This window comes from Panthera leo, chromosome D1 (assembly GCF_018350215.1).
Source record: "Panthera leo isolate Ple1 chromosome D1, P.leo_Ple1_pat1.1, whole genome shotgun sequence".
In the NCBI taxonomy this organism is placed as follows: Eukaryota; Metazoa; Chordata; class Mammalia; order Carnivora; family Felidae; genus Panthera; species Panthera leo.
Window position 1 is genome coordinate 12,491,805 of NC_056688.1, and position 72,089 is coordinate 12,563,893.

The 72,089-nt window shown below is 36.5% G+C and overlaps 1 protein-coding gene and 1 long non-coding RNA gene across 2 annotated transcripts; both read right to left on the reverse strand.

The window, feature by feature from the left end:
* Positions 1 to 16,350: 16,350 nt before the first annotated feature.
* LOC122200392 (NXPE family member 1-like) lies at positions 16,351 to 30,329 on the reverse strand. The gene is given in 7 exon segments (XM_042905960.1): positions 16,351 to 16,487; positions 16,490 to 16,796; positions 16,798 to 16,899; positions 17,228 to 17,426; positions 21,382 to 21,447; positions 30,000 to 30,103; positions 30,237 to 30,329. Coding segments are annotated over 7 exon segments (1,008 nt in total).
* A 1,561-nt stretch (positions 30,330 to 31,890) lies between these two features.
* Positions 31,891 to 39,700, reverse strand: LOC122200909. The gene is made up of 3 exons (XR_006193982.1): positions 39,497 to 39,700; positions 35,151 to 35,211; positions 31,891 to 31,986 (listed from the first exon to the last, which is right to left on the reverse strand). It is a non-coding gene; the product is annotated as an uncharacterized LOC122200909 (long non-coding RNA).
* Positions 39,701 to 72,089: the final 32,389 nt, after the last annotated feature.

Sequence of the window (72,089 nt, forward strand, 5' to 3'; positions counted from 1 at the left end):
CTAAATACGAAAGAGTAAGAGTCTGTGGTTTGAACGTGTAAGGAAGTGTGAGGTGTCATTTGGAGATGACAAGGTTCAAGGTGTGGCCATCAAAGTGGGTTGTCAAAATATATGAGGTGTAAAGGTCACTGTTATTGGGGGACACAGTCACCAGAAAGCTCAAGGTTTGAGTTGGTTTAGATGTGAGATCTCAGTTCTTTCAGGGCACTGGAAGGATTGTGGGGAGAAGATGAAGACAGCCAGCTGCCTACTTAATTACTCAGTGAGTATGGGGGAGCAGTCAAGTCTGTCAGGTAGGTCCTATCTTATACTTATTTTATACATTAGGAAATGAAGCAGGGAGATGGTAAGTAATTTGCCTAGGTCCATAAAATTAACAACTTCCAGCGTGATGATTCAAAGATGGGCAGTCTGGCTTGCAAGCCTGTGATCTAACCGTTGTGCAGTCCCTCGTGTGTGTGTGTGTGTGTGTGTGTGTGTGTGTGTGTGTGGTGGTGGTGGTGCAAGTGTTGCTACTTTATATGAATAAAACCCTAGGGGTTGGTGCGGAAACCGAGCAGCATGAAACGCCTGGATTCTGTCACATCCACCCGAGCTGTCCTGTGGAGCAGCTCAGGGAGCTCTTGAACTCTATTCTGTCTGTATAGTTTTGAAAGAGACTTTTCCATTCCACAGTTACCCTCACACAGCTGGGTCACAAGGGGAGGAAGCTGACATTTACAAAAACTCTTAGGCATCTCAAAAACCATGATATTTCTTTAAAATATATTGAATAATATATCCATTTGTTTAACAAACATTTTAGAATCTGTCTTGTGCTAGGTATATAGTACATGGCATTCAAGGCAAGTTCTCTACTCAAGAGTAATTTAAAATTTAGTTGGGGACTTGTGTTAAGGCAAAGTAGGTTTAACTCTACCCAGCTCATTTATTTTGGTCTCCCAGGCTACCAAGTTATGGATGAACTGAGGGAATATTGTTTTTCTTAATTAAAAAAGACCACAGTACATCACCAATTTAATGCTGTGTTCTTTGTCTGGCCCAGGGTAGATTGAATACTGAGAGAGATTATATTGAATAAGTAGAGTAACAAAACCTTTTTTTTTCTTCCAGTCTTTGTGAATCCTGTCCATTGTAAAAATGATTCACACATTTTTACATACATACGTATGTGTGTATGTACATGCATATGTAAGTACCGGTGATGTTTTAAGAATCATCTTATTTGAAACAAGACAGCAAACAAGAGAGGGATCGCCTACTAAAACACATGAAAGATGAGGCCTTTTGTCTATGCTGTTCCTTCTGGAATGCTTTTCTTTTAGGTTGCTCTCCTTGTACCTCCTCTTTTGCATCCCTGAATCCTACTCATTCTTCTCGTCTTCTTTTAGATTTCTCTTCCTTTATACCTATTGCAATAGCTTGACATTTACTGGTATTCATTCTTGACAGTCCGTTTTATGAGGACAGGGACCACAGCAGTTTAATGTTATATCCCCATCTTAAGGTCATTATTGAGTAAAAAAAAGTTTGCATTTAATGAATGATACTCAGAACAGAGCCTTGTTCTTCCTACAGTTGCGTCAGTATCTTCTCTGTTGGAATCTTTTAGGTTCTCGATATGTATCATTAGCATAATCGAAAAGGAGGGAAATAAAAAAAAACAAGGTGATTAGTGGCTGTAGGTGAATTTTGTTGAAAACCTGGGCTTCCTCATGCTTAGACTGTTTCTCCATTTCCTACATTGTAATGTCTGCTCCATATCACTCCTCCCTAACCCAGGAAGGAGTAGCTGTAAAGAAGTGTCAACAGTGATTCTAATTGTAAACAGAGTTTTGACCCCATCACCCTTCTTCTTCTTCATGCATGATTGTGGTGCTTACTCTTTTTTACCTTGTTTCTCTTCCTCTCAGCTTACAGAAGATTATATTAATTTGATTTTTAAAATGGGCCATGTCCCTTTTCTGTGTTCTGTTTTACAACATGTTCTGGAAGTATAGAGGTGCAGCATCATTTATTTGACAAATACTGATTGATGCTATTATGCGTGTGCTTCTACTTAAAGAACTAGAGATGAAGAAAACCATTCCAAGGATGGTGCTGGGGTCATGACTGTGCATCTCTGTGGAGGGGTGTCTTCTGTGCTCTGGAGAGATGGAGGAGGACAGAGAGAGTTGGGGTTGGGGAGCAGGAAGTAGAGGAAAAGGAGTCTTGAGCAGGAAAGGGTATCCAAATGGTGTATGGGGCCACTTGGGAGACTTTGAATACCATGTTTTTTTGTTTGTTTGTTTGTTTGTTTTTTGAGAGAGACAGAGTGTGAGCAGGGGAGGGGCAGAGAGAGAAGGAGACATAGTATCCGAAGTGGGCTCCAGGCTCTGAGCTGTCAGCACAGAGCCCGACTTGGAACTCAAACCCACGAACCATGGAATCATGACCTGAGTTGAATCTGGACGCTTAACTCACTGAGCGACCCAGGCACCCCTGAATCCTATGTTCTGACAAAGGTCTCAGCTGTAACCCTGGTGGTTCTACTCCTATAACTTTGTCTCTGCCAGTCCTCTTTGTTGTAGCCACACAAGTGCCAGGAGGATACACAGATTGTGGACTACAGAGTGACCCTAAAGAATATTGGGGATGGAGTTCACAAAGTACATAGGTACCTGAAAGCTTCAGACCTTCTGAGAGGTCACATGGGTTCTGTTATGTGTAGTGATGGAACTGATGCCTTCCTACATTGTGGTAATAAACCTTCAGGTTGAAAATGGCTCTCAGCTATTTGGTATTCACCTTTGCATTGGCACCCCTTCCTTACCAAGTGCCAGTCACCATGACTGAGGCTTCGAGATCAGGAGCAGTGGCAAGAAAGCTGTGCTCCACAAAATCAGCCAAAGTCTGATGAGAGGTACAGAAAATCTTAGGACTGGCTCAGCATGTTCAGCCATGTAGCCATGGGGCCCTTGCTTTCTAACTTTTATTGGCTTAGGCTGGAAACAAACTTAGATGGCCAAGGAGCCACATGAGATATTTCAGTGAAGAAAACTCCTATCTTTAAGGAAGATGTTGCCAGCTACCAGCCTTAGTTGAGGACTGAAAAAATAAACCTTGACGAAAAAAGAATGTTTTTATTGCGGATAAAGGTAATTTGCTTTTGTGAATGGGATTTTTGCATGTTTTTAAAACATTTTTGGAAGATCTTGTGGATGTATCTTGAAATTAAGATCTTCGTTGTTGGAAATAGAATGGGGGAATATTGAGGAATGGGGAAACCATCTTTTGGTCTGTGTTGATGCCTTAGTATGTCAAGATATCTTGACTATTCCAGGGGAGGACTTTGAGTTAAGGGAAAGTGTTTTGGGAAAAAGGAGAAAGGAAACTTACCACTCACTGTTTGCAAATTAACTAATGTGTCCTAATAACAGGGATGATATGTCTGGTCTTTACAAGTCCAGATCTGTCAGCAAGACCCCAAGAACAAAGCCAGAACATCTAAGCATAATGTGACCAAGGTTGCAGACAAGGAGAAAGGACTAAGTTAACAATTTTGAAAGCACAGCCCATACACATTTTGTGAGCCTTATTTATTTATTTTGAGAGAGAGCGAGAGAGAGAGATTGCAGGTGCATGTGCAGAGAGAGAGAGAGGAAGAGAGAATCCCAGACTCCACGCTGTCAGCACAAGCCCGATGCAGTTCTTGATCTCATGAGCCCTATTGTTTTTTTAATGTAAAATTTTTGATATGTAAATCATGTATGTGGTTCCAAAATGGTATAAAAAGGCATAAAAGAAGTTTCATTTCTATTCATGTTCCTTCTACTCTGAAGTTTACATGCCTTTATATGAAACTTTTTATTAGTCTTTATATTACAGTGGGTTTTTAAATTTAAATTTAATTTTTTAAACTTTATTTATTTTGAGTGAGTGAGAGAGAGAGAGAGATTGAGAATGTGAACAGGGGAGGGGCAGAGAGTGAGTGAGAGAGAGAGAGAGAGAGAGAGAGAGAGAGAGAGAATCCCAAGCATGCTCCACACTGTCAGCACAGAGCCTGATGCAGGGCTCGAACTGATGAACCATAAGATCATGACCTGAGCTGGAATCAAGAGTCAGACACTTAACCAACTGAACCACCCAGGCGCCCCTCCAGTGGTTTTTTTTTTTTAATTGTTGCAAGTATGAGCAAATACATTTATATATGTCCTTCCCTTTTTATTACCTGAGTGGTGGCACACTTTCTCTTCTCCTTTAACATATCCTGGAGATTACAGCAGGTGCCTTTTCTAGGACCTTTCAGACTTTTCTAGGCACCCTCCCCTTCCTTTTTAGGCTGTATTGTATTTTCAGTCTTTTGCTATTACAAATAGCAATGAATTTGTCTGAAATGAATGTGTCACTGAATAATCTTATGCATAGTCATTTCATATTTTTTCTGGTGTCTTTGAGAATGCTGGGTCAGAAGGTAAATACATATGTAATTTTTCTCAATACTATTAAATTTCTCTCCACAAGGGCTGTGCCATTTTGGATTCCTATCAGCAATGCTTGAGGATGCCAATTTCTCCAAAGCCTTATCAATATTGTGTTTTTAATCTTTGGAATTTTTGCTATCTTGATATATAAGAAATGGTCTCTCAGTGTTGTTTAAACATATATTTCTTTTTTTGTGTTTAAGGGCCAATTTCATTTTTCTATTAAATTGACTACTCACAACTTTCCCTAATTTTTCTCTCTGGGCCTGTTTCTTTTCAATTTTTAAGAGCTCTTTATATAATAGGCATATTAGCTTGTTGCCTGGATATAAATTGCAAGTGTTTTTTTCTCTGTTTATAATTTACATTTTGACTTTGCTTATGGTTTCTTGGGGGGATATGTGTTTTATTTTTCACATAGTCTGACTTAGAAATCTGGATTTTAAGTTACCAGTCTGGACACAGTGAAAAGAGAGAGTCCTTTATTCTGTGTATTACAGATTTTTTTCCCCACAGTTTTAATTTTTTTCACTCCCTTAATGGTATCTTTTGATAAGCAGTTCCTGATTTTAATGTGCTAAAACTTACCAGTATTTTTCCTTATGATTAATGCCTTTGGAATTCAGTCCAAGAAGACATATTCTACCTTGAATTCATGAAGGTATTTTCTTATATTATCTTCAACAGCCCAAGAGCTATTTATTATTGTGCCAAACTGTCATCTGAAAAATTGTGCTAGTTCTAAAGTGTTTTTTAGTGGTCCATGAAGAGATGAGTATAGAAACTGAGACTAAGTATCCAGAAACTGTTGTGGGAATGTGATGTCACCATGGCACGCAAGTGTGTGACTAGCAGATTCACCTTGTTGACAGTTCTAGTGTTTTCAAACTCATGGGATGAGCCAGGTTTCATAAGTGGTATACTAGTCATGTGCATTAGGACCAAACATGGGTCCTTGACAGTTTAGATATTTTTAAAAAGTGTCTCTTCACTACAGGTAGTGTGAGATGTACTCTCTGACAAGCCATTTGCTTTGCTTTTCATAGTTAAGTTTATGATTTTCCAGGACTGGTGTGTGTGTGTGTGTGTGTGTGTGTGTGTGTGTGTGTGTGTGTGTGTGTGTTGTAATATAGGGTTCCAGTTTTATTTTTCGGGGATATCCTGTTTTCCCAGAATTATTTATTGAAAAGGCTGCCCTTCCCTTGCTGCTCTGTAGTGGTCTATTTGTCATGAACCAAGAGTTCTGTTCTCTATATTCTATTTCATTGATCTTTTATTTCTCTGTGCACCCATGCTACAATGTCATATATCTATATATAGCTTTAAAAGAAGTCTTGGAGCACCTGGATGGCTCAGTCAGTTAAATGCCTGACTCTGATTTCGGCTCAGGTCCTGATCTCAGGATTGTAAGATTGAGCCCCGTGTTAGGCTCCACCCTGAGGGTGGAGCCTACTTAAGATTCTCTCTCATCCTCTCTCTCTCCCCCCCCCATCCCTCCCCCTCCCTTTCTCCCTCCCTCTGTCCCTCTCCCCCCTTGTACTCTCTAACAAAATTAAAATAAAAAGTCTTGCTATATGGAAATGTAAGTTTTGCAGCTTTCTGTTTTAGAGGTGTTACTATTTTTGGCCCTTTGAATTTCCTTAGAAATTTTAGAATTATATTGTCACATGATACCCTGTCCTCCGCCACATATACAACTTACTCAGATTTTTTTGTAATTGTGTTGAATATGTAGGTCTGTTTAGCATTTCAATTTGTGTTAGATTGTGCTTGTGTGTGTTTTTGCCCCTTGTTGTATTTATTCCCGACCATCTGGCTACTCAGTGTTTTTGATAGTTCACTGAGTGCACATTTCTAAAAATATGGCGTATTTTACAATAGTAAATATTTTATTAAAAAAAATTTTTTTAATGTTTTTATTTCTTTTTGAGAGAGAGAGACAGGGAGGGAGGAAGAAACAGAGTACTAGCGGGGGATGGGCAGAGAAAGAGGCAGACACAGAACCCAAAGCAGGCTCCAGGCTCTGAGTTGTCAGCACAGAGCCTGATGCGGGGCTTGAACTCATGAACTGAGCCAAAGTCAGATGCTTAACTTACTGAGCCACCGAGGTGCCTCTACAATACTAAAGATTTTAAACGATATATTTACAATGGATCAAAAAGTACCAAATTTCTAGGATTAAATACAATAAAACATGTTCACATTCTCTATGCAGAGATACCATGCAATTTTGATTATATTGTCTAATTATCGCACCTCTGCCAAAAACTTAATTTTCCTATGTTGAGCTTGTGTTATGTCACCTTCTAAATTTTTATATTTAGCTTCTTGTTTTTTTTCTTTTTCTTTTCTTTTCTTTTCTTTTTTTTCAATATATGAAGTTTATTGTCAAATTGGTTTCCATACAACAACCAGTGCTCATCCCAAAAGGTGCCCTCCTCAATACCCATCACCCACCCTCCCCTCCCTCCCACCCCCCATCAACCCTCAGTTCTCAGTTTTTAAGAGTCTCTTATGCTTTGGCTCTCTTCCACTCTAAACTCTTTTTTTTTTTTTTTTTTTTTTTTTTTTTTTTGCTTCTTGGTTTTTTTGTAAGGGAGTGAGCAACTAACCAGAAACAGTTATTACTGTTCTTTTTTTTTTAATTGTTTTTTATTCATTATTATTATTATTTTTTTTTACTTCTGTTCCTTTCTGACATGGAACACCACAGCATTGTTGAGTAAAAGTCATTCATATTTTCTTCCTGACATTAACAGAAAGTGTTTGTTATATTTCTTTCACTAAGTGATATTTATTGCAGTTTTCTAGTAGATAAACTTTCTCAAGTTATAGGAATTTTCTCCTTTTTCTCTAGTTTTTCCCTCAACCTCCAAGGAATTTGTGTTCAATTCTTCCAAGTTTTTTCCCTTCTTTTTTTATTGAAATAAAATTAACATAGTGCTATATTAGTTTCAGGTGTATAATATAGTGATTCAACAGTTCTGTACATTATCTAATGCTCATCAAGATAGGTGTACTCTTAATCCCTTTTATCTGTTTCACTCATCCTCCCACCCCCAGCCACCAGTTTGTTCTTTGTATTGAAGAGTCTGTCTCTTTCATTTGTCTTTTTTCTTTGTTTATCTGTTTTATTTCTTAAATTCCACATGTAGGTGAAATCATATGGTATTTGTCTTTCTCTGACTGACGTATTTCACTTAGCACTATACTCTCTAAGTCCATCTATTTTGTTGCAAATGGAATAATCTCATTCTTTTTTATGGCTGAGTGAATATGTGTGTATATATATATATATATATATATATACATATATATATACACATATATATACATATACATATATACATATGTATATACATATACATATATATGTATATGTATATATATGTGTATGTGTGTATATATATACACACATACACATATATATACACACATACACATATATATATGTGTGTATATATATATATATATATATACACACACACACACACACACACACACACACATACATACAACATATATACTTGTATATACGTGTACCACATCCATTCACCCATGGATGGACACTTGGGCTGTTTCCATGTCTTGGCTATTGTAAATAATGCTGCAATAAATATAGGGGTGCATATATGTTTTTGGATTCATGTTTTCATTTTTTTGGGTAAAGACTCAGTACTGGAATTCCTGGATCATAGGTAATTCTATTTTAAATTTTTTGGGGAACCTCCATACTGTTTCCACAGTGGCTGTACCAATTTGCATTCCTACTAACAACGTGTGAGGGTTCCTTCTTCTCCACATCCTTGCCAACATTTGTTGTTTTGTTTTTGATTTTAGCCATTTTGACTTGTGTGAGGTGATATCTCATTATGGTGTTGATTTACATTTTCCTGATGATGAGTGATGTTAAGCATCTTTTCACACGTCTGTTGGACATCTGTATGTCTTTGGAGAAAAATCTGTTCATATTTTTCATTGGATTTTTTTTTTTTTGGTGTTGAGTTGTATTAAGTTCTTTATACATTTTGGATATCAACCCCTTATTGAATATATCATTTGCAAATAACTTCTCCCATTTGGTAGGTTACCTTCTCATTTTGTTGATGGTTTCCTTTGCTGTGCAAAAGCTTTTCATTTTAATGTAGTCCTAATAGTTTATTTTTGCTTTCATTTCCCTTGCTTCAGGAGACATATCTAGAAAAATGTTGCTGTGACCAATGTCAGAGAAATTACTTGCCTGTGCTCTCTTCTAGGTTACTTATGGTTTCAAGTCTCACATTTAGGTTTTTAATCCATTTTGAGGTAACTTTCGTGTATGTTTAAGAAAATGGTCCAGTTTCATTCCTTTTCTTGTACCTGTCTAGTTTTCCCAGCAGCATTTATTGAAAAGACTTTTTCCCATTGCATATTCTTGCCTCCTTTGTCATAGAGTAATTGGCCATATAATCATGGGTTTATTTCTGAGCTCTCTATTCTGTTCCATTGATCTTTGTGTCTGTTTTTGTGCCAGTACCATTCTGTTTTAATTACAACTTTGTAGTATATCTTGAAAACTGGGATTGTGATACCTCCAGTTTTGTCCTTTTTTTCAAGATTGCTTTGGCTTTTAGGGGTCTTTTATGGTTCTAATACAGATTGTAGGATTGTTTGTTCTAGCTCTGTGAAAATGCTGTTAGTATTTTGATAGTGATTGAATAAAATCTGTAGATTGCTTTGGGTAGTACCGACATTTTAACAGCATTTGTTCTCCCAGTCCATGAGCATGGTATATCTTTCCATTTGTGTCATCTTCAGTATCCTTCATCAGTGTTTTATAGTTTTCAGAGTACAGGTGTTTCACTTCCTTGATTTTTTTTTTTAATTTATTTTTTTTGGGACAGAGAGAGACAGAGCATGAACAGGTGAGGGGCAGAGAGAGAGGGAGACACAGAATCGGAAACAGTCTCCAGGCTCCGAGCCATCAGCCCAGAGCCTGACGTGGGGCTCGAACTCACGGACCGCAAGATGGTGACCTGGCTGAAGTTGGACGCTTAACCGACTGCGCCACCCAGGCGCCCCTCACTTCCTTGATTAAGCTTGTTTCTAGATATTTTATTTTTGTGTGCAATTTTTGTAAGTGGGATTGTTTTCTTAATTTCTCTTTCTGCTACTTTATTATTAATGTACAGAATGCAACATATTTCTGTATGTTGATTTCATATTCTGTGAATTTACTGAATTCGTTTATCAGTTCTATAGTTTTTTTTGGTGGAATATTTAGGGTTTTCTCTATGTAGTATCATGTCATGATAAAATTTTCCTTTTTCCTTACCAATCTGGATGCATTTTGTTTCTTGTTCTTGTCTGATTGCTGTGGCTAAGACTTCCAGTACTGTGTTGGAAAAAAGCGGTATAAGTATAAATCTTTATCTCATTCCTGACCTTAGAGAAAAAGCTCTGTTTTTCGCCATTAAGAATGATATTAGCTGTGGGTTTCTCATATATGGTTTTTATTATGTTGAGGTTTATTTCCTCTAAGCCTACTTTGTTGAAAGTTTTTATCTTGAAAGAATATTGAATTTCATCGGATGATTTATCTGCATCTATTAAGATAACCATATGGTTTTTATCCTTTTCTTGTTGATGTGAGGTGTCATGTTTGTTGGTCTGCACATAAATCCCACTTCATTGTAGTGAATGATTTTTTAATGTATTTTTGAATTCAGTTTGCTAATATTTTGTTGAGAATTTTTGTATCTATGTTCATTAGAGATATTGGCCTGTAATTCTCCTTTTTTGTAGTATCTTTATCTGGTTTTGGTATCAGGATAATGTTGACCTCATAGAATGAATTTGGATGTTTTCCTTCCTCTCTTTTTTTGAATAGTTTGAGAAGAATAGCTATTAACTCTTCTTTACCTTCTTGGTAGAATTCACCTGTGAAGCTGTCTGTTCTTGGACTTTTGTTTGTTGTGAGTTTTTTGATAATTGATTCAATTTCATTGCTAGTACTTGGTGTGTTCAAATTGTCTTTTTCTTTGTGATTCAGTTTTTGGAGGTTATATGTTTTTAGGAATGTATTCATTTCTTCTAAGTCATCCAGTTTGCTGGCTTATAATTTTTCATAATCTCTGATAATCCTTTGCATTTCTGTGATGTTCGTTGTTAATACTGCTCTTTGATTTGTGATTTTGAGTCCTCTCTCTCCTTTTTTTTTTAAGTCTGTTTATTTATTTTTGAGACAGAACTTGAACAGAGGGGAAGGGCAGAGAGAGTGGGAGACAGAGAACTTCCCAAGCAGGCTCTGTGCCATCAGCATGGAGCTTGATGAGAGGCTCAAACATATGAATTGTGAGATCATGACCTTGCTGTTTACTTAATTGACCGAGTCACCCAGATGCCCCTTTCCTTTTTTTTTTTGATGAGTGTGGCTTAAGGCTTATTAGTTTTATCTTTTCAAAGAACAAACTCCTGGCTTTGTTGATTTGTTCTTTTTTTTTTTTAATTTCTATTTCATTTGTGTTTTAATCTTTGCTATTTCATTCTTTCTCCTGTTTTTGGGTTTTGCTTCTTTTCTTTCTAGCTTTAGGTATAAAGATTGGCTTTTTATTTGAGACTTTTCTTCTTGAGGTAGGCCTGTATTGTTATAACCTTCCTCTTAGAACAACTTGCTGCATCCTAAAGATTTCACACCATTGTCTTTTTATGTTCATTTATCTCCATTTATTTTTATTTTTTTAAATTTTATTTATTTTTTTAAATGTTTTCTTTGTTTTTGAGAGAGAGGTGGGGGAGGGGCAGAGAGAGACACACACAAAGTCCGAAGCAGGCTCCCTACTCAGCGCTGTCAGCACAGAGCCTGATGCAGGGCTCGAACTCATGAACTACAGGATCATGACCTGAGCCAAAGTCAGATGCTTAACCGACTGAGCCACCCGGGGGCCCCTCCATGTATTTTTAAAATTTCCTCTTTGATTTCTTATCAGTTGGTTTTTTTTAAATTTTATTTTAAAATCTATTTTTTCTTCCACATTTTAATGTAAATATCAGTTAACATACAGTAGAATATTAGTTTTAGGCATAGAATTTAGTGATTCAACACTTAAATACAACACCTGGTGCTCATCACGAGTGCCCTCCTTCATTCCCATTACCTATTTAACCCATAACCCCTGCCTACCTCTTCTCTGGTAACCATCATTTTGTTCTGTATAGTTACGAGTCTGTTTCTTGGTTTTCCTGTCTTTCCACCTCTGCCACCATGTTTTGTTTTTATTTTTGTTTTTTTGTCTTGTTTCTTAAATTCCACATATGAGTGAAACCATATGGTATTTGTCTTTCTCTGACTTATTTCACTTAGCTTAATACATTCTAGCTCCATCCATGTCATTGCAAATGGCAAGATTTCATTCTTTTTGATGGCTGAGTAATATTCCATTGTACGTATATACCACATCTCTCCTTTATTCATCAAATGTTGATGGACATTTGGACTCTTTCCATAATTTAGTGATTGTTGATAATGCTGCTGTACACATCAGGGTGCATGTATTCTTTCAAAATAGTATTTTTGTATCTTTGACCCATTGATTGTTTTGTATCTTTGACCCATTGGTGTTGATAGCATGTTCTTTAACCTCCATGTGTTTGTGTTCTCTCCAGATTTTTCCGTGCAGTTGATTTCTAGTTCATGCCATTGTGGTTGGAAATTATGCATGAAAAGATTTCAATCTTTTTAAATTTGTTGAGACAGGTTTTTTTTTGCCAGTATGTGATCTATTCTGGAGAATGTTCCATGTGTACTTGAATGTGTATTCTGCTGTTTTTGGGTGGATGGAATGTTCTGAATATATCTGTTAGCTCCATCTAGTACAATGTGTAATTCAAAACCATTGTTTCCTTGTTGATTTTCTGTTTGGATGATCTATCCACTGATATAGGTGAGGTGTTAAATTCCCCTACTATTATTGTATTACTACTTGTTTCTTTATGTTTGTTAACAGCTGCTTTATATGTTTAGGTGCTCTCATATTGAATGCACAAATATTTACAATTGTTATATCTTGTTGGCTTGTTCTCTTATGATTATGTAATGTCCTTCTTTGGCTCTTGACAGTGTTTGTTTTAAAGTCTCTTTTGTCTGATACGAGTTTTGCTACCCCAGGTTTTGTTTTCACTTCCATTTGCATGATAAATGTTTTATCATCCCTTCACTTTCAATCTACATGTATCTTTAGGTCTGAAATTAGGCTGTTGTAGACAGTACATGAATGGGTCTTGTTTTCTATTAAGTCACCCTATGTCTTTTGATTGGAGCATTTAATCCATTAATATTCAAAATAATTGTTAGGTATTACTTATTGCCATTTTGTCACTTGTTTTATTGTTGTTTTTGTACTTTTTCTCTGCCCCTTTTTTCTCTTGCTCTCTTGTGGCTTAATGGCTTTTTTAAGTGACATACTTGGATTCCTTTTTATTTTTTGCAGGTTTTTTGATTTGTGGTCACCATTAGGTTTATATATAATATCTTGTGCATATAGCAGTCTATATTAGGATGGTGGTCACTTATGATTGAACCCATTCTAAAAGTGCTCTAAAAGAGAGAATTTTTACTCTCTCCCACCATGTTTTAGGTATATGGTGTCATACTTTATGTTCTTTTATTTTGTGAATCCCATGACTGATTTTTATAGATGTACTTGATTGTACTCTTTTTGTGCTTTAACTTCCATACAGGATTTATAAGTGATTAATCTACTACCTTTTATGTTCATGTGTACCTGTGAATTTTTTTCCTTACTTCTGCATATGGTACTTTCTTTCCACTCAAAGAATCCCCCCTTTAACATTTCTTATAAGGCTGGTTTAATGGTGATGAATTCTTTTAAGTTTTGTTTGTCTGGGAACCTCTTTGTCTTGCCTTTTATTTTCAATGATAGCCTAGCTGGATAGAGTATTCTTGGTTGCAGGTTTTTTCCTTTTAGCACTTTGACAGTATCTTGCCACTCCCTTCTGGCCTGCAAAACTGTGATGAAAGATCAGTGTATAGCCTTTTGGGGTTTCCCTTGTATGTAACTGTTTTCTTTTGCTGCTTTTAAATTCTTTATGATGACTTCTTGCCATTTTAATTACTATGTGTTGTGTGGTGTAGACCTCCTTGGGTTGATTTTTTTGGGTTTCTCTGTGCTTTCTGGATCTGGATGTCTGTTTCTTTTTCCAGTTTAGGGAAGTTTTGAGCTATTATTACTTCAAATAAATTTTCTGCTCCCTTTTCTCTTTCTTCTTCATCTGGGATCCCTGTAATGCAAATGTTATTATGCTTGATGGTGTTGCAGAGTTCCCTTAACCTATTCTCATTTATTATTGTTCTTTTTTCTTTTTCCTGTTTAGCTTGGTTGCTTTCCATTATTCTGTCTTCCAGCTTGCTGATATGATCTGCTTCCTTTACTCTACCATTTATTACCTGCAGTGTATTATAAATTTCAGCTATTGAGTTCTTCAACTCTGGTTGGTTCTCTTTCATATTTTCTGTCTCTTTGTTGAAGGTCTTACTGAGATCCTCCACTCTTAAGTCCAGTGAGTACCTTTAGGACCATTACTTTAAATTCTCTATCAGGTGTATTGCTCATCTCTGTTTTATTTAGCTGTTTTGCTGTGATTTTGTTCTATTCTTTCATTTAAGACATATTTGTCTATCTCCTCGTTTCTTTTTTTTTAAATTTTTTTAACGTTTATTTATTTTTGAGACAGAGAGAGACAGAGCATGAACAGGGGAGGGGCAGAGAGAGGGGGAGACACAGAATCCGAAACAGGCTCCAGGCTCTGAGCTGTCAGCACAGAGCCCGACGCAGGGCTTGAACTCACGGACCGTGAGATCGTGACCTGAGCCGAAGTCGGATGCTTAACCGACCAAGCCACCCAGGCGCCCCGCTCCTCCTCGTTTCTTCTAATTCACTGCTTCTGTTTCTATGTGTTAGGGAAGTCAGCTACATTCTCTTGCTCTTGAAAGTAGTGGCCTTAATAAAAAAGAGATCCTACAGTGTCCTGCAGTGTAGTGTTCCCGTTCACCAGAACCTGGCACTTAGTCATGTTTCCTGTGTGTGTTGTGTGTACCTTACTGTTGGGCTGATGTATGTTTGCCTTTAGTCCAGTTATCTGCAATTGTTCTCTTTGCTCATTGTAAGCGGAGTTTACTCCTGTGTTATTAGTGGGCCAGTCTGGGGCTGCTTTGGGCTTGAGTTGAGTCAGACCAGGCATTTGCCAGAGCTGAAGTAGAACCAAAATGCAGTGTGCTGTTCCTGTGTCATCCTCCTGTGAAGCTTTTGTTGGTGGGTGGGGCCTGTAGTGAGACCAGATGTCTACCCCCAGCCCACTACTGGGTCCACAGCTGGAGAGGTGTGTGTGGTTATCTTCCCCTCTTGCTGGGGCAGGAATCACTTTGGTGTTGTGCTAGCTCCTTCTTGGGGCTGCTTGTACACTGCCATGTTGGTACCACTGCTTTGGATGGACTCCTGCCAAGGGCACATTGGAGGAGATGGATCCACAGGAGAACACAGGGGCAGAAGACAAGGTACCAACAGGGCGTGCCTGTTCTGCCACAAGAGGCGATCTGCAGCCACTTGGGAAAACTCCCACTGATGCTGGATTGCAGGGTGTGAGTCCACAGAAGAGTGTGGGCGTAGGGCATGCTGTTAGCAAGCTAGGTCGAGGGTTTTCATGCTGGGCTGTTTCTGGGAGATGTCTGTGTATCTAAGCTGGGTGGTGGGAGAGGGAATGGCATCTCCCAGCTCTTTTGTCTTAGAGAAGTCTCCCAAAGATCTTTACCCCTTCAGCACATACTCTGAGTTTAGTAAACAAATTTCTCTCCTGTATACCCCAGGCATTTTTCAAACTGCTGCTTGTCTATTGTATCTCAAAAGGGCTGTGTGTTGTGCTGCCTCTTTAAAGGCAGGGACTCCCTTTCCTGTCACCCTTTGGCTCTCCCTGAGCTGAGCCTGCTGATGTTTAAAGTTCCATGTGTTAACACCACTGACTGAGGGAGTTCACAAAGTTAGGCCTTTTGGTTTTTAAAGCCAAATATGGAGATTCATCTTCCCAGTGTAGTTCCCTATGCCTGGGTACCCGGTGTGGGATCTGTTCTTTTCCCCTCTCCCATTGGTGAGTTTGGCTCCTGTGTTTCCACCCTTCTTACCCTCTTTGATGTGGCCTTTTTTATACATTTAGCTGTGGAGCGTCTGTTCTGCCAGTCTTTGGGTCCTTTTCTGGGTTATTTATACTGATGTGAGTGTTACCTAGATGTATCCATGGGACAAGGTGAGCCTAGGATCTTTCTACTTTGCCATTTTCCCTGGAAGTTTAAGAATAGTTTTGTATTTTTTTTTAAGCTGGGAGAAAATCTAAAGAATAGAACTATACGAAATTTGGCTTTCGTTGTCATAAAGTTTTATTGGAATATAGCCATACTCATTCATTTACATGTCTATGGCTGTTTTCACCCTACAATGGAAGAATTGAGCAGTTGTGAGAGATGAATGGACTACAAAGTGTAAAACATTTATTATCTAGTCCTTTACAGAAAATGTTAGATAATGTATGTTTTAGACCATCAAGACGATCACATGTTTATTCTCTTTTACCCTAATAAAGTGTCAAGTTAGGATGCTGTCAGCCACAAGTAACAGAAAGTATGACCCAAACCTGCTTAAGGAATATGAACATTTATTATCACATGTAGACAATCTCCAGGGATGGTATAATCATTCTTCATGTCTGATTTTCTTGGCTTTGCATCCTACATTGTTTGTGTTTGTTCTTAAATGTCCTTCCCCTGTCCAGATGGATTCTTTGACAATACAAATCGAATTATTTGTAGAGATTGGTTCTAGGGGTTTTGTATATTTATGCTTTAGCAAACGGAGTTTAAAAACATGTTGATCTGATTTCTAATTACATAGTCATGTGGGTAGACAATATTAGTGCCTTGTGTAATAGTCATGTCCCAGGCATCAGTGACATACACACCGAGATCTTTGAAAATGTCCTCATGGTACGATATTGAATGTAACCACGGAAGTTTCCAAACCTGACTGTGTGTATGTGCATCTTCCTGTTTTCTGTCTTAAAGGTCACTTTAGTGGCTGGGCTTCTTAGGAATAGTAGTGTAATAGCTTCTCGGGCATTCATGGCCCTGCAAATGAAAATGTCAATGGGGAAGGGCCTGAAGTGTTGGCCACGTGTGATGACGATGGCTGTGCTTTTGTCATCTGATATCCCATCATTTTCCTGAGGAATATAACCCTCGTCTATCCCAGAGTAGAGCTGAAGGGTGACAAAAGAGTACCTATGTTTTTTGCCACTGAATCTGAATGTGTCTTTCTGCACCCAAGAATAAATGCTTCTCAAAAATTCCAGTTCCAGGAAGATGAAAAAAGTTTATAAAAAAATAAAATTTTAACTTGAAGGCAATGATTATTCTATCATTTAAAATAGTCATCCATCTAGATTATTTCTTACTGGAACATCCTACGCTTTGGGGTAGATTATCTGTTCGTATGTGTGAAATATCAATCAAAATGTAAAGTTTTCATTGGAATTCATAAGGAGAAACACCATTTCTTGTGAAAATGGGAATAAAACGTTTTAAATTAAAAGGCTCAAACCTAGAAAGTGAAATGAAGTTGAAAATAAGACAATCAAAGTGAGAGAATAGAGATCTCATTAATAGTACTTTAATATCAGCCTGAATTTCTAAAATAATATAACATAATTACATACTTTTTTACAAGTTTGGATAAGTATTCGATCCAGTGATGCAAGGTAGAGTCTCCCAGGAGATAAATGAATGTTCCTTTCAAAGAGCCATTTATCTCCATTGTATTTAACTGAATCTGGTTACAAAATGTAATCCACCTTCCTTCTGAAGTATAACCACCAGGGACAGGAGTCTTCATTCTGACTTGGCATTATCCTTTTAATTTTTCACTCTAATAACAGAGACACTTGTGGTAAGTGATTTTATTGGCGTAAGTTAAATATCTAATCTTTCTCTGTCCTTCACTTTTTGATTTCTTTCTCATACTCCTGTTTCCTAATTCCTTCCTCCTACTATTCTTTGATCACCAGCTTTGTTTTAGCCACTTGTATGCATTTCTTTGAGATTTTGAGTCATCTTGACTCCTCCTTGTTCGTTTTCTCCCAAATCTGGTTGTTAGCTAAGTTTTGAAGTTTTGCCATCACTGCAGACTCTTTAGTGACTTAGGCTTTTGTCTCTAACCTGAATATTAGTGATCTGACAGTTGGTGTCCTTGCACCAAATTACTTACCTTTGTTCCATTAGTGAAGCAGTGGTCTTATTTTTTCTATGAAATTTTTATAGGAATATTTTTTTTTGTTAACAAAATAGCTTAAAATATAGTATGTCTGCATTTTAAAAAGTCCAAACACTATGAAATACGTAGCTTGAATGGATATATTTAGATAGGATTTCACAAAAACTAACATACAGCCGACAGTGCTAAGCAATATTCTGAGATTTTCCAGCAAGTTCCATTAGATTTAGAGGCTCTGTTGGCACATAGTCTGCTTTCCAAGGCATTGCAGGTAGCAATGCACCGAAAGTTTTGCTATGGCATAATGAAAATCCTCAGATATTTTACCTGTCTTGTTTCCTTTTCACTCAGTACATGCCCCCCTCCCCCACCACTGAGTTCATGCCTTGTATTTTAGGTTTGTTACAAAGCATTTCTATACTGATATCATATTCTGTATTATCTAGAAAGCAAATAATAATGACTTAAGCATATACATTTATTTATCCCTCACAAAACAGTCCTAACTTGAGCAAGCTAGGGCTGATATGACATTACATGCTTTCAAGGACACTTTCTGTCTTGTTCTAATTTTTTTTTTTTTGAGAAGGTATGATAATCTTAACTTTTTAATTTTTTATAGCTATATTGAGATATACTTGGCATACAAATTACTGCATGTATTTAATGTACACAGCTGAACGAGTTTGAACATATGCATGCACCCATGATACCACCGTCACAACGGAGGTGCTATTCTTATGACTTCAGTCTCATCATCTAACATGGATCTTTCATCTCTCAGCATTATATCGAGAGTTCAGCCGGTAGGAAGCAGAGGTCAAGGTGTTTTACTTTTAAAGGCATGACCCACAAGTTTCCCATATCACTTGCACTCATAATCCAGTCAAAAATCTAGTTATGGCTACCACCAGCTTCAAGGAAGACAGCCTGTAGTTGGGTGATCACAGACCTAGCTAAAATTGCAGTGTTTTATTACCACAGAGGGAAGGGAGAATGGGAAGTGGAAGACCACACCCAGTCTTTGCTTTACTCTGCATGCTTAGCACCCCCAGAGGCCTTGCAGTCTCTGGCTGTCTGTCTCCACAGAATATTCATAAGCATGGTTGTACTGTGTTTGTAACCTACAGACAAAGTGGAAAAATGGTGCTAGTGGAAGAATTGGAAAATTCTGAACTATTCCAGGATTACCTGAAAGAATTGTTAAGTTATAGTGATTAGGCTTGCTCATGAGAGTTTCCATAATCCTATAATTATATCAAAACTTCAGTGTGACATGTTTGGGGTTCTGTGAGGTTTGATAGCATTGTGCCTGGATGACTGACGATCATAACCCTGGAATCTTAATAATCCTAATGTACTGGCATACTTTGGTAGGAAGATATAGCCTTTGTGCTTATTATTGTAAACCATATCTTGTACAATATATATGTGTCAGAGTATTCATTTTGCCATGTGTCAAACTAAGTGCTTTGAAAGACTATCTCAAATATATAACGAATTTTTTAAAATTAAAATTTTTTTTCATTTTATTTATTTTAGAGAAAGTACAAACAGGAGAGGGACAGAAAGGGAGATAGATTCCTAAGAAGGCTCCATGCTCAGGGTAGACCTGTTGTGGGGCTCTATCCCACCACCCTGGGATCATGACGTGAGCCAAAATCAAGAGTCAGTTGCTCAACTGACTCTTGAAGGTCCAATGAGGTCCTAGGTGCCCCTACGACAAATTTTCTTATGATTAGTCTTAATGTTTATTTTACTTAACATTATTATCAATATACTGTTAAGCCTACTCCAGAATTATTAAGATTCCATTAGACTTGTTGATTAAAGATTATGGCAGGGAGACTAGCATCCCCCCCTCTGCTAAGATATCTGCATTCTAATTCCTGGGACCTGTGAATGTGTTACCTTCCATGGCAAAAGGGAGTTTCCAAATGTGATGAAAGGTATGGATTTTGGGATGAGAGATAATCCTGGATGATCTAGGTGGGACCAACCTAAATCTCATTAGTCTTCAAAAGTGGGAGATGGAGGGCAGAAGAGTGGATCACAAAGATGTTATGGGGGACTTGGCCTACTGTTGTAGCTTTGGAAAATGGAGGAAGGGGGCTGTGCAGAACAAGGGCACCTCTAGAAGCTGGAAAAGGTGAGGAAGCTGATTCTGCCCTACAGCCTCCAGAAAGGAATGCTGCCCTGCTCAACTTTTGTTTTAGCTCAGTGAGACAGATATTTGACTACTGAACTACAGAACTGCAAGATGATATATTTGTATTATTTTAAGCCACTATGACACTTTTCAACATCAAATCATCCCGTCCAACAACAAAATTTATATAAATAGAAGAAAAAAAACCACCCTTATTTTATATCCCTTAGTAACATTAAAACATTTTTTCTGTAGGTCATACACATTTTGTTAAATTTGTGAAATGGCCTTTTAAAGCACAAAGTGGATTGTATCACTTTCTTCCTTAGTTGATTTTTGTAGCTTTCAAATCCTTCTGAATGAACCCTCAAGTTCTCAGCATAGTATATGAGAACCTCCATGATTTAGTTTCTTTTTTCTAGTCTCTTCCTTTGCTGTATTTCCTCAAATACTTCCACTCCATTGGCCTATTGATACCAAATTAAACTTGAATTATTTTTAACAATAAATTTTTTTAGTAATTTCCCATGCAGTGTTTACCCTTTATCTCATGTAATATGCATAAAAAATTAAAAATTACTCAAATCTAAATTATATCCTAGATTATTATTTGCTAAGCCTGGAAATCCTACTTATGATCCTTATGAGTTTTCTCTTTTGCCTCATTCTTTGTCTACAGATATCCTTCAGGGCTAAGTCAAATATAAACTTTAACATAAGCCCTCTACCTTTTACTTTCTTTATAGAATTGCTACATTGAATGTCTTTCAGACTGCAACCTTGCTGAACATTTATTTTTCTCCATTTGCCCATAATGCCTCATATCTATTAGAACCTTGATAAACATTTGCAGAATACATGAATAAATATTAGGCAATAAATCATTAGTTGAAATAAATCTCAAAATGAATGTTATTGGTAAACTCAGATAAGCTTTAAAGAAAGTTATTTTAAAGCCTAGTATAAACATTATTCTAAGTAACATGGCTTTACAGTTGCCACTAAAACACATTTAATAAAATGGAAACTCCATATAAAATTGCTAAGTGCATAAACTAAAGGTTAGGAAGTTATGCCAACAGAGAATTCGGCCAACCAAACCAAAATGTTCCAACTCTGAAGCCGTGGGTAACCATCAAAGACATTTGCACAGTGCCCCAGACAGAATCACCAACTCTAGGAGATGCACTACCATGTTTAAATATGAATGTAGAATATTGATACTTTCCCCTTTAGGAAAAATGGCTATGAAATCTGCTATAAAACAAGTTGGAAATAATTTCTTTGAACTGATTTCTCTCTTTAAAATACAAGGTGATTGATACCACAGACACCTGCTAGGACTTGAGCTCCAGGACATCCATGATTACTAGGACTGGTACTGATCACCATCCCCCTGTGTAAGAATGACTCTTGGAAGATCCAGGACAAGCACCACCTACCATAGGACAGAGCAAACTTACTGTTACACTGGGAGATGTCAATGACTTTAGGAGGTTTCATCATTTCAACTGCCACAATGGACCTTCAAAAAATAAGATCATAAATTGGCCTTCTGTCTGTCCACACAATACAGGTAATAGAACTCTTTTGCTTGTAAGAAATAACTTAAAATTTTCTACAACTGACAACTATTATTGTTGTGAATTTTGCATATATTGGGCATTGTATGTGGATTAGCATTTTGGAAAACTCTCTCCCTGTCTGAGAGCATGTCAAGTCCAGGGCCACTCTGCTCATCTGCCACATGCAATCAGTGTGTCCTCGAAATTTGTGATTCAAAATATTTACCTGATATGCAAGTTGTCTTCTCTCGTTTCCACATCATTTTTTGAAGTTCACGTAATATTTTTCTTGGATTAATGTGGGCCTCTAATTAACCAAGCTGTCTCAGTTTTACCCCACCTAAATTTTCAACACAACTTCCAGAACACCCTTTCTAGTTGCAAATGTAACTGTATTCATTACTCTTTAAAATCCCAACCTCTTCCTTGAGGAGTTCAGGCTCTTTAGCATGGTCTGCAGACCTTTTGTCACAGGGTTGCTGCTTATTTCTTTATACATGTTTCTTGCTGTGCTTACCTCCCATTTTTTCCTAGAAATTTGCCTTCTGACAATCGTAAACCTTATCAAGGAAGGTAATGCATTTTTCTGATCTGCTATTTCCCTATTATCTATCAAAGTGGCTGGCAGAAAGTGGTGTTTAGTCTCATGCATGAATCAATGTACATTGTATTTCTTTCCTCCAGCTGATGAAAGACTACCTTCCTGCTTCAAAGCTCTTATCCTCCCTTTGACTCACTGTTTCAAACCTGTGTACATGTGTATGTAAGTGATAGCAAGCAGAAAGGGGATAAAGGGGGAACGGGGATCCAGGTGCTAGGTACAATGGATAGAAGTGGTACTTAATTTTCTGCTGTGGATGACTCCTTAGGTTCAAGTCAGAAAAAGGAAGAGATCACATTTTCATCCATTACTGTGACTTTAGGCCTCAGGATGGTTAGTGGGTAGGAAAAGATTTGGTGAGGTACACCATCAGAGATAAAAGGGAAAGATCAGAAACCCAATTGAACTTTTACTTCTTTCAGAGACTACAGATCAACACCTGGAAAAGTACGTAAGACCTGAAATGTGTGTTGTTTTTCCGTGTTTGCTATCCATACTTTACTTCCTCTCACCATATTTTTTGAAAGTGTAAGGGAGGAAAACTGCAAACTTGACTTTGAAAACCACCAAGAAAGGTGTTGTTGAGAAGCTAACATTACAGTCTGTCATCAACTTTAGGAAAAGTGAATCCCCAGGAATGAAAAGAGGAAATGGACTGAGCCCTTGAAACTTACAGGAAGTTATTAAAGGAGCAAAGGAGTCTGGAACTGACAGGTTTTCTCAGGGCTTGGACCAAGTTCAAGGATTTGTGGTGGTACCTAGTTACCCTTCGCAAAGTGGCTTATGAAGAGACCCTGATACTTCATTCTAAGCAATGAAATTTTCCAGCTTAATAGAGATCCAGGAGGCCAGGAAGTGAGCATCTGTTTGTGAGTAAGGGAAGAAAGGCATGGCCTTGATGCAGCTCTGATAGGAGAAATAGGCTTTCAACCCAGTTTGTGGAGGACTGTTTGAGGGATTTTAAGAATCACTCCATTGCAACCTGGGGAGTATGGACTCCTTCAGCCTGAGCAGTACATGCTGAGGAATATCTGATCTTGAGATCAAATGGAGATGACCAGTAGAAGTTGGATTTTTGGAAAGATTACTTAGGATGCAGTATAGACAACGGATTAGGGGGGTAAAGTTGGTGGGAGGGAAGCTGTGACAAGTAATCTAGATGAGATGATGATGATCTGAACTCAGCAGCACTAGGCTTGGAGAGAAGTGGATAAATGCAAAAGATATTTAAGAGGTAGAATTTACACAATTTGATATAGGGGATGAACGTACATGGACGTTCCATACTTCATCAAAGAATCCTTTTTTTTGGCATAACATTTTAAACACATATCAGAATACCTTTACACTGAACATATTTTGTAAGACCTAGGTCTGTGGTAAAGGATGTGTGTTTTCATGGGAAAGTACAGGTACATATAATACGGAGTTCCACTTTGGGCAGGAACATTTTGGTGAGAATGCCAACCTTGGGAGTGGAAATCATAAAAAGAGGTCTCCTAAACACTCCACATATCGAGTAGGACAGCTATCTGAAAGTGTTATGTTCAATATTAATTGAATGTAGCTCTGCCCACAGAACTTCCTGGTTATCTAAAAGTATATTGATGTGTACAAAAAGGCTTTTTTCCTTCACAGCAGGATAAGACATTTCTCAATTCCTGGTGGCCCTGTGAGTCAGAGCCTCACAGTGTGTGTGCTGAGGTTTCAGGTAGTAGAAGGCTTCTTGGTCTTGGGTATACAAGTACTCCCACAGCTCATACGTGAGTTTGGGGTCAGGCCAAATTCAATGAAGACATGAGTAGTTCCATTAACAAATTTACCATTGAAAATAACCCTGTCGTAGCCTTGGCTCCTTGCCCTCCAGAATACTCCTTCACTGGGGTGGATGATCAGGAGAGATGGAGAGCTGGCCTTCCCAGAACAGACTGAAGCTGACAAGGTAGGTGCTGTTGTTGAAGTCTGCCTCCATTCGTGTCGTGCCTGCTTTTTGAGATGGGGAGCATATCCCAGATCCCAGCCCTCCGGGAATCACCACCAATTTCCTTCCTGCATCCCCAGGGGTCCCTCACCTCCATTAGGATGTCTAACTGCCCCCTCCCCCCACCGTGGAGAACAGTGCTGTGCTGTGTGCAGCACTAGGGGTGGTGTTCATGCGGGTGAAAGATCTGAGTGGGGTCAGCGGGTCTAGTTTCTCTCTGATTCCCTTTATTCTTTGCTCAGTCTCTGTTGGTGACTTTAACAGTATCAGTGATAGTTCAGGGTATAAGGATTTCATTGAAGTGTTCCATTGATAGAATGAGATCAGTAAGTTTAGACCAGACCCAAGCTGACATTACCAGGTATGTGACATAATGAAATGAACCTCTTCAAGTCATTTTAGTTATGAATTGTAATGTTTATTTGCCTATAATCATCAGTATTATTTAAACTGATAATTTTGAAAGACATGTAAATATCTTAAATATTTATTTTCAACTTTAGTTGATATACATTGTTATATTTCTGTCAGGTATATGACATAGCGATTTGCCATTTCTGTACATTACAAAATGTTCACCACAGTCAATGTAACCTTGTGTCACTATACAAAGTTGTTATACTATTATTATTTATAAATGGAAGATGGTACTTCTTAATCCCCTTTATGTGTTACGGTTATCCCTACTCAGGCAACCAATAGTTCTGAGTCGATTTCTGCTTTTCTTTATTTGTTTATATTTTAGATTCCACATATAAATGAAATCATACGGTATTTGCCTTAATTCATTTAGCATAATATCCTCTAGTTCCATCCATGTTGATGCAAATGGCAATATTCCATTCTTTTTCATGGCTGAGTAATCTTCTATTTTGTATGTACCCTGTATCTTCTTTATCCATTCTTCAATTGATGGACACTTAGCCACATCTTGGCTCATGTAAGCAATGTTTCAGTAAACATAAGGGTGCATATGTCTTTCTGAATGAGGGTTTTCATTTTCTACAGGTAAATACCCAGAAGTATAGTTACTGGATGGCTTGTCTATGTTTTTTTAAAGCTTATTTGAGAGAGAGGGTACCAATGGTGGGAGAGGCAAGACAGCTCCACGGTGACATCCGTGAGCCTGATGCAGTGCCCACACACATAAATCGCGAGATCATGACCTATGCCGCGTCAGATGCTCAATGGACTGAGCCACTCAGATGACCCAAGGTATTACTATTTTTAACCTTCAAGGAATCTTCCTATTGTTTTTGCCTACAGGATGCATTTATATTCCCACCAGTAGTGCACTAGAGTTCCTTTTTCTCCACATATTTGCTCACACTTGTTGTTTCTTGTCTCGGTGCCATTCTGACAGCTGTGAGGTGATAGCTCATTGTGTTTTTGATTTGCATTTCTCCGATGATGAGTGACGTTGAGCATCTTTTCATGTGTCTGACTTATTTGAAAAATGACTGTCGAAAAAAAAGTCCTCTGCCCATTTTTAAAATAAGGTTGTTATTTTTGGTGTTGAGTTTTGTGAGTTCTTTATATAGTTTGAATATTAATACCTTATTGGATATATCATTTGCTAATATCGTCTCCCATTGAATAGGTTGCCTTTTCATTTTGTTGAAAATTCCCATCACTGGGCAAAATCTTCTGGTTTGACATAGTTCCAGTAGTTCATTTTTGCTGTGTTTCCCTTACCTGAGGAGATGTCCATAAAATGTTGCTAAGGCTAGTGTCCAGGTTATTCTTGAAGTGTTTTGTGGTTTCATATCTTCCATTTTGCGTTTATGGTGTAAGAAAGTGGTCCAGTTTTTGCAACACTATTTATTGAAGAGACTATGTTTTCTCCTTTGTATATTCTTGCCTCTTCTGTCATATATTTATTGACCATAAATGTGTAGATTCCTGGAATCTCTACCCTGTTCCCTTGATATGTGTTGATATTTTTGACAAATCTGGGATTCTGAGATCTCTCGTTTTGTTCTTTTTCAAAATTGCTTTTGCAATTTGGGGACTTTTGTAATTCCATGAGTATTTTAGGATTGTATGTTCTAGTTCTGTGGGAAAAGAAACTGTTGGTATTTTGATCAGGATTGCATGGAACCTATAGATTGCTTTGGGTAGAAGGTACAGTTTAACGATATTAATTCTTCCAAACCATGAGCATGGTTTCTTTCCTCTGGGTCTTATAGTTTTCAAGTATAGGTCTTCCACCAACTTGGTTATATTTATTCCTAGGTTTTTTATTCTTTTTAATGCAATTTTAAGTGGGATTATATTCTTAATTTTGTATCCTGAATTTTGATGAATTCATTAGTTTTAACAGTGTGTTGAAATCTTTAGGGTTTCCATATATGGTATCATGTCATCTAGAAATAGTAACAGTTTTGCATCTTCCTTACCAATTTAGATAACTTTATTTCTTAGTCTTCTCCAATTGCTGCAGCTAGTACTTCTAGTAGTATGCTGAATACAAGACATGAAGCTGGACATCCTTTTCTTGTTCCTGATCTCAGAAGAAAGGCTTTAGTTTTTCATCCCTGAGTATGATGTTGGCTGAGGATTTGTCATGTACTGCCTTTCTTATGTTGAGGTATATTCCCTGTACACATACTTTGTTAAGAGTTTTTATCATAAATGAATGCTGAATTTTGTCAAGTGCTTTATATGGTTTCAGGAGTAGGATCCAGTGACTCATCTCTTCCATATGATACCTAGTGCTCATCCTGAAAAGTGCCCATGTTAATGCCCGCCACCCGTTTAACCCACCCTCCCTTCCAGCAACCCTCTGTTCTCTATATTTGAGTCTTATGGTTTGCCTCCCTGTTTTTATCTTATTCTTACTACCCTTCCCCCATGTTCATCTGTGGAGTTTCTTAAATTCCACATGAGTGAAATCATATGATAATATTTCTCTGACTTATTTCGCTTAGCATAATACCCTCCAGTTCCATCCACGTTGTTGCAAATGGCAAGACTTCTTTCTTTTTCATCATTTGGCATTGTGTGTGTGTGAGATATATATGTATATCACATCTTCTTAATCCATCACTTGATGGACATTTGGGCTCTTACCATAATTTGGATAGTGCTGCTATAAACATTGGCATGAGTGTGCCCCTTCAAATCAGTATTTTGTGTCCTTTGGATGAATGCCTAGTAGTGCAGTTGCTGGGAACAACACGAAAAGGCAACCAATGGAATTGGAGAAGATATTTGCAAATGCCACATTGGATCAAGGGTTAGTAACCAAAATCTATAAAGATCTTACCAAACTCAACACCCCCAAAGCCCAAATAATCCAGTTAAGTAATGGGCAGAAGAAATGAATGGACATTTCCAGATGGCAAACAGACCTATAAAACATACTTAATATCACTCATCATCAGAGAAATACAAATCAAAACCAATTCTGACCACCTCACACTGGTCAGAATGGCTAAAATTAACAACTCAGGAAACAGTAGAGAAAGGGGAACCCTTGTGCACTGTTGATGGGAATGCAAACTGGTGCAGCCACTCTGGAAAACAGTCTGAAGTTTCCTCAAAAAATTAAAAGAGTGACCTCTTTTAATGTCCATCACTCATTTAGCCCATTCTTCCCCCCACCTCCCCTCCAGCAACCCTCAGTTTATTCTGTATATTTAAGACTCTTATGGTGTGCCTCTCTCTCTGTTTTTATATTATTTTTCCTTCCCTTCCCCTATGTTCATCTGTTGTTTTTAAATTCCACAAATGAGTGAAATCATCTGTTATTTGTCTTTCTCTGCCTGACTTATTTGGCTTAGCATAATACTTTCTAGTTCCATCCACATTGTTGCAAATGGTAAGAGTTAATTTTTTTATCCCCGGTTTCTTTTTTCAAATAATGAACTCTGTCTTAAAGTATTTCATTGTTTTTTTCCTTTTACTAATTTTGGGTGTGTTTTTTATTTTTCTAACTCCATTAAGTGTTGTTTCTGATGGCTCTATTGTCATAAATGTCCCTCTAGGAACTGCTTTTGTTGTGTCTCAAAGATTTTTGACCATGATATTTCCAGTTTTATTTGTGTCCTCATGTTTAAGTTCCTTCTTGTTTTCTCCATTAATTAACCCATTGGTTGTTTAGTAGTATGTTGTTTAACATCCCTGTTTTCTTGTTTTTCTAGCTTTATTTTTGTAATTGATTTCTAGTTTCATACCATTGTGTTTGGAAAAGATCAATCTTTTTGAATTTATTTAAATTTGTGTTCTTACATATAATCTATCCTGGAGAGTGTTTTATGTGTATATAAAGAACGTGTGTTCTGCTGTTTGTGGATGGCATGTTATGTGTATATTTTAAGTTCCTTTGGTCTAATGTATCATTTAAAACCACTCTTTCTATTGCTATAAGTGGAGTGTTCAAGTTCCCTACTATCAGTGTGTTATTGTCACTTTCTCCCCTATGTCTGTTAATATTTTTTTTATATACTCAGGTGTGTCTATGATAAGTGCACAGATATTTACAATTGTATCTTCTTGTTTATCACTTTATTATTATTCATTGCCCTTGTATATTGCTATAGTCTTTTTCTTAGTTTATTATGTCTGATATAAGTATAGCTACACTGGCTTTTTCCCCCTGCTTCTATTTGCATGGAATATCTTTATATATTCCTTAACTTTCAGTTTGTATGTGTCTTTAGGTCTGAAGTGGGTCTCTTGTAAACAACCTATAGGTGGATCTTTTTTTTTCTTTTTGAAATCCATTCAGTCTGTCTATTTTGATTGGAACATTCAGTCCATTTAAGGTAATTATTTAATATAGATGTGCTTGTTCCCATTTTGTTAATTTTCTTTTCCTTTTTTCTTCTCTTTCTTCCCTTGTGATTCCTTTCTTTTATAGTTTGATTTGTGGTTACCATGATGTTCGTATATAACATCCTATGCATATAGCACTTCATGTAAAGGTGACTGTTGCTTAAGTTTGAACACATTCTAAAAGAATTATTTTTTTACTCCCTCTTCCATGTATATGAAATATTTCCTATCTTTTTTGTATCTCTTAACTAACTATATAAAATTGGTATTTTTGGTCTGCTTTTTCTCTATTGGCTTTTTCCTTTCAAAGAAGTCTAATATATGGCCATTTTAGTGGTAATATACTCTAACTTTTGTTCATCTGGAAACTTCTTTATGTCTCCTTCAATACTGAATGCTAACCTTGCTGGTTTCAGTATACTTGGTTGTAGGTTTTTTCCTTTCAGTACTTCAAATATACCATACCACTGCATTCTGGCCTGCAAAGTTTCTGCTCAAGAATCAACTTAAAGCTTAAAATGGGTTTTCTTGCAAGTAAGCAATTGCTTTTCTTTTGCTCCTTTAAAAATTCTCTTTAATTTTTATGTCATAATTAGTATCTGTCCTGATGTGGGCCTTTTTGGGTTCACACTGGAGCTCTCTGTCGATCCTGGAGCTTGATGTCTGTTTCATTTCCCAGTGTAGGGAAGTTTTCAGTGATTATTTCTTTTTCTATGTGAATTGCATTATCCTTGATGTTGTCCTAGAGGTTTCTTCTTTTAGATCACTGATCTGTCCTGCATCTTGTTATCTGCTGTTGATTCTCTGTACTATATTTTTCATTTCAGTTGTTGTACTTTACAGCTCTGATTGGTTATATTTTCTGCTTCCTTGCTGAAGTTTTCAAGCTGCTCATCCACTCTTCTCTCAAGTATGGTGGTCATCTTCATGACTATTGCTTTGAACTCTTGATCAGGTAGGTCATTTATCTCCATATTGTTAATTGTTTTTCTGAAGTTGTGTTGTTCTTTCATTTGGAACATACTCATCTTTTTCCTCATTTTGTCTGACTCTGTTTGTCTCTATGTATTAGGTCAGCTACGTCTCCTGGTCTTAACGTTACTGGCCCTATATAGAAGAAATCTTGGGGTTTCCTTTAGTGCAGTACTTACTGTTTAGTAGAACCAGATGTTCCAGTGGTGTCTCCTATGTTTGCAGCTGGGTGAAAGTCCTGGGTACAACTTGCCACGGGTTTGGTGGTAAGCAGGGCTGCCTCCTTCTCTCACTAGGGCAAGACTTGCTTTGGAGTGGTGCTGGTTCTGGACCGGGTTGACCCAAGGCATGGCAGGGTGGAACACCTGCAATGGTAAGTCCACAGGATAGATGTCGAATGACCAACTGGCACCTACCTGTATCAGGCCAGCTAGGCTCAAGAGGGGCAAGAAAAGTGGTACCTGCCAGCACTTCTGTACCTGGAGATAGTTCCTGCCCCCCTGGCACATGTCCTAGTCTATAAATGTCCTACATGTGTAGCTTGGGCACTTTTCAAACTGCTGCCTCTGTGGTCTCATTGTACTTGAGCCCTTTAAGGGTATAGCCCTCCACTCTTACTGAAGTTAACCCCCTGCTTATTTTCAAAGCCTGATGTTATGGGCTCATCGAGCCAATGCAGATCCCTGTGACTGAGGGTGCCCAATGAGGGACTTCAAACCCTCATCCTTCAGGGAGGACCTCCACCCCTGTGATATCCTTCCTGCTGGTTGGTCACTGCGGGTTTTGTCAGGACTGCATCTCTGCCCATCGTACCTTTCTAGATGTAGCTTTGTCTTCGTATCTTTAACTGTGGAGAAGCTGTCCTGCACAGTCTTCGGGTTTTTCTCAGAATGAGGTATACTATATGCCGTTGCAGCCTTGTGTCTGCAGGAGGAATTGAGCTCAGATTCTTCACTTCTCTTCTTGACTAGTAAAAGACTATTAGACATAGGTAAAAGAAAAAAAAAAACAACTAGATTGAGGTAGAACTAACAGAACTTAGTTATGGCAGGATATGAGTTGTATAAGTAAAGGAAGAGTAAATGCACCTGAGTCAATTAATTATTCATCAGTATTCTCTGCGGTATATATTTTAACTTCCATATTTTATGGAAGGCTTGAACAGTTGTGGGTAAATATATTGAATCTAAAAGATTATTGGTCTGGCAGATGGCAAATGAGCTCCCTTCCTCCCAGGGACACACCGAGGCAATAACTACATATAATGCAACTCACTCTGAAAATGACCTGTGACTGGCAGAATAGATCTCCACAACTGAAGGTATAAAGAGAAGGTCACGTTGACAAGAATAGGAGGGGGAGGGAGGTGGTCGTGAACCAAATTCCCAATGTGGTGACCCCTTGCAGTAGAAATATCACAGGTGTGCATTTACTCCCTGAAGAACAAGAGGATCAAGCTCCACATTAGGTGCCCACAGCCCTGGAAAGCTTTCACTAAAAAGATAAGCACCCATAATGTCCGGCTTTGGCAGATCCTGAGGGAGCTATAGGAAATAAAGACTCCTCTTTTAAAGGACAAGCACACTCTATCACTTGCACAGAAGCAGCACTTTGAAACATGTCTGGATTATATGTGAAGGAGGCTCACTGACTAATTTTAGGGCATGTGCTGGAGGGGCAGAAATCTGTAGGAGCTTTTTTGGGAGTATCAGGGAGTGCCATTTCCTTCCTTCAGCCTACCCTTGCAGGAGGCAGTTCAGGCACTTTCCATCTACCTTGCTACTAGTTCTCACCCCACCCTGGTATTTTTGTGCTGATCTACATCACCCAAGCTGCCCCCCACTGCAGGTGTCCTTTCATAATAACTCCTGTCATAGTGGTGGGGGAAGGGAGTCAGCTATGCTGGGAGCTAACCCCACCTCCTGGCAAGCTGATAGCCATGACTACTGGGGGCATGCTGGTGGGCAGCCACCCCCCAATAGTTGCTGAATTACAACAGGAGGGCACATGCAGCCCATGCAGGAGTCACCCCTGGTGATCAGAATCTACTGAGCCTCCCAGGACATTTTCTACACAAGGCTGCTACTTTCAAGAACAGGAAATAGAGCTGACCTACCTAATACGGAGAGGCAGACGAAATTGCTTCAAATAAACAAGTGAGGTAATCTACCTGGGAAAGAATTCAAAATAACCGTCAAAAAGATGCTCACAGGACTCGAGTGAGAAAGTTAGTATAGAGATAGAAATAAAAACCCAACCCATCAGAGCAGAATAGAATAACAACTGAAACAAAAAATACAGTAGAAGGAATCAACAGATTAGAGGATGAAGAATGGATCAGTGATCTAGAAGACAGGAAATTGCCCAAGCTGAATAACAAAAAGAAAACAATGGGAATAGGTTCAGGGATCTGGGACAGCGTCAAGTATAGTAGCATTCACATTACAGACCCCTCTGGAGACAGAGAAAGAGAGGGGCATACAATTTACTTGAAAACCTGGGCAATGAAACAGATATTAAGGACCAGAAAACTCCACAAGATGAACACAAAGATGTCCACACAAAGACACATAATAATTAAAGTGTCAAAAAACAAAAAAAGGTGAAGGGAGATCTTAGTTACTTACAGAGAACCCTAGAAGAGATTCAACAGAAATGTTTCAGACCCGACTAGACTGACATGGTATATTCAACATGATGAAAATACCTACAAGCAAAAATACTCTAACCGGCAAAATGATTCAGAATTGTAGGAAAGTTTATCACCATTAAACTGACCTTACAAGAAATAGTAATGACACTTTTCAAAGGGGAAAACAAAGGGCCATAAGTACAGTAAGAAAATTATGACAAAAATATTTCACTGGCAAAAGGAAACATAATGAAGATAGATCAATAACATATGAATGTTGATAGCATGAGTAGTGAAACCAATTATATCCATAATAACTAAGAGCTACAGAAAATAAGATGTGAAATATATATTAAACTTTCAGAGACCTAGAAAAATATAGTGCTTTTAAGTTGGAACACATTTTAAGTGGCCATCCACTTAAAATGGATTGCTATACACTTAGGGGCTATATATGAACTATATTATAACCAAACATAAAAGCTTCTAATAGATATAGAATAAAGAAAAAGGAATCCATAATAATAAAGCCTTCAAATCACAAGGGAAGGAAGCAAGAGAAGGACCAGAGAAGAGCTACAAAAATAACGAGAGGACAATTAACAAAAAAGCAGTAAGTTCATACCTATCAATAATTACTTTAATGTAAATGGACTAAATGTTCCAATCAAAAGACAAAGGGAGACTAAAGAGATTAAAACAAAAACCAAAACCCAAAGACCCATTTATATGCTGCCTACAAGAAGCTTATTTCAGTCTTAAAGACATACAGAAAGAAAGTGAAGGAATGGAAAAATATATTCCAGGCAAATGGAAACAAAAAGTCAGGGTAGAAATATTAATAGACAAAATAGACTTTAAAACAAAGACTGTAACAAGAGGTAGAAGAAAATTACATAATGATAAAGGGATCAATTCAACAAGAGTATAAATAGTTGTAAATATTTATGTACCAAACATGGACTCACCTAAATACATAAAGTGATATTACAGACATAAAAGGAGAAATTGACCAGAATACTATAATAGTCGGGTACTATAACATCCCAGCATCAATGGATAGATCATCCAGACAGCAAGTCAATTAAAAACACTGACTTTTAATGACACATTAGACCAGATATACTTAACAATTATATACAAAACATTCCAATCCCCACACAGCAGAGTACAGTTTTCAAATGCCTATGGAACAATTCTCTAGGATAGATCACATGTTAGGCTACAAAGTAATTCTCAGTAAATTCAAGAAGATAAACCATTGGCCAGATTCAACAGGAAAAAAGAGGACTTAAATCAGAAGTTAAAGAGGAGAAATAACAACCAACAGCACACAAATACAAAGGAGTATAAAGGACTACTATGAAAAACTACATGCTGAGAAACTGGAATAAGTGGAAAAATTTCTAGAAAAATAAAATTTTCCAAGACTCAATCAGGAAGAAATAGACAATCAGAACAGACTGGTTACTAGTAACAGAATTGAATCAGTAATCCAAAAATCTCCCCAAAAAACAAAAGTCCAAGACCAGATGGCTTCACAGGCTAATTCTACCAAATATTTTAAGAAGGGTTAATACTTATTCTTTACAAATTTTCCAAATTTATTCTGTGATGCCAAATTTATTCTCTGATACCACAGCTAAAGACACTATAAAAAAAATCTGCCGAACTACATAATATCCCTAATAAACATAGATGCCAAAATTCTCAGCAACTAATTGAGTCCAGTAATATATTAAAAGCATCATTCACCATGAACAAGTTGGATTTACTCCAGGGATGCAAGGATGAGTTAACATCCAAAATTGATCCATGTAATATACCACATTAACAATAACAAAAACATTAAAAATTATATGATCTCAACAGATGGAGAAAAAGCATTTGACAAAATTCAACTTGTGTTCACAATAAGAACTCTCAACTAAGTGGATGTCGAGAGTACGTACCTCAACATAATAAAGGTCATATATGACACACCCACATCTAACATCATAATCAGTGGTAAAAACGTGAAAGCTTTTCCTCTAAGATCTGGAACAAGACACACATGTCCACTTTCACCACTTCTATTGGAAGTTCTAGCATCAACAATCAGAAAAGAAAAAGAAATAAAATGCATCCAAATTGGTAAGGAAGAAGTAAAACCTTAACTAATTCCAGATGACATATGACTGTATAGAGGAAATAGACCCTGTGAAAAAAAAAGAAAAAAGCCCAAACAGAATAAATGAATTCATTAAAGTTGCAGGGCAGAAAATTACATAAATCTTTACATTCCTGTACACTAACAAACCAGAAGAAAAAAAAAGTTAACAACACACATAAAGCTTAACCAAAGTATGTCTCCACCCCAGCAACAATCAATAAAATCCTTGTGGCTGGTAGAAAGCAATAGAGCAAACCAAAAGGGACAAAAACAAACAAACAAACAAAAACCCAAGGAGATGAGATGTTATAAAAAATAAAGCTTAAAGGAACCCAAGATTCAACCTCTGACAAGATCAATGAAGAAATAGAGATGCAAATAAATAAAACCCCAAACAAGAATCTTTTCATGTACTTCTGGAAAATTTTAAAAACCTTAATTTGCACAAAAGGGAATAGAAAAATTGGATGGAGAATAACCATTCAATACACATAAATAATAATCACAGTAATAATAATGTAATTGTGATAATGATAAACATGTTACCATTTTCCCCACTTCTAGAAGTCACAGGCTGAGATTATTTTATCAGTGGGTGCAGATATCCCTAGGTTACATAATGAGAAAAAATTGTCCAATTAATATTATGAGTTAGAAATATGTTTTATGCTAAGACTTCACAAGCACAATATAAGAAAAATATAGGCCTATTTCCTTCCCTTCTGAATATGTTGAACATGGCTTTAAGATTCTTTTATATCCATCAATGTAGATACAGATGTAGCCTGAGTATGTATGTGTGTTTATTCATCATGGTCAATTATGTATTAATTTAGGATTAACAAATGGCCCCAGAGAGAAAAATCTTACAGTATAATTTATTCTTAGTGGTTTAAAGACAAACATTTCATGTTTTTTACTGTTCTCAAATTAGGAGTACAGTTGCCAAAATCACATTTGCTATATTTCGAAACTAATGTAACATTAAAATTCAATTTAAAAAGTTAAATACTTTTAAAAAATTAAAAATAATGTTTAATTTTGAGAGACAGAGTGTGAGTGGGGTAGGGGAGGGGAAGAGAGAGGGAGACACGGAATCTGAAGCAGGCTCTGAGATGTCAACACCGAGCTTGATGTGGGGCTCCAATTACATTACTGTGTTATCATGACCTGAGCCCAAGTTGGACATTTAACCGACTGACCCACCCACACAGCCCTAAATACCTTCTTTTTGAGGTCAGAAGAAGACAAAGAGGTTAGCAATTTTAGAAACCCTGAATAAAACAAAAAATCAGAGGTATGAGAATTTTAAGAGAAAAAGCAAACTGTCCTTATTTTTGCAGATGTTGTGATTGTCCACAAAGAAGACCAAACATAGCAAATTATGTGCATTAAGAGAGTCAGTAAGGAACTGGATACGAAATAAACTTGCAAAAATCAATAGCACTTACCTATACCAGTAATAATCACCAAAACAATATAATAGAAGGTAGGTTCTGAACTTGATGGAGGCATTTTGAAAAGACCTGAGTGAAAAACTCTAACACTTTGAAAAATAGGGTGGCTTAATATTATAAATTTGTTAATTTTCCCTTAAATAACTTTAAAATTCTATGTATTTCTCTTGATGTATTTAGTTCTCAAACTGTTGATGGCTTTCTACTTAAAGTTTTTTTAAAATGTTTATTTTTGAGAGAGATCACGAGTTGGGGAGACACAGAATCTGAAGCACCCTCCACGCTCTCAGCTGTCATCACAGAGCTGGATGAGGGGCTCAAACCTATGAACTGTGAGTGAGATCATGACCTGAGCCGAAGTCGGACACTTACTTGACTGAAACACCTAGGTGCCCCTTTCTACTTACAGTTTTTGATTTCTGGTCTAATTTCACTATATCAGAAAGCATACGCTCAACAATTTTAACCTTTAGAAACTGAGACTTGCATTATGTGAAGGCTATGGTCCAATTTCATAAATGATCTAGGTGCACCTACAAGAATATGCAGTTCACAATTGTATTTCACAAAGGTTTCATTTGTTAAAAATTACTTAGAGAGGTTAATGTCTATTAATATGGCTGTAGATTTGTCTCTATTTTTATCAATTTTTGCTTTATATATTTTGAGGTCATAGTATTAGTACATGCATCATTATAACTTCTTGGTGGATTATCTGAGTATATTATCTTCCTGATTATATTTTCTTGGTATATTATCATTAAGAAGGTCTGTTTGGGGGCGCCTAGGTGGTTCAGTTGATTAAGCAGGTAACTCTTGATTTCAGCTCTGGTCGTGATCTCATGGTTCCTGGGTTTGAGCCCTATGTTGGGCTCTCTGCTGACAGCATGGAGCCCACTTGGGATTCTCTCTCTCCCTGCTCCTATCCTGCATGCATGCACATGTGCTCTCTCCCTCTCTCTCGAAATAAACTAAAAAAAAGCTTGTGTAGTTACAATAACGAAAGGCAAAAGAGGCTTTGAGAAAAGAAGCACTTTTTTTAACGTTTTTGTTTAAATTCCAGTCAGTTGGCATACAGTATCATATTGGTTTCAAGTGTTCAGGATAGTGCTCATCCCAACAAGTGCACTCCTTGATCCCCATCTCCCACCACCCCCTCCCATCTGGTAACTATCTGTTCTCCATAGTTAAGAGTCTGTTTCTTGGTTTGCCTCTCTTTTTGGTTAGTGTTTGGTTTATTTTGGGGGTGGAGGAGAAATGGTAAATACATCCCTCTTTTACTTTCAAACATTAAGTTCTTTATAATACGGCACTTGTAATCAACATAAAAGTTTTTTTGTTTTAATATGGTGAGACAAATCTTGGTTTTTAGTATATTTAATCTTTTTTTTCCCTACAGGACCCACCTATTTTACTGCCTCCTTTTGGATTTATCAAGTATTTTTTTAAATTAAAAAAGGTTTATTTTTGAGAGAGAGGGAGAGCATACGAGTGGGAGAGGAGAAGAGGAAGAGGGATAAGAGGATCCAAAGCGGGCTCTGTGCTGACAGCCCTGTGCGGGGCTCCAACTCATGAACCGTGAGATCATGACCTCAGCTGGTGTTGGATAGTTAACCAACTGAGCCACCCAGGGACCTGATTAATCAAATAGTTTAAATTATTCCATTTATTCCTCTATTTAACTAAGGGTTTTACATTATCTTAGTATCTTTTATTGGCTATCTTAAAAATTACACCTTGCATCCTTGATTATGATAGAAACTTAGAATTCTTTAACACTACTTACCCTTTTTGTATTTTGTTATTTTTGTCTAGTATTTTAATTCTATGTATATTTTAAAATCAACAGCATATTTTGTTTTTTGAAGCAATCATTCACTTATATTTACCAACTTTTTTTCCATTTTGAGTTAAATTTTGTTTATGGTGTGAGGGAATGTTTGTGGATCATTTTTTGCAGATGGATATACATATGTGTTCTGGCCACTTATTAAAAAGATTATTCACCACTGAATTTCTTTGGCACTTAAATTGAAAATCAATTGGTCCTGTATATTAATGTTTATTTCTGAACTATTTGTTCTGCTCGATTTATTTTTATGTCTGCCTTTGTGCCAATACCACACTGTGTTAATTACTGTGGCTTTATAAGAAGGCTTTAAAAAAAACACGTTTATTCATTTTGAGAGGGAGAGAGAATCCCAAGCAGCCTCCGCACTATAAGCACAGAGCCTGATGCAGGGATCTATCTTATGGGATCGTGACCTGAGCCACCTAGGCGCCACTATATAAGTCTTGAAACCAGAAAGAATAAATCTGCCAACTGTGTCCATGTTTAAAAAAAAAAATTCTATGTATTTTGAATTAAGTTCCCAAGAGGATTTTCTTGGGTTGGGAGAGAAAACCTGATTGTAAAATCTTGCAGAATGTAATAGTCTGTGAATACCTGGGAAACATTTAAAAAATATGACTACCCCTACCATAAATTATAGTAATAAAACAGTATTGTAGTATCAAATAAACCAATCAAATTGAATAGGTCCTCTGGAAACAGACCTGCTTATAGATGGGAGTTTGCTATATGTCATTGGTAACATCACAAATCAGAAAATTATATTTAGTGAACCATAATGGAAAAGTTGTCTCACTTGTGACAAATTGGAAAAAACAAAGATTCCTATCTCATGCTGCATACAGAGAAGCTCAAATGAAATAAAAACCTAACTATGAATGAAAATGCAATATAAAGAAGTTTATAGTTTCTTTATGATCTCAAATTAGGAAGTATTTTTTAAAAAGATCTCAAAACAAACTATAAGTATTTATATATTCAGTTACTCAAAGTTAAAAGTTTTATTCACTGATGACAGACTGGGATAATATATATGGAACATTTAAAACTAATGAAGAATTATTATGTAGAATGTAAGAGTTACTACTGAAAATAAAGAACATGTCGGTAAGCTCAGCAGAAAAATAGACAAAATGTTTATCACCTTATTGGGCACATTAGGAAAGAGATGCATTTCATTTAGGAGAATAGATAAGTTACACTTTGCATGTACATACAGTAGAATACATGCAGCTCTCAGAGATCATGAATTATATTTACATGTAGCAATGTGATTAGACATCAACGAATAATTTTGAATGAAAAAATTAAAGCATTTATGTAAGTAAAATAAAAATACTAACACAATACTGTATGCCTTTCAAGGTCACATACATGCCTAAATATATGTGTTGAATAAAAACTGGAATGCTATGAGGAATAATAGTATGTAATGGGTGACCATGGGAAAAAGGGAATGAGAGTATGGAGAATGAATGAAAAAAGTACAACAAAAAAATCATATACGGCCATGTAGCTTGTGATAGATTGACTTTCCTTCAGATAACAATAATCAACTCTGAGAAAATACTAAAAACAAGTACCTGAAGGCTATGTAGAGTGAACAGGGGCAGGCAAATTTTGAAAGATGAAACTTGGAAGAAGGAGCCACGAAAAGGCAAGTTTTCTGTTTCTGAAGCTTTCACTTGAGAACAGTTTACAGAGAAGCATGGAGTACTGAAATGCAATAGAAACCTACTATTTTTTAAAATGGCTTCAACAATTTGAGAGCAGAGTCTGCAGCAACCACAGTCACTGAAAAAGAATGAAATCCCAGAACAGTAAGAACCAGAGAAGGGCATGCCCCAAATTGTGAGTATGAATGGTACTCAAATCTCTACTGATCCCTGAAGCATGCCTTTGGGGTAGACACAAAGCAATTTATTGCTAAAGCCAAAAAACTCACCTGAGATTTGAGTTACTTCCAACCACAGGTGAAACAGTATTTGCAGTTTCAGTTGAACCAAGTTAATTGATTGCCAGAACAAAAATTTCAACACAATCTGAGGAGTAAAATGGAATCTAGGTCTCCATAAAATAACTATCACAATGTCCAGGATACAATTCAAAATTACTCAGCACTGAAGGAACCAGAAAAAATGTAATCATTCTGAAAAGAAAAGACAATTAATGGAAGCCAACCCTTAGATAATCTAGATGTTGGCATGATCCGACAAGGACTTTGAGACAGCTATTATAACTATGCTCAATGAAGTAAAGATACTGTAATGAATGGAAAAATAAGGAATCTCGGCAAAGACAGAAATATTAAAGAACCAAACAGAATTACAACAAAAAACAGTATCTGAAATAAAAATACACTCCTTAATCCACTTTACTAAATTGCCTCCCCACTTCTCAGTGTTTCTCTATTAGATCAAGGTTATGCATATCAATTGTATTCAGACTTTATATACATTTATTAACTTCAGGTCTGTTTGGTTTATAAGTTTCTGAAAGATATAATACAATTTCCCACTATGGCTGTGGTGATATCAATTTTAGCTTATAATTCTGTTTTTGCTAGGATCATCCAAATGTGTGATTATTATACATTTTTTGTAGATTGTTCCTTATGTAGCATCTCATTTTATGTTTATGTCTTTTCTTTGCTCTTTAACATCAACAATTTACACCAGAAGTCAATGGTATAAAATGTTTAAGAAACTCGAAGGAAATATGAGCCAGAAATTTTAAAGTAAAACAATTTGACTTTCAATTTAAAAAGCACAATTTCTTTTAACACATTATAATTTAGGAACTATTTCCCTTAAGGTCTTTCCTAAGGAATTTGTTAAACAGAGTGAACTTCAAATAACCAAAATGACTGGACAATTTGATATAACGATTTGTGTTAAGAAAAAATATATATTTACTCACAGACATAAATCTAATGATTACATGATATAGGGTATGGTATGCAATGGCTATGTATTCTAATGTAATTGGAGTAAAACTATAAAGTTGGAGAATGGGAAGAGATGGAAAAAGCCGAATTAGGTAGCTGACTGAGAGTCATTAACTGAAGTAAAAGGGTATTACTTCAAGTCAGATAAGGAAGAGCCAGGGTTGGGAAAAAATGATGTTACTAGCTAATTTCAATATTGCTGATGGTAAGGGACCAATAGACATTAACCAAGTGACAAAAAGGGTTATACACAAGGATTGGAATAAAAGTAACCATTAGAACAAAAACAGAAACATCTCTAAGTAACAGAAAAATATTCAAAAATAAAAGAGCAAATAGATATTATAAAGATGTAAATATATATAATTATACCCTAAAACAATGCCAAAGTTAGTACCAAACATATCAATTACATCAGTAAATATAAATGGATTTGTCCTAACAATTTTCAGATTGTTCAATATTTGCAAATGATATATCCAAAAAGGAGTTAATATCCAAAATATATGAAGAACTTCAACTCAACACAAAACAATCTGATTCAAAAATAGGCAGAAGACCTGAACAGACATTTTTCCAAGAAGACATCCAGATGGCCAATAGACCCATGAAAAGGTGGTATCACTATCACAGAAATGCAAATTAAAACCACAATGAGATATCACCTTACACTTGTCAGAATGGCTAAAGTAAAAAACAACAACAAAAAAACAAACACCTTGGCAAGGATGTAGAAAAAAGAACCCTCATGCATGTTGGTGGGAATGTAAATTGGTACAGATGCGGTGGAAAGTAGTATGGGGGTTTCTCAAAAAGTCAAAAATAGAAATACCATATGATCCAATAATTCCACTGCTGAGTATTTACCCAAAGAAAATTAAAATATTAATTCAACAATATCTATGCACCCCTATGTTTATGGCAGCATTATTTACAATAGCCAAGATATGGAAGCAACCAAAGCGTCAATAGATAGATGAATGGATACATCTATCCACACACGTTAGAATATTAGGCAGCATAAAACAGGAGAAGATCTTGCCATTTGCAACAACATGGGTGGACCTAGGACTTATGCTAAATGAAGTATGTCAGACTCAGACAAATAACATGATTTCAATTATATGTGAAATCTAAAAAACCAATAAACAAAAAGCAGAATCAGTTGTATAAATACAGAGAACTGATGGCTGCCAGAGGGAAGGGGGTAGCGGAATGAGCAAATGGGTAAAGGGGAGTGGGAGATACACTCTCCAGTTGTGGAATGAATAGAAGTTACAGCATAGAGAATATAGTCAATGATATCGTAATAGCATTGTATGGTGACAGTTGCTAACTACACTTGTGAAAAGTATAGCATAATGTATAGAGATGTTGAATCACTGTGGCATACACCTGAAACTAATCTAACATTGTGTGTCAACTAAAATTAAAAAAAACCCCAAAAACCTATTTTCAGATTGTTTAACAAAGCAAAATTCAACACTATGGTCTATATAAGACCCACCTGAAACGAAAATTCAGAAAGAGTAAAAAATAAGAGTGATACTTAATAATGAGAGATTGAACATTTTCTTTCACAACTGAAAACAGGAAAGAGTGCTCTCTTTCAGGTCCAAGAGTGCAGAAATAAATAAATAAATAAACAAACATACACACACAAATTGGAAAGGAATAAATAAAACTGTTTACAAATGACATGGTTATTCTATGTAAAAAAAAAATACCTAAAGAATCTACATAAATGTTGGAACAAGTGAATATAGCATGGTGGGAGAATATGAAAGATATAAAATTCATTTGTTTTTCTATATACTAGCATTAACAATTGGAATTTGAAATAAAAAAAATACCATTTACAATAGCACCAAAAAAATGTGAAGTACTTGGGTATAAAGCTAAAAAATATGTACATGATCTGTATGAGGAACTACAATACACAGATGGAAGGAATAAAAAGATGTTCCAAGTTAATGGGTTGAAAGGCTCAATATTGTTACATCAATTCTTTCCAGCTTGATCTATTGATTCAGTGCAATCTTAAATCTCAGAAAGTTGCTTTGTATATAGTGACAAACTGATTCTAAGATTTATATAGAAAGGCAAAGGTGTTAGCATAGACAGCACAATTTTGAAAAAAAAAAGTTTAAAGACTCACATTACCCTATTTCAAGTCCTAGTATAAAGCTACGGTTATCAAACAATGTGGTATTGGTAAGGAATGGAAACACTGAAGGGAACAGAATAGAAAGCCCCAAAGTAAACCTATATAGGAATTCTGGGGAAGATGGTGTAGGAGAACCCTAGGCTCACTTTGCCCCATGGATACAACTAGGTAACTCTCATATCAGTGTAAATAACCCAGAAAATGACCCAAAGACTGGCAAAACAAACTCCACTACTGAAGGCAGAGAAGAGGCCACATTGAAGAGAGTAGGAAGAGTGGGACATAGTGGAAAGCTAAATCAACAGTGGCCATCTACAAGTGGGAGGGAGCTGGGGACACAGGAAAAAGAAACAGATTATCACACTGGGAAGCCCTCATGGGGAAGAAGAATCCCCATAGCATTTGGCTTGGAAAACTAGAGTGGACGAATTTTCTGAGTTCTTAAAACCAGTGGGACTCAAAGCCTGGAACATTAAAAGTCAGTGGGCTTGTCTCTTGGAGAGCCAGCGTGGCCATAGAAAGCTGAGTCCCCACGCTTGCAGAGACAGCAGGACAAACTGCCTGTAACTATATAGATTAAAAGCAGAAGTTTGAAAAATTTCTGAGGTACATGGGAGAGAAAGAGTTATTTACTCATCTCAGAGCATGTCCTGGGAGGGCAGTGTTCTCTGAGGGACTTGACTAGGAACAAAGGAGCTGGCAATTGTCATCTCTCTCCCCTGCCCCTCAGCATAAATACATGGCTACCTTCAGGAACCATAATGGCATGGACATTCACCACTTGTTTACATCTTGCCATGTCCCTTCAAGCCAAGACTGCCTCAGTCCTGGGGCTGTGGGTCCCCTTCCCCAGAAGACTGGTGGTGCAAGCCAACGCTGTGTCTTCTGACTTTGTACTTTGTGGGACCTTGGTCTGTGTTGGTGGCCAGTCAACTGTGGAGGATACCTAATCAAAATGGTATGCCCTGCCTACTACTTTCAAGAGCAGGAGATGTGGCTGACTTTTCTAAGTCACAGAAACATCAGAGAATTAGACAAAATGAAGAGACAGTGGAATATGTCTCAAAGGAAAGAACAGGAAAAAAATTACAGCAAGAAACCTAAGCAAAATGGAAAATGTAATATGCCTGATAGAGAATTTAAAGTAATAATCATAAAGATACTCAACTTGAGAAAGGAGTGGAAGGCATCAGTGAAATTCTTAACAAAGAGATTAAAAAGAACCAGAGATGAACACAGTAATTGAAATTAAAAATACCCTAGATGGAATAAATAGCAGACTAGAAGAGGCAGAAGAATGAATTGGTGACCTGGAGGACAGAGTAATGGAAAGTAATCAAGCTGAGCAGGTGAGGAAAAAAAAAAAGTATGCAAAATGAGAGTAGACTTAGGGAACATAGTGACTACATCAAAGGTAATAACATTTGTATAATAAGGATCTCAGAAGAAGAGAAAAAGGGGCAGAAATTTTATGTGAAGAAATAATAGCTGAAAATTTCCCAAATCTGGAGAAGGAAATGGAAATTCAAATGCAGGAGGTAGAGAGATCCCCCTACAAAACAACCCAAGGAGGTCCATACAAAGACACACAATAATTAAAATGGCAAAATGTAAGTAATTTTAAAATCAACAAGAGGGAAAAAAACAGTTACATACAAGGGAACCCCATAAATCCATCAGATTTTTTAACAGAAACTTTGCAGGCCAGAGGGAGTAGCATAATATAGTCAAAGTATTGAAAGGAAAAAAACATGCAGCCAAGAATGCTCTATCAAGAAAGACTATCACTCAGATTAGAGAGATAAAGAGTTTCTCAGAAAAATAAAAACTAGAGGAGCTCATGACCAATAAACTACTCCTGTAAAAAATGTCAAAGGAGACTACATGAGTGGAAAGGGAAAACCATAAGTAAGACTAAGAAAAACAGGAAACACAAAAGAAGTAAAAATAACCAAGGAACTCACAATATAAAAGCATGTAAAATATGACACTAGATACCTGTAATGTGGGGAGGAGTAAACTTAAGTGACCATCTACTAAATATAGACTGCTATATGCTGAAGATGTTATATACAAATGTAGTGGTAACCACAAATCAAAAACCAGTAAGAGATATGCAAAAAATATAGAGAAAGGGATCTAAATACACCCCTAAAGAAAGCCAACTTATGGTGAGAAAAGTGATCAAGGGAAGAAAGGAACAGAGAAGACCTAAAAAAAAAATGACAATATATATATACCTATTAATATTTACTTTGAGTGTATATGGACTAAATGCTCCAATCCAAATATGTAAGGTGATGGCATGGATAAAAAAAAAAACAACAAAAAACACTCATCTATATGCTGCCTATAAGAGATTCATTTCATACCTAAAGACACATGCAAATTGAAAATAGGGGCATGGAAAAACATTGATCATACCAATGGATCTGAAAAGAATGTTGGGGTAGCAATAGTTATATAAGACAAAATACACTTTAAAACAAAGACTTCAAGAGAAACAAAGAACACTATATAATCATTAAGGGGATAATACAACAAGAGGACATAACAAGTGTAAATATTTATACATCCAACGTGAAAGCACCCAAATACATAAAATAGTTAATAGCAACCGTAAAGGAAATCACTGATAATAATACAGTAATAGCAGGGAACTTTCACACCCCGCTTACATCAATGGATAGATCATCTAAACAGAGTATCAACAAAGAAACAGTGGCTTTGAATGACATATTGGACCAGAAGGATTTAATAGATATATTCAGAAGATCCATCCTAACGCAGAATACACATTCGTTTCTCTACATTCCTCAGAATAGATTACATATTAGGCCACAAAACATGTCTTAACAAATTCCAGAAGATCCAAGTTATACCATGCATCTTTTATGACCACAATACCATGAAACTAGAAATCATCAATAAGAAAAAATCTGGAAAGAGCACAAATACATGGAAGTTAAGTAACATGCTACTAAACAATGAATGGTCAACCAAAAAATCAAAGAACAAATAAAAAATACATGGAGACAAAGGAAAATAAAACACTATAATCTAAAATCTTTAGGATGCAGCAAACATAGTTCTAAGAGAACAATTTATAGCAATACTGGCCTACCTGAAGAAGAAAAATCTCAAATACCTTAACCTTGTACGTAAAGGAGCTAGAAGAAGATCAAACAAAACTCAGAACCAAGAGAAGAAATGGAATAATAAATATTAGAGCAGAAATAAATGATATAGAAACAAACAATAAAATAGAATAAATAGCCTAGGAGCTTGTTCTTTGAAAAGATAAGCAAAATTCATAAACCTCTATCCAGACTCTTCAAAAAAGCAGGACTCAAAGAAATGAAAGTGGAGAAACAACCACCAACACCAAAGAAATACAAAGGATTTTAAGAGAACATTGTCAAAATTAAATGCCAACAAATTGGACAAGCTTGAAGAAAATAAATTCCTAGAAACATACAACCTACCCAAACTGAAACAGGAGAAAATACAAAATTTGAATAGAGTGATTACTAGCAATAATATTGAATCAACAATAAACAAAACTCCCAACAAACAAGAGCCCAGGACCAGAGGGCTTCACAGGTGAATTCTACCAAACATTTAAAGAAGAATTAATAGATATTCTTCTTGAACTTTTCCAAAAAACAGAAGAGGAAGGAAAACTTCCAAATTCATTCTATGAGGTCAGCATTACCCTGATACCAAAACCAGATAAAGACACCATGGAAAAAGAGAAACACAGGCCAGTATCTCTGAAGAACATAAATGCAAAAATCCTCATCAAAATCTTAGCCAACTGAATCTAGCAATACACTGAAAAAATCATTCACCATGATCAAGTGGGATTTATTCCTAGGAGGCAAGGATGGTTCAATATTCACAAAGAAATCAATGTGATACATAACATTAATAAGAGGGTAAAAACTTTATGATAATTTCTATAGATGCAGAAAAAGCGTTTGACAAAGTACAACATCCATTCATGATAAAAAACCCTCAACAAAGTAGGTTTGGAGGGAACATACCTCAACATAATAAAGACCTTATATGATAAACCCTCAGCTAACATCATACTCACCAGGGAAAACTAAGAGCATTTCCTCTAAGGTCAGGAACAAGAGAATGGTGTTCACTCTTACCACTTTTATTCAACATAGTACTGGAAGTCCTAGCCACAGAAATCAAACAAAAATAAATAAAAGGAATCCAAATTGGTAAGAAGTAAAACATTCACTATTTGCAGATGACATGATAATATATATAGAAACTCCAAATCTATTAGAACTAAGGTCTCAGGATACAAAATCAATATATAGAAATCTGTTGCATTTCTGTACACTAATAATGAAGCAGCAGAAGGAGAAATTGAGAAAAGAATCCCATTTACAATGGCACCAAAAATAAAATACATAGAAATAAACATAACCAAAGAGATGAATGACCTATACTCTGAAAACTATAAAATACTGATAAAAGAAACTGAGCATGACACAAAGAAATGGAAAGACATTTCATACATGGACTGGAACAACAAATATTAAAATATCCATACCAGCCCAAGAAATGTACAGATTTAATGCAATTCCTATCAAAATATCAACAGCATTTTTCATAGAATTAGAACAAATAATCCTAAATTTTAAAGTTTTTTTTTTTTGAGAGAGGGGGAGGCAGAGAGAGAGAGACAGAGAGAGAACCAGTGGGGGGAGGGGGAGGGGGAGAGGGAGGGGGAGACAGAATCTTAGGCTCCATGCCCAGTACAGAGCCCGACTCAAGGTTCAATCTGACAATTATGAGATCATGACCTGAGCTGAAATCGAGTCAAATGCTTAACCAACTAAGCCGCCCAGGTGCCCCTAAAGTTTTTATTTAAATTCCATTTAGTTAACATACAGTATAATAATAGTTTCATCAATCCTATAATTTGTATGAAATTAAAAAAGACCCCAAATAACCGAAGCAATCTTGATAAAGAAAAACAAAACTGGAGTTAGCAGAATTCCAGACTTCAAGTTCTATTACTAAGCTGTAGTAATCAAAACAATATGGTATTGGTACAAAAACAGACCCATAGATCAATGGAACAGAATAGAAATCCAAGAAATAAACCCAAATTATATGGTCAATTAATCTTCAACAAAAGAGGCAAGAGTATACAATGGGAAAAAGACAATCTCGCTAGGAAAACTGGACAGCTACCTGCAAAAGAATGAAACTCAACCTCTTTCTTAGGCCATACACAAAAATTAACTCAAAATGGACTAAAGATCTAAATGTGAGACCTGAAACTATAAAAATCCTAGAAGAAGAGCACAGGCAGAAATTTCTCTGACATTGGCTATAACATCTTTCTAGATATGAATACTGAGGCAAAGGAACCAAAAGTAAACTATTGGTACTTTATGAAAATAAAAAGCTTCTGCACAGCAAAGGAACACCAACAAAACTAAAAGACAACCTACTGAGTGAAAGAAGATATTTGCAAATTGCATAACCAGTAAAGGGTTAGTGTATCCAAAATATATTAAAAAAACTTATATAACTCAACACCAAAAACCAAATAATCCAATTATGAAACGGGAAGAATACATGAACAGATATTTTGCCAAAGAATTCATACAGATGGCCAACAGACATAGGAAATGATGCTCAATATCACTCATCATCAGGGAAATGAAAATCAAAACCACAATGAGATATCATCTTACACCTATCAGAATGGTTAAAATCAACAACTCAAGAGAGAACAAGTGTTAGCAAGGCTATGGTGAGGAAGGAACCCTGGTGCACATTTGGTGGGAATGCAAATTGGGTCGTTGCTGTGGAAGACAGAATGGAGCCTCCTCAAAAAATTAAAAATAGAACTACCCTATGATTTAGCAATCACATTACTGGGTATTTACCCAAAGAACATGAAAACACTAATTCGAAGGGATATATGCCTCCCTATGTTTATTGCAGCACTATTTACAATAGCCATATTATGGAGGTAGCCCAAGGGTCCATCCATAGATGGATGGATAAAGAAGTGGTTTATGTGTACACACACACACACTCACACACAATGGAATATTATTCAGTTGGGAAAAAGAATGAAATATTGCCATTTGTGACATGTATGGATCTAAAGAGTGTAACAGTAAGCAAAGTAAATCAGATAAAGACAAATACCATATGATTTCATTCATATGTAGAATTTAAGAAACAAAAACTAACAAAGGAAAAAAAAAAGAGAAACCAAAAAACAGACTCTTAACTATAGAGAACATAGGGTTACCAGAGGGGAGGTTGGTGGTGGGATGGGTAAAATGGGAAATGGGATTAAGAATATACTTATCTTGGGGCACCTGGGTGGCTCAGTTGGTTAAGCATCTGACTTTAGCTCAGGTCATGATCTCACAGTTTGTGAGTTCGAGTCCCAGGTTGGGCTCTGTGCTGACAGCTCAGAGCCTGGAGCCTGCTTTGGATTCTCTGTCTCCCTCTCTCTCTCTCTGCCACTTCCCCGCTCTTTTCTTCTCTCAAAAATAAACAACAACAAAAAAGAGTATACTTATCTTGACGAAGACTGGGTAATATATGGAATTGTTGAATTGTTATATGATATACCTGAAAGTAATGTAACACTGTATGTTAACTACATAGGAATTAAAAAAAGAGTAAAAGAAATTAACTTATACAAATATCATCAACGAATGTTTGACTAAGGCAATTTAATGGGAAAATGATAGGCTTTGCAACAAGTAGCACTAAACTTAGATGTCCACCAGCAAGTAATGAGTCTAGACACAGACCTCATAATTTACATATTTATCTGATTTGAAAACTTACATCCACATGAATACCTCCACATTAACGTTTACTGCAGCTTTATTCAAGATTGCCAAAAACTGGAAGCAACCAAGAAGTCCTTCAATAGGTGAAAAGATAAAAATATTGTAGTGCAGTCATACAGTGAAATATTACTCAGCAATAAAAAAAGATGGATCAGCTCATGCAAGAACATGGATGAAACTTAAATAAATATTGCTAAGTGAAAAAAAGGCTACATACTGGATGGTTGCATTAATAAAACATTCTGGAAGAAATACTGTAAGATGGAAAACTAATCAGTGATTTACAAGGGTTAGGGGAAGGGTTAAATACGTGAAGCACAGGAATTTTTTTTGGTGTTTTTGGAAAATTTTAACACTTTTTTAAGAGCAATGTTAAATTCACAGCAAATTTGAAAGGAAGGTATAGATCCTTCCCATATGCCCCCTGCCACCACACATGAACAACCTTCCTCATTATAAACTTCCTTCTTGGTCAGAGTGGTCCATTTGTTAGACTTGGTTGACCTACATGTATACAACATAATCACACTGTCTATAGTTTATATCACAGTTCAGTCTTAGTGTTATTTGCTCTGTGGATTTGGACAAATGTATGATGACACGTATCCATCATTACAATATCATGCAGAATCGTTTTACTGCCCTAAAAATTCTAAGCACAGGGGATTTTTTTTAGGGCAGTATTCTGTATGATAGCGTAGGGGTAGATACACGGCACTATGCAAAAGCCCAGGCAACATTATAGCACAAACAACAAATCCTAATGTATGGAAAATGTAAAAACAAATCAATTAGGAGACTAAGGGACCCAAGGATGGAATGCAGAGTGTGACAAAATCTAACCATATTATAAATGTATGATGTAACTTCACCGAGGGGCTGGGGCTGGGGCTGACCTTATTAATTTTGAAAATGAGTTGTAGATACTTTAATACTAAAGACACAAGGAATTGCTTATAAGCACTGTACTATTTGCTAACAATTCAGAAACCATTGTATATGTATAATACAATTGAACAAATAAGCAAATGGATGGTGGCTGGTAGAAACCAGATTTTTCATTGTTGGAGTGGAGAGTTACACATAAGAGAGAAAATATTGAGTGAACCAAATGATAATGGGTAAGAGAAATATTAGTATGAATTCATGTTTAACTTAGTATTGGTTCAGATTATATATGTGTGTGTATGTCTACATATAAATATATATGTATGTATATATGCATGTATTGTTGGTTAGTATCCTATGTATTTCTGAGTTTTGTTTTCTGAGAAGGGCTAGGAGCAAAGACACTCCAATAGTAACAAACATACTGAGTGCCCAGATCTTGATTTATAATACCATTGTCCAATAAGAGAAACCAGGGCTCCTTGAGTAAATGGCTGATTCTGGGACAGGGCAAGGAATGTACAAGATGAACCTGAAGCATATTATGGTGCCAGCAAATAAGTAAGTACTAAAAAACAAAGAGGAGCCAACTGAAAGAGCTCCCAATGGTCAAAGCTATAACAACTGGAACAACAAAATAATGTAGTGTTGGATTATAACCCAAGGTATGAAATAAATGGTCAAAATAGACCTACTGGCTAGGTCTGGCTACTGGCTAATTGAATTAACACACAGGGAAGAAATATACAAATATACACAAATATACACAATTTAGAAATCTTATGAGGAAAACCTCTAAAAGTCACAAGAGACTTTTTCCACAATTGTAAGCAAATATATATATGAGACTCTAGATAAAATGGATATTTAAGAAAATACAACTTACCAAAATTGATTTTAGTGGAGAAAGAGTCTAAATAGATAAATTCATCATAGAAAAAAATAGAAAAAAAGTAAAGGAGCACTCCCACAGCAAAAGCACAAAACTGAATTGGAGGAATTCTACCAAACTTTAAACATCAGTCAATTCCAAAATTACTTAAACACTTTCAGCATGCTGGAACAAAAAACAAACACTCCCAAGTTCATTTTATGAAGTAAGTATAATGTATCTTCCCCAACTTGATAAAATGTGTATCAAAGAAAACTATACATTTATAAATATGTATGTATAAGTCTCAAAATATTAGCTAAAAAAATCCAAATGAATACTAGAATATCATAACCTAGAGAGTTTTATTCCTGGAATATAAATTTGAATCCGTTATAGCAAGTCCTTTAATATAATCTATCATATTCATATAGCTAATGAGAAAAGTTATGCAATTAATCTCCATAAATGCATAGTAGGACTTTGACAAAATTAGCACTGATTCACATTACAAACACTCAACAAAAAGAAATTGATCGATTTTCTTTGCACATAAGGAATATACTTTAGCTCAAAAGCTAGCATCTTACATATGGGAAAGCATTAGTAGCTTTGCCACCAAAACCAGGAATAAGAGAAGAATATCAACTATTCCACTACCTTTTAACACTGGGTTGGAGATATAGCTAATGCATTTATGTAATAGAAAGCAACTAGAAACATGAGAATTAGAAGACTTAAACAACTTTTGTTTTCAGGTGCAATGGTTATTTATCATAAAAACTCCAAAATATCAATGGAAAAATTACTTTAAATAGTAAAAACATTTAGTAAAACAGCAGTGAATAAAATTAATGCATAAAAAACCCACAACCTTTGAAAACAAGTCCACACACACACACCCCAAACCGCACATGGGGGTACTTATGTCAGCTTAATAATTTCCAGAACTTGGAACCAATCAAAATGTTCCATAGTAGGTAAGTAGATAAATAAATGGTGGTACGACCATGGAATATTTTTCGGCACTAAAAAGAAATGAGCTTATCAAGCCATGACAAGTCTTGGGGAGGGCACTTAAATTCATACTACTAAATGAAAGAAGTCCATCTGAAAATGCTATACATTCTGTGATTCCAATTATATGGCATTCTGAAAAAGGCAGAGCTATAGAGACAAAAGATCACTGGTTTCTGGAGTAAGGGGAGGGATGAATAGGCAGAGCACAGAGGATTTTTGGGGAAGTGAAAATATTCTGTATGTTATTATAATGATGGATGTATCTACATATTTGTCCAAATCTGTAGAACTTATAACATCGGAAGGGAACCCTAAGGTAAACTATGGATTCTGGGTGATTAGGACGTCTCAGTATAGGTTTATATTTGGTGACGAGTGTACCATTCTGGTGAGTGATGTTGAGAATGAGGGAGGCTGTGCATGAATGAGTGCAGGGGATATCTGGGAAATCTCTGTACCTGCCTCTCCATTTTCCTGTGAACCTAAAACTGCTATAAAAAATAAAGCCTTTAAAAACAAATCAAAACAAAACACTCCATAGCCTTTATATACAGACAAAAAGCAGAGAGAAGACAAAGTGAACCAGGTAAGATGGCCTGATATAGGATAACAAAATAACAGTAAAGCACTTAGGTACAAATTTAGTATCAATGTCCCAGACTTCTTTGGAGAAAACTCACAGAATACTACTAAAGGTAACAAAATTAGACTTGAGCAAATGGATATGAAACCTTGTTTTTGGATAGAAAAATTTAACATTATAAAGATATTATTTCTTCTGTAGTTAATTTATACATTTGATAAAATTACAATAAAAGAAGAATCTTTTTTTTTCCTGGAGCTGGAAAGATCATTAGAGTACTAATTTAAAAGGAAAATAAGAATAGCAGGAAATATATGGGAGATAAAAAAAATCCAAGGGTGTAGGTATGGGGAGGGTTAGACCCACTAGATCTTAAAACTTGTCCATCAAATCTCTGTAATTAAAATAGGGTTGTATTGGTTCATGAATAAAAAGACAATGGAACAGAATAGAAAATCAGAAATAGACATAATATATACAAATTTAGGATGCTATTGAGGCAGCACTCAAAATCAGTGGATGTATAAGATGGAATTTTTAATAAGGAGATTCAGATAACTGAACAGCCTTATAGAAAAAGGTAAAGTGAGACCAATAATTCATGCCATTCAACAGGATCAATTCCAAGTGAATCATACATTTAAAGAATGAAACGATGCAAGTAAAAAAAAAAAAAAACAGGTAAATTCCTGTATAACCTTAGAGTAGGAAAAACTTTTCTATGACTCAACATTAAGAAACAATAAGGGAAACTTTAAAAATCATTTCTGCATGAAAAAGAAATCATAGATGAAAAGAAAAACCAAATTTTTATGTAACAGTAGTACATACACCTGTATTTAGTGACAAGGAAGTCAAGGCCTTATCAAGGGCTATGTAGAACTCTGATTAACATGGATTGAAGATGGATGGAAAGAAAGGAAATGGAGACAGCAGAGAAGGGGAGAAGACAGAGCAGAGTTGAAGGAAAAGGAAGAGAGGACTGGCTGTCTGCGACTGACTTGAGTGAGACATGTCACATAGAAGGGACCTTCAGGTCAAACTGGAGAAAACTCTTCCTATCTTTGTGGAGTTTTGGGAAATTATAAAAAATATCCAGGATCCAGGCAGCTACTAAAAAAGACACCAACATGAGCAGCATTTTCCAAAGCATCGTATTTAAAGACATGATGACTGCCTTAGGAGGGGAGACGCAAGAGAAGAAATGATGTAAGAAGTGAATCTCTGTACATTGTTCTGTTCTTAGTATGTAATTCACCTGAGATTTTGTTCCTGCTTTGTGAACCACTTTCTTCTTATTCTCTTAACCTACAACTCATACCTTCAACTATTTTGCCCACCTATTGTCTACCCATCAAATTTTTAAGTGAGGATTATTGCTTCTGCCTTTCATTATTCTGAAATGGGAGTCAGATACCCCTCATACACTATTTTCTCGCTACACTCTATTTTCTCAGTTCTAGCACTTATCACAATTACAACAAGAAGCAGAAAAAATTAATTCATCAGCTTCTCTTTTGGGGAGGACAGGATAGCTGACGGGCTTATCAGAATATGCTTATGTTGTAAAACGTTATATATTAAGTGCCCTTAAAGAAAGTTGGTCATGTTAACTGAGTGGGGAGGTCGAGTTGGTAGCTTTTGTTTTGCTGAGCACTGAATATGAATTTTGGAAGGAGAAACTCCTTCAGGATTGAATTGCTCTGCACAATAAGGAAGAGATGACCTGACAAAACTAGGTACTGTGGAAGGGAAAGAGAAGGAGGTATAGAGGAGAAAGAGGTAAGGGAGAGAAAGGGAGAGAGCACAGCTCTATCTGTATGTTTATGGTAGTGTGGTCAGAGACAACAGAAATCAGATTACATGCATTTTAAATAGCTTGCACTGGGATACACAATGTAAAGCCCCTCCTACCTGTCCCTTGCCAAATTCTCAGTGAAATCCAGATAGTGCGAAAAGCTTTTGGTGAATGGATTCCTTTGGTGGAACTCAGAAAGGTTCTATGTTTGAATCTGGTTGGCGCAGATCAGAAACAAGGACTGCACATGCAAAACAGAAGATAGATAACAAAGGGTCAGCTTCTATCTGGTTAATCTTCAGGCAGCCCAAGGTGAAATTGTTTGTTTTATTTTTATGTTTAAAAAAATTTATTATTTATTTTGAGAGAGCAAGCAAGCAGGGGAGGGGCAGAGAGAGGGAGAGAATCCTGAGCAGCATCCTCACTGTCAGCACAGAGACTGACTTGGGGCTCAATCCCATGAAATGTGACCTGAGATGAAATCAAGAGCTGGATGCTTAACTGACTTAGCCACCCAGGCGCCACCCCCCACGAAGATGAAATTGTTTTAAATAAGGTGCAATACACAGTTGCAGCCCATATTAAATTACCACCTGTAAGACTGAACTATGGCTTCTTCCAAACTACTGAAGCATGGTTAGAGGGAATGTGTATAGATATTGAATTCTGGGTCTAGATTGGTGTGGAAAGAAAAATAAATCAATGCAAGAGAGAGGACAAGGGGACAGTTAGAACTGTCACACATTACATTGCAGCAGTTTACTTTCTGATCACCAAAACTGTCAATTACTGGAGAATGGGAATAATGTCGCTCTCATTATTGTATTCCTAGTGCCTAACAGTGTTAGACAAACACATTCATTTAATGAATTCCTTTTAAAACCAAATCTTGCTTTCCACACCAACTTCAATTTTTATTCACTCAAGCTGGATTTTCTCAGAATGTACAGATAGCATAGTTAAACAGGGCAAAAAAAAAAATTAGAGTCAAGGGCTACTTGGAGTCCCCTTCCTCACCACCACTTCAGAAATTGACCCAGGTCTTCTTGCTTTTAAGTGAATTCAGCAATGTGTGAGTTTCACTGTTTGGTCTGATTTATTATTTTTTTTCTGACCAATAAATCAGTGGGTGTGGATGTTTCATCCATCTTAAATTTAAAAAGTACAATTAAATTGCACTTATGAATCTTACACTCTGAACTTCCTTTTCGTAGATCTTCAAGCTTATTCTGCTTATTTTAAAATATTTTTTAATATTGTTAAATATTCAGTACTTAGCGAATAGCATCAGGTACCATGGAATGTACTGTATAAAGAGAGTCAACAAAATAAACACTGATATCGATTTAGCGTTCAGTAGTGGAAATACCAAGTTCTTGTTGGTCTCTGAATAAATCTTACTCTCCCATGTCTTTGCCTGAAAGTCTCATCACCTCTTCCCTCTTTTATAGAAAGATTATTTTCAGCTGATTATTTTGAGAAACTGCAGGAACAGGAGAAGCTAGAAGGACTATGCGAGAAAGAGGGCTATTACCAGAGATAACTTTTTCATCTCCGAGATTTATCTGCATGGCAGGGCAAACTCTGTTTACCATACATTTCCTTTGCTTACCTTTCTGTGAATCCCTTCCCTACTTGGAAGCTCCGGACCCCTATCTCTTTCCTTAGCTATCAGGATGGGATATAAACCTCAATTGTCTGGCTGCCATTTGAGTCTCCTATCTCTGTGGAACTTCGGTACATATGTAATTAAATTTTTTGTGTGTTAGTTTGTCTTTTTATTATAGAGGGATCTCTGCCAACGACTTAGATAGGTAGAGGGAAAATTATGTTTCCTCCTCTAAAATTTGGTGACCACGAAAGGATCTCCTGAGAGTCCATACTTGCTCTGGAGCCAGTATATGGGATCCTGGAAAACTGGAAGGAGTCAGCAAAGGGTAAGAATTCCTATCAAAGTTAGCACTTCTGGATCTCTAGCTGTAGTGCCTAGTCAAGAAAGTATGGTAAAAGTTCTGTGTTGTCCCTTCCTTTCCAAATTCAGATTACCAGGAGAAAATCATTTGTGAGAATTTATTCTTTATGTTGTGAGTCTGGTTAAAATTTGGTTTTGGGTACTCAGTGGTTATTGATTCTTTCCCTCCCAGGGATAGCTTTTATTTTCCTGTTTGCCTTGTTCTATGTTCTGAGAACTTGTGTTGGCCTTCTGCCTGGGGCATGCAGGTTGTTGGAGCTGTATGTGTAGGCAGCTTTACTGTCAGGTTGGGGGACCTGAAAATATGGGTAGACAGAAATGTGGGTTGCACATCATTTACAGTTAGCGTCTTACCGACTGTTGCCGGCTCTTAGGGGGAACTAAGTCTTTTGGCTACTTTTGGGAATGGCTCTGGATCTTGAGAGAGCTGTGTCTCTTGTGCCCTTTTTGGGGATGCCTCTTTAGTTGGTGGTTAAGTCCTAAAAGGCTGAGTCATCTGAGGTATGTCTTTGGTTTAAAAGAAAAAGGTAGGGGGTGGGGGTAGGGAAGCACTTCAATACTGCCAGAAACATTTGTCTGTCCTAGTTAAATCTTAATAAGATGTTTTAAAAGATTTTTTTTATAGAGCTGTATAGTCAGAAATGGCCAAATTAGAGGCAAATATCCAGAGTATGATAGGAACACTTTTAAAAGTCCTTCTCTTCTAAGCTAAAACAAAACTACGTACTCAGAGGAGAAAAAGATTCTGCAAGTTTTATAGAAGGATTTATCAAAATATTCTAAAGACACATAGCTCTAAATCTAGAACATAGGAATCTTCTAATTTCTTAGTTGGAAATCTTCTCCCTCATACAAAGAAGAGGAAAAAAATCTATTTGAATGGGTAGGTCAGCCCTCTGGTATCATCCAAGCTGCAATCCAATTCTTTGAGGATTAAAAATAACTGTCCTTAGCTTACAAACAGAGTCTTTATATAACCAGAAATGTGGCTCTAGAAGCAATTCAAAGTCCTCCTAGGCTTACCAACCCCAAACCTCCCTTATTAATCTCAAAATGTTGTAAATATTTTAAAAGATCAGGACACTAAAAACAGAACTTTCCAACACTTAAGAAAAAGAAAGACAACTTTAAATAGTAATTATCATAGATTTCTGATAGTACACAAATATACCCCAAATACCCTAGGATAAAACATATTCTTTCCCTGTCCTTTAAAGATCTAAGTCTTACCATGTCTTCCAAATGTAAACATTCCATGAGATAACTAAAACACTGCCTGAAATTGCCCGAGATTAAAGGGGAGGAAAAAAAGGAAAAAGAGGGTTTTTAAAATCTAAACTTCTATAAAAGTTCCTTTGTCCCAAATCTAGTTCACAGCCTCCCTCAGATTACTTGTCAAGGGTGAATACAAATCTTAAAAGTCTTTTCCATAAACATAAGTAAAAAAACTTTAACCATCTGAGCAGGTAAATGTGTTCCACCTGTTAGAAACACCATGTGGATTCAACTGTTGTTTATAAAGTAGTGAGTTTTGTATTATTATACCTGACTCATAGCTATTTTTTTTTTTTTGAGAGAGGGTGCAAGTGAGCGAGGGAGAGGGAGAGAGAGAGAGCGGGAGAGAAGGGGGCTCACCCAGAGCTCGTATTTTACACAAAGTGGGGCTCGTGCTCACCTGAAGCAGGGCTCAAACTCATGAACTGTGACATCATGACCTGAGTCTAAGTCAGATGCTTAATGACTGAGCTATCCAGACACCCCACATGGCTAACATTTTAGAATGAGCTACAAGGTCTCAATATCTGTCTCTCTGTTTATATATGTCTGTGGACGTGTGTTATGTATACATGATATTTTTCTAACTTTGGATGATATAGCCAAAATTAATTTGTAAAAGAGCTCTAACCGGCACAAAGAAAAGGGCTTATATAACCTAAGTATTCCTAAAACTCCCAGAAATAAGAAATTAACCCAAATGTTTTTCAAGTTCACATGATTTGGGATAGTCTTCAGTAAAAAAGCTACTTTATATTAGTTGGCTCGATTAAAATAGGCATGTCTTCAGAGTTATCAACATTAAATATAATGCAGATATACAATTTTATTCTAACTTAGTTTTGTAATCAAACCCATACTATCTCTGCTACAAAATTTGTCAGCAAGAAAAATTTATGGTTTATGGCTTCATGTAATATCTCATAAAATTTTTGTGAGTAACCTAAACATAACTGTAAAGAGCAATTGAATTAAATAAAAGTAAAATAAAAACATAAACTTTTCAACAATACATCTACTTAAATATTTCCCCAAATGTCTTTCATGACTTACACCCATAGACTTTTGCTAAGCTAAATGATAAAAATTCATTGAAAGTCTAGACTTTTAAACTGCAGACACATTATTTATTGAATATAAATGTACCACTTTGGGCTTCCAATTACAGAGGAACTAAAGATATGTGAATCTGTTAGTAGACATGTCATGTGCCACACTAAAAAAATTATACTATGAGGAAGCATATGCTTCTAGAAATTGTAAAATATATTCATATATTTGTCAATCTAAAGAATGCTGATGTAACAGAGACAGTTCACAATTAGTTTTCACTAGAAATTAAGTTTTTTGAAAGTGAAGCATTCTAATTAATATATGCAATTAAAACTAAAATTTATAAAAGGAACAACTGTGTATGCAAGGAATGTAGGATGTGTTTTTAGCTGAGAAAATGTATGAGGTATGGAGATGTGTTTTTGTAAGTGAAAAAAATGTTCTTCTAAAGTTCAATAACTGGTTGTTTCAGAATGAGAAAGAGGAAAATAAATGATAATAAATGGATGTAGTGAGTTGGGAAGAGAGGCATTCTTATCTTGTGTAGTCAAGCTGGGTGTAACTGAAAAATTTTATGGTAAGGTTTTTAATACTAAGATTTAATACGAACAGTGTACTTTTGTAAAACTAAAAATTATCTTACATCTGCTAAAAGGGCAAAGCTTTCTTGAACTATTGGTACATTCTTGATAAGAGACTGTGAAAGCTCTTCTATACCTTTTAAGGAATCCATCGAGAAAACAAAACATTTGTGTCTTCCTTAAATGAGTTCCTACACTTCATGTTGTCTTTATCAGGTCTTCGATTACTTAAAAAAACCAAACAACCCCAAACTAAGTCTGCTCAAAATTAAAAGAGCTAAGTTTTGCACAGAACTATGTCACCTTCAATATCTGTGTTTAAATTATATGTTACTTTTGGGGTGCCTGGGTGGCTCAGTCGGTTGGGTGTCTGACTTTGGCTCAGGTCATGATCTCATGGTTCGATTCATGAGTTCGAGCCCTGCATCGGCCTCTGTGCTAATGGCTCAGAGCCTGGAGCCTGTTTTGGATTCCATGTCTCCCTCTCTCCCTCTCTGCCCCTTCCCTGCTTGTGCTCTCTCAAAAACAAATGAACATTAAAAAAATTTTTCATTGTATGTTACTTTGGTTAAGTACACAGTTAAGTATTGTTTCATGGTGATCTGTAGTCTTATTTGGTCAAGTGTCCAAAATCTTTTGATATTTTGACAAACACCTCAAATTAAAATTCGTTTTATCATTTTGGTTTCTGGACAAAGTTTGGGATTTTTAGCAGGATCCCTTAATTTCAAAATATTCATTATTTCTCTTTATAAAAAATAAAAACAAAGTTGTTACACACTTAGGTTTGTTATGTTAAATTACATGGGAAGCATCATCAAAGAAGTGATACTATTTAAGTTTAGATTTGTATGGATTACTAATATTAGCATGCCAGAAATCATATAAAATTCCGAGAAATCCGATATGTCTTGCTATAATATTATCAGATATAATTCTAGTTATTATCTTAAAATATATGTGACAAAATAACCAAATTCCCCTATCAATTGCATTAATATAAACTCTCATCAGATCTTTAACCATGGCCGTTTTTAAAAATTGAAATATAGCCGACATACAATTTTATGTTAGTTTCAGGTATAAAACATGGTGATTTGACAATTATATACATTATGTTACGCTCACCTCCATAGGTGTATTTATCATCTGTCAACATACAATTTTGTTAAAGTACTATTGTCTATATTCCTTGTGCTGTACTTTTTATCCCTATGACTTATTTTATAACTTAAATTGGTACTTCTTAACCCCCTTTACCTATTTTGCTCATCCCCCAGACTCCTCCCTGCTGGTAACCACCAGTTTTTTCTCTGTATTTATTCTTTTTTCCTCTTTTAATTTTTACATTTACATCCAAGTTAGTTAGCATATAGTGCAACAATGATTTCAGGAGTAGATTCCTTAATGCCCCTTACCCATTTAGCCCATCCTACCCCCCCCCCCAACAAATCCTCCAGCAACCCTCTGTTTGGTCTCCGTATTTAAGAATCTCTTAGGTTTTGTCCCCCTCCCTGTTTTTGTACTCTTTTTGCTTCCCTTCCCTTACGTTCATCTGTTTTGTATCTTAAATTCCTTATATGAGTGAAGTCATAGGATATTTGTCTTTCTCTAATTTTGCTTAGTATAATAACCCTCTAGTTCCATCCATATACTCGCAAATGGCAAGATTTCATTCTTTTTGATTGTTGAGTAGTACTCCATTGTATGTACATATACCACATTTTCTTCATCCATTCATCCACCAATGGAAATTTGGGTCCTTTTCATACTTTGGCCATTGTTGATAGTGCTGCTATAAATATTGGAGTGCATGTGTCCCTTTGAAACAACATACCTAGTATAAATACCTAGTAGTGTAATTGCTGGGTCATAGGGTAGTTCTATTGTTAATTTTTTGAAGAACCTCCATATTGTCTTCCAGATTGGCTGAACCAGTTTGCATTCACACCAGTGGTGCAAAAGTGTTCCTCTTTCTCAGCATCCTCACCAACATGTTTTTGCCTGAGCTGTTGATGTTAGCCATTCTGAGGTAGTATCTCATTGTGATTTTGATTTGTATTTCCTGATGATGAGTGATGTTGAGCATCTTTTCATCTGTCAGCCATCTGGACGTCTTCTTTGGAGAAGTGTCTATTCATGTCTTTTGTCCATTTCTTCACTGGATTGTTTGTGTTTTGTGTATTGAGTTTGATAAATTCTTTATAGATTTTGGATACTAACCCTTTATCAGATATGTTGTTTGCAAATATCTTCTCCCATCACGTCAGTTGCCTTTTAGTTTTGCTCATTGTTTCCTTTGCTGTGCAGAAGCTTTTTATTTTGATGAGGTCCCAATACTTCATTTTTGCTTTTGTTTCCCTTGCCTCCTGACATGTGTTGAGTAAGAAGTTGCTGCAGCCAAGGACAAAGAGGTTTTGCCTGCTTTCTCCTTGAGGATTTTGATGGCTTCCTTACATTGAGGTCTTTCATCCATTTTGAGTTTATTTTTGTGTATGGTGTAAGAAAGTGGTCCAAGTTCATTCTTCTGCATGTCGCTGGCCAGTTTTCCCAGCACCACTTGCTGAAGAGACTGTCTTTATTCCATTGGATATTCTTTCCTGCTTTGTCAAAGATAAGTTCGTCATATGTTTGTGGGTCCATTTGTGGGTTCTCTATTCTGTTCCATTGATCTGAATGTCTGTTTTTGTGCCATTTTTCTCTGTATTTATAATTCTGTTTCTGGTTTGCTCATTGGTTCATTTGTTTTGTTTTTAGATTTCCACAGTTAAGAGATAACATAGGTTATTTGTCTTTCCTTGTGTGACTGATTTCATGTAGCATAAGAGATAAACTTAGGTTCATCTAAGTTTTTGGAAATGGCAAGACCCCATACTTTTTTCTAATACTCCTTTGTGTGTGTGTGTGTGTGTGTGTGTGTGTGTGTGTGTGTGTTAGATTCCACATAGGTGTAAACATATGGTATTTGTCTTTGATTTATTTTGCTTAGTATAATACCCTCTAAGTCCATCCATGTTGTTTCAAATGGCAAGATCTCATTAATGGCTGGGTAATATTCCTGCATGTGTTTGTATATATATATCACATCACATCTTCTTTATTAACGGACACTTGGGTTGCTTCCATATCTTGGCTATTGAAGATAATGCTGCAAAATATAGGGGTGCATATATCTTTTTAAATTAGTGTTTTCGTTTTCCTTAGGTAAATACCCAGCAATGGATTATCAGATATGGTATTTCTATTTTTAATTTTTGAAGAACTCTTTTATGTAGTGGATGTACAAACTTATATTCCTACCAAAAGTATGTGAAGAGTCTTTCTCCACATCCTTGCCAACACTTATTGTCTTTTTGATACTAGGCATTTGGACGGGTGAGACGTAGTATCTCATTGTGGTTTTGATTTGTATTTCCCTGATGATTAGTGATGTTGAGCATCTTTTCATCTGTCTGCTGGCCACGTGTATATCTTTGGTAAAGTGTCTATTCAATGCCTCTGCCCATTTAAAAAATCATATTAGGTAGTATGAGTTCTTTATATATTTTGGAAATTACCCCTTTGACATATTATTTGCAAATATCATCTCCCATTCAGTAGATTGCCTCTTCTTTTTGTTGATGGCTTCCTTCATTGTGCCAAAGCCTTTTATTTTGGTTTAGTCCCAGTAAGTTTTTGATTTTGTTTCCTTGGCTTGAGGACACATATCTAGAAAAAATATTTCTAATGCTGACGTCCAAGAGATTCCTACCTATGTTACCATTAAGGAATATTATGGTTTGAGGTCTCACATTTAGGTGTTAAATCCATTTTGTATTTACTTTTGTGTATAGTGTAAAAAAGTGGTCCAATTTCAGTGTTTTGCATGTAGATACTTAGTTTTTCCAACACCAGTTTTTAAAAGACTGTCATTTCTCTATTGTATATTTTCCCACCTTTATTATAGATTAATTGCCAGTGTAAGCATAGGTTTATTTCTGGGCTATTCTGTTCCATTTATATGTGTGTCTGTGTTTATGCCAGTACCATACTGTTTTGAATACTATAGCTTTGGAGTGTATCTTGAAATCTGGAATTGTGGTACCTTCAGCTTTGTTTTTATTTTTCATGACTGCTTTAGCAACTCAGGTACTTTTGTGGTTCCAAAGAAATTTTAGGACTATTTGTGCTAGTTCTGTATTTTATTGTTTTTGTTGTAATTGTAAATTGGATTATCTTACTTTATTTTTGCTACTTCATTACAGTATACAAATGCCACAGATGTCCATATATTAATTTCGTGTCCTGCAAATTTACCGAATTCATTTATTAGTTCTAATAGTTTTTTGGTGGATTCTTAAGGTTTTCTCTATATAGTATCATGTCATCTGTAAATAGTGCAGTTTAACTTGTTTCTTATCAGTTTGGATGCCTTTTATTTCTTTTTCTTATCTGATTGTTGTGGTTAGGACTTCCAGTACTATGTTGAACAAAAGTGGTAATGGTGGACATCCTTGTTTTGTTTCTGATCTTAGAGGAAAGGCTATTAGTTTATCACCATTGAGTATGATGTTAACTGTGGTGGTTCATATATAGCTTTTATTATGTTAAGGTGTGTTCTCTCTAAAACTACTTTGGTGAGAGTTTTTATCATAATTGTTGTATTTTGTCAAATGGGAAGAAAATCTCGATTGTGGTGAATGGTTCTTTTAATGTATTATTGAATTCAGTTTAATACTTTGTTAAGTATTTTTGCATCTATGTTAACTAGGAATATTAGCCTCCATTTTTTTTTTTTTTTGCAGTGTCTTTTGTTTTCATAGCCTGGTAATGGTAACATAAAATGAATTTGAAACTCTTCTTTCCTCTTCCATTTTTTTGAAATGTGAAAAACTAAGTATTAACTCTTCTTTAAATGTTGGTAGAATTCACCTGTGAATCTGTTTGGTCCTGCTTTTGTATGTTTGTCTGTTAGGAGTTTTTTGATCACCGATTTAATATTGTTACTAGTAATTGGTCTGTTCAGATTTTCTATTTCCTCCTTATTCAGTTTTGGAAGATCGTATGTTTCTAAAAATGTATCCAGTACTTGTAGGTTGTCCAATATGTTAACATACAATTTTTCATAATAATCTCCTGTAATCCTTTCTATTTCTGTGATGTCAGTTGTTACTTTTCCTTTTTCATTTCTCATTATATTTGAGTCCTCTCTGTTTTTATTGATGAGTCTGGCTAAATGTTAACAAGTGTCTATTTTATTTCTTTTTTCAAACTAGTTCTTGGTTTCATTTTTTCTGTGTTTTTTTTTTTTTTTTTTTACTTTCATTCATTTCTGCTTTGATCTTTATTACTGTCTTCCATTTAATAACTTTGGGGTTGTTTGTTATTTTTCTAGTTCCCTTGAGTGTAAAGTCAGATTGAGATTTCTTTTTTGTTTCTTGAGGTAGGCCTGTATCACTCTAAACTTCCCACTTAGAAATGCTTTTGCTGTATCTCAAAGATTTTGGACTGTTGTGTTTTTGTCTTCATGAATTTTTCCTCTTGACTTCTTCATTGACTCATTGCTTATGTAGCATGTTGTTTAGCCTCCATGTGTTTGTGTTTTTTTCCAGTTTTATTCTTGTAATTGATTTCTACCTTCAAACCTTGTGTTCAGAGAGTATTTGGTATCATTTCAGTCTTCTTAAATTTATCAAGATCTGTCTTGTCGCCTAACATATGCTCTGTCTTGGAGAATGTTTCATGTGTACTTGAAAAGATTGTGTATTCTGATGTTTTTGGATGCAGTGTTCTGTGTGTGTGTGTGTGTGTGTGTGTGCATATGTGTGTTTTTTAAGTTTATCTGGTCTAATGTGTTGTTCAAAGCCATTGTTTCCTTATTGGTTTTCTATGTGTGTAATCTTTTCATTGATGTAAGTTGGGTGTTAAAGTTTCCTACTATTATCATATTAATGTCAATTTCTCTCTCCCTTTATGTCTGCTAATATTTGGTTTATGTGTTTAGGTGCTCTTGTGTTGGATACAAAGATATTTATAACTATTACATGCCCTTGTTGGATTAATCCCTTTATCATTATGTAGTGCCCTTATCTCTTGCTACAGTCTGTCTTTCAAAGTATGCATTATCTGTTATAGGTATTGCTACCCTGGAATTTTTAAAATTTTACTTCCATTTGGGTGAAATATCTTTTTCCATCCCTTCATTTTTGGTCTGTAAGTATCTTTAAGTCTGAAGTGAGTCTCTTAGCAGTTTTGTTTTAATCCATTTGGTCACTCTATGTCTTGATTAGAGCATTTAGACCATTTAAAGTAATTAATGATAGTTATGTACTTATTTCCATTTTGCTGTTTCTTTTTGTTTTGCCCAGTTTCTTTGCGATAGATGACCGTATATAGTGTTATGTTTGGATTCATTTTTCTTTACTATTATCATTTTTGTATATCTATTCTGAGATTTGGTTTGTGGTTACCATGAGGTTTATATTTAACATCTTGCATATATTCCAGTCTATTTTAAGTTGATGGTCACTTAAATTAGAACACATCGTAAAAGAACTACATTTTAACCTCCCTTCCTTATTTGTGTTGTCATATTTTGTATCTTTTTATTGAGTCCTCTTATCTGTTTTCTGATATAATTAATTTTACTTTTGTCTCTTAACCTTCATATCAGCTTTACAAGTGATTGATCTAGTATCTTTATGTTTGCTTTACTCATAAAATTTTTAAAAATAATTTTCTTACTTGTAATTATTTTTTTCCCCTTAAAAAAAACTCCTTTTCTTTTCAGTCTGGTTTAGTGGTGATGAACTCCTTTAGCTTTCATTTGGGAAAATCTTTCTCCTTCAATATTGTGATATTCTTGCTGGGCAGAGTATTCTTGGTCATAGGTTTTTCCCTTTTGGCACTTTGATGTCATGTCAATGCCTTCTGGCCTACAAAGCTTCTGCTGAAAAATCAGCTGATAGTCTTGTGGGAGTTTAGCCATGCCCATTTTTTTTTTTCTTTTGGCATTAAAGACAGATTTGTTTTACTCTGATATTTTTTTCCAGGAGATTCATGGAAAGGTCTCTTAACAAGTACATTGTTCTGATAACTTTCCAATTGTACTACTGAACTCGATAAGAATTTACAGAACTCTAATGTTGGAAACCTGCTAACAAAAGATCAAGATCAACATGAATTAATTACATGGAACTGAATATACTGATGAGGATAATTGTAATTATTTATGACTTTTTCTTTGAAACATTTGCTGGTTTGTAATGCTTTGCTTTTCCAGATACAAGGAAATCTTTTTCCCTTTTTTCTCAAGCTTTCTATGACTTACAGTAATTTGGTAAATTATACCTTGGAGAACAAAAATGAAACAGTTGCTTTTTCTCCATTTCCCCCAGAATTCAGAAACTCTTAGAGTGTTCTCATTTTTGTGGCAATATAGTTATTTGTGTAAGTTCAATAAAAATATGTTTTTCCTGTAACAGGACACACTTGGAAACATTGGTCATATTACCAAGTCTTTGACTGTTATCTTTGAGAATAATGGCCATAGGATCATATATGACCAGACAATTTTAAGGAACTACAATTGACTTTATAGAGCCAATAAATTCACTTTGGAAAATTGGGCTGTTTTCTTGCTTAGTTGGTTCCTTACATCCTTACCAGGTGAGTAGGGAAGGTCACTTCCTGGTAGCTTCAGGTACCTCAGGATATTTTGGGCACCTTGAGAAGAATCAGCCCAAATCTATAGATATTATAGGCAAATTCTAATGGCAAGTCCTTGAATTGGATTCCTAGCCTTAAGAGGCTTTTAAAAGCCCAATCTGAGATTACAAGTTCCAGAAAAGCCCATATGGTTATTTTCTATTTCAAAGAGCCTATATTCACTATTCTTGCTGTACTTTCCTAAATAATCAGGCCAAGTGTAATGAGACTAGAATAATTTGTTTGCAAAATCAGTCTTAGATTATCTCTGGTAGAAACAGGGGTGACTACAGAAAGAAAAAATTATGTTTCAATGGGAAACTATAGCACACATTTGTGGATATTAGATTCTAGACCTATTCATTGTTTTTAAGATTTTCTTATCCATCCATAAGCTGGACTGGATCCTAAATTCTTCTAGCTTCTTCAAATATCTGGCAACATCTCTCCAAACCAACATTTTCAATTTTTTCCCTACCCATCTGACTTGAGGTCACTAAGAACAAAGACTGCTTTTTTTTCCCTGCAAGGAGAAACTGGACAACTTTATATAAACTTCAGTGAAATCACCCCAGCAGCTCATGTATGGGGAATTTTTGTGCTTTTGCAGTGTGAGACACTCACAAAGATCACCAGAGACATTCAAACTGCAAACCAAGAAAATCTCTCCAATTGTCACTGCCTGCCTTCATTTCATTTGAAGAGGCTTTCAGCCCAACATCTAGAAATCTTACTGACTAGCTTTCCTCTGTATTCAGAATAGATTTATAGTCTGCTCCAACCATTAAGCATTGTTTTTCTCTTGTTCTCAGAGAAATGCCTCTTTTTAAATACTATTTGCTGGCACCATATAGGCCTAACTTTGGGAGCCCACTTGCATCACCACTTTCTAATGAGATAAAGCCCTGTAACTGAACTGACCTATTCTCACGACTATTGAAATGACCTGTTCTCAGGAGTTAGAGACTGATTCAATGAGATAGGGAACAGTCTGCCAACTCATCTTCTGAACTGTGAAAATTCTTGAAAGCTTCAAAGATGGGAATAAAGAGTATGAGAATATGCCACTCCCAAATATACTTTTTTGGCATAATTCCCAGACCCTTTATTTCTTTCCTTAGCCTAGAAGTATAAATCCACATACTGCAAGTGGTATTGGCATAATAAAAACTTGCTCAATGAAAAAAGAATCATGAGCAACCTTGGCCGTAGAGTCCAAGGATTTTGTTGGGCAGCTGTTGCTTTAGCAACAGGTTCTGCAGTATCTTTAAGAATTAAGGAAAAGCCTTAATTAAAAGAATTAAAAGAATTAAGGATCATAGCCTCATTTGCACTTACTCCTAGTGAGGGGCATACATATTTGCCAAAGGAAGCACATTTTGAATTACAAATGCCTCCTGGTAATTCCCATTTGAATCTGTGGCTTGAGATTAAAAAGGTGACAGCTGTGGGGCCAGTAAAACTTTAGGAGATGTAGACTACATAGATGGTTTTATTCTGGTCATCCTGGCCTTATAGCCCTTATGTACAGAGTCTTGATGCAAGTTTCTCTGTGTTTGGGTTGTTAACCAGTGACAGGGAAATTGATCTCAAGGTTTAGGGAACCTAACATGGTGGATAGAGGGCTGAGTTTGTTCCAGAGAAACAAGGTTTTTGAAAATCAGGGAGACATCTGTGACAGGCAGAACTACAGGATCAACAGCATTGTGGCAAATCCAACAGTTATTTGGAGATTAACTTACCCCCTTGCAATGGCCTGGGAGGTGTTAAGTGTGGACAAAAGAATCCTAAAGATCTTCATGGTGTTAGAATTTGGAAAACGGTGGTTAGAGAGTGAAGAAGGAATGAAAAGAGGCATTTTGATATCACATCATGGGAGGAGGCTGTCTACTTCAGTGTCGACTATTTCTCTTCCTAGTCAATGTGATTTTTGAGGTCTCCACCATTTGCACAGGACCAGATATCAGGAAGAGCATTCTTCAGTTGTGAAATATGCACCTAAAGTTTAACACATTGTAATTTAGCAGCATTGTCAGTGGTCAAAAATACTTGGTAGGGTCCTTTCCATGAATCTCACTTTTGCAAAAGCATCAGAATAAAGCAAAACTGTTTGTAAATGACAAGATGTAAACATGTCTATGGTGAAAGACCTGATAAAACTTCATTATAATGGAATTGACAAGGAAATTTGGTTATTTCTGTGACATACAACATTTTATGGTAATAACTCGAATTATGAGTGATAACATTATACCAGGGCATATCAGATTTTTAGGAATTTCACACAATTTTTAGAACTATTATAACATGCATCCATACAAATATAACCTAAGTGTTTATCACCACTCGTTTGACAATGCTTCTCATGTAGTTTCACGTAACAAATAAACCTAAATAATTTAACATCTCTTTTATAATGTGAAATATAAATCTTTTGAGATTGTCCAGGGACTCTGTGGAAATCCCAAAGTTACTTTGAGGTCAAAAAGACTGCATTTAGAATTTAATTTGGGAAAGCTGTCAAAATGTCAAAAGAGGAGGGAGGGAAGATGGCGGCGTAGGAGGACGCTGGGCTCACCGCGCGTCCTGCTGATCACTTAGATTCCACCTACACCTGCCTAAATAACCCAGAAAACCGCCAGAGGATTAGCAGAAGGGAGTCTCCGGAGCCAAGCACAGACGAGAGGCCCACGGAAGAGGGTAGGAAGGGCGGCGAGGCGGTGCACGCTCCACGGACTGGCGGGAGGGAGCCGGGGAGGAGGGGCGGCTCGCCGGCCAAGCAGAGCCCCTGAGTCTGGCTGGCAAAAGCGGAGGGGCCTGATGGACTGTGTTCCGACAGCAAGCGCGACTTAGCATCTGGGAGGTCATAAGTTAACAGCTCTGCTCGGAAAGCGGGAAGGCTGGAGGACAAAGGGAGGGAGAGCTGCTGAGCCCCCGGACGGCAGAGCTCAGCTTGGCAGGGAACAAAGGCGCCAGCGCCATCTCCCCCGCCCATCCCCCAGCCAAAATCCCAAAGGGAACCAGTTCCTGCCAGGGAACTTGCTCGCTCCGCGCAAACACCCAACTCTGTGCTTCTGCGGAGCCAAACCTCCGGCAGCGGATCTGACTCCCTCCCGCTGCCACGGGGCCCCTCCTGAAGTGGATCACTTAAGGAGAAGCGAGCTAAGCCTGCCCCTCCTGCCCCCATGCACCTTGCCTACCCACCCCAGCTAAAACGCCAGATCCCCAGCACCACAAGCCTGGCAGTGTGCAAGTAGCCCAGACGGGCCACGCCACCCCACAGTGAATCCCGCCCCTAGGAGAGGGGAAGAGAAGGCACACACCAGTCTGACTGTGGCCCCAGCGGTGGGCTGGGGGCAGACATCAGGTCGGACTGCGGCCCCGCCCACCAACTCCAGTTATACACCACAGCACAGGGGAAGTGCCCTGCAGGTCCTCACCACTCCAGGGACTATCCAAAATGACCAAACGGAAGAATTCCCCTCAGAAGAATCTCCAGGAAATAACAACAGCTAATGAACTGATCAAAAAGGATTTAAATAATATAACAGAAAGTGAATTTGGAATAATAGTCATAAAATTAATCGCTGGGCTTGAAAACAGTATACAGGACAGCAGAGAATCTCTTGCCACAGATCAAGGGACTAAGGAACAGTCACGAGGAGCTGAAAAGCGCTTTAAACGAAATGCAAAACAAAATGGAAACGACGACAGCTCGGATTGAAGAGGCAGAGGAGAGAATAGGTGAACTAGAAGATAAAGTTATGGAAAAGAGGAAGCTGAGAGAAAGAGAGATAAAAAAATCCAGGAGTATGAGGGGAAAATTAGAGAACTAAGTGATACACTAAAAAGAAATAATATATGCATAATTGGTATCCCAGAGGAGGAAGAGAGAGGGAAAGGTGCTGAAGGGGTACTTGAAGAAATTATAGCTGAGAACTTCCCTGAACTGGGGAAGGAAAAAGGCATTGAAATCCAAGAGGCACAGAGAACTCCCTTCAGACGTAACTTGAATCGATCTTCTGCACGACATATCATAGTGAAACTGGCAAAATACAAGGATAAAGAGAAAATTCTGAAATCAGCAAGGGATAAACGTGCCCTCACATATAAAGGGAGACCTATAAGACTCGTGACTGATCTCTCCTTTGAAACTTGGCAGGCCAGAAAGGCTTGGCACGATATCTTCAGTGTGCTAAACAGAAAAAATATGCAGCCGAGAATCCTTTATCCAGCAAGTCTGTCATTTAGAATAGAAGGAGAGATAAAGGTCTTCCCAAACAAACAAAAACTGAAGGAATTTGTCACCACTAAACCAGCCCTACAAGAGATCCTAAGGGGGATCCTGTGAGACAAAGTACCAGAGACATCGGTACAAGCATAAAACATACAGACATCACAATGACTCTAAACCCGTATCTTTCTATAATAACACTGAATGTAAATGGATTAAATGCGCCAACCAAAAGACATAGGGTATC